Here is a 55,225-nt window from a genome sequence, read left to right as displayed (position 1 = left end):
AGGGTAGAAAATAGCTTATTACTTATTCATTTTGATGTTTTTGAATGCAAAAACCAAGCGAACGTCATAATTTCACCTCAGACAACAATATAATAAAATTTAAAAAGCCAGTTCATGACCCCTTTAAATATAATGGGCTCTATCTTGCACCCGGCACAAATGACTTTATACACTAACGCATGTATCATTCCTATTTTGCACGCGTGCAAAGCGGGCTTTTTTGCTCCAAAGTCGCACGTCGGTAAACGTCTCGGGTTATGACTATAACCCTTGTTCCCTGAGAAGGGAACGAGACACTGCGTCGATAAAATCGACTCTTTGGGGACGCTCCCTAAGCGTGCGCCTCTGAAGTATAAATGAAACTAATCCAATCCTGATTGGTGTTGCGTCGTGACGTAACGTGACGGCATACCCGGAAGTATAAAAGTGACGCTGTCACAACACACACTAGCCTCGCGATGAAGCAAGACGCTCAAGGGTCTGAAAAGGGGGCGTGGCAACACGACGCAGTGTCTCGTTCCCTTCTCAGGGAACAAGGGTTATAGTCATAACCCGAGACGTTCCCTATCGAGGGAACTCAACACTGCGTCGATAAAATCGACTCTTTGGGGAACGAGTACCCACTAGGCCACGCACCGAACAGACCCGCCCCAGAGTGAAACTGATTAGGCACTCAGCAAGGGCCGAGTACGTGTGCACCGGGCGTACTGGGAAGGCTGAGACTGTAAAACCTGATGAAAGTATGCGGGGTAGCCCAGCCGGCTGCCTCACAAATCTCCTGCAGAGGTACTCCTGACAGAAGGGCCCTAGAGGAAGCCATGCCTCTAGTCGAGTGAGCCCTTAAGGCCAAAGGTGAAGGAACCCCACGCACCTTGTAAGCCTCAGTAATAGCCTGGACAATCCAGTTACTTATAGTTTGTTTGGTCGCCGGGAGCCCCCTCTTAGGTGACCCAAAGCATACTAACAACTGGTCAGATCTTCTCCAAGAAGCAGACTTTTCCAAGTATACACTCAAAGCTCTGACGGGGCAGAGCAAGTGAAGCCTCTCTTCTCCCGCCGACACATGAGGTGGAGGATGGAATGCCTGAAGGACTACAGAGCGAGCCGTACTCAAAGGAACTTTAGGCACGTAGCCCGGACTTGGGTGCAAAAAGGCCTTTACTTTGCCAGGGGCAAACTCCAAGCAAGCTGGCGTTACCGCCAGGGCCTGGAGATCTCCCACCCTCTTAAGAGAGGTAATCGCTAAGAGAAAGACCATTTTCAGCGTTAAGTCCTTAGGCGAAGCCGACTCTAAAGGTTCGAAGGGAGCGAGGGACAACCCTTCCAGAACTATTGCCAGATCCCAGGCAGGCACCCTGGACCTGATCGCCGGCCTCATCCTCCAAGCACCACGGAGAAACCTAATGACCAATTGGTGCCTCCCCAGAGGTCCACCATCTACTGGCGCGTGGAAAGCCGAAACGGCAGCCACGTACACCTTAAGAGTGGACGGGGAGAGACCCGCAGAGAAACGATCCTGAAGGAATTCCAGAACTGAAGCCACTGGGCAGTTTACTGGATCCAACCTTCGTTCTCCACACCAAGTGTGAAACACCTTCCACTTGAGGCCATATAATCTCCTGGTAGATGGGGCCCTAGAGCTAAGTATGGTTTCAACCACCTCAGCTGATAAGCCAGCATTTAGGTACTGAACCCCCTCAGAGGCCAGACCCACAGCTTCCACAACTCTGGGCAAGGGTGGAAGATTGTGCCCTCCGCCTGAGACAATAGATCCCTCCTCAGAGGAATCGGCCATGGCGGAGCTATGAGGAGTGATATTATATCCGAGAACCATACTCGTGTCGGCCATCTCGGGGCAACCAGAAGTAGACTGATGCCCTCTTGACGGACCCTCTCCAGGACCCCTGGGAGCAGAGCGATCGGGGGGAAAGCATACAGGCGAAGCCTCGGCCAAGCCTGTACCATGGCATCCAACCCCAGCGGGGCTGGATGTGAGAGGGAGAACCAAAGTGGACAGTGGGACGTCTCTCGAGACGCAAACAGATCCACTTCCATCGGTCCGAACCTCTCCCATATTGACTTCACCACATCCGGATGAAGTCTCCATTCCCCGGGCCTCAGCCCCTGCCTCGACAGGATGTCTGCTCCCCGATTCTGAACCCCTGGGATATACATTGCCCTTATTGACAATATCTTTCCCTGGGACCAAAGGATAATCTGATGCGCCAGTTTGCACAGAGGGCGCGATCTGAGTCCCCCCTGTCGGTTCAGATAGGCCACCACTGACGTATTGTCCGTCCGTATAAGGACGTGGCGACCCTCGATGTCTGGGAGGAAGCTCCTCAAAGCCTTGAATACCGCCATCATCTCCAGGCAATTTATATGCCAATTGCGATGATGGTCCTGCCACAGACCCCTGGTAAAGCGGCCGTCCATGACCGCGCCCCAGCCCGTAAGGGAGGCGTCTGTCGAAACGGTTTCCCGGCGACATGACACCCCCAACACTGGCCCTTGGGATAGGAACCAAGGCTTCTTCCATATTTGCAGAGACTGAAGCCACTTGCGCGTTACTCTGATCATACGGAACGGATTTCCTTTGGGTGAGAACCCCTTGGTCTTCAACCACCACTGGAGGGGCCTCATGTGAAGGAGGCCCAGAGGAATAATGTTGGATGCCGCTGCCATGAGGCCCAGCATCCTTTGAAAGTGTTTCACAGTGACGGCCTGACCTAGCCTCACCCTGGACACCATCACCAGAATTGACTCGATACGTGCGGGAGACATACGTGCCTGCATTGTAATCGAGTTCCACACGACTCCCAAAAAGGTCGTGCCCTGGGGCGGTTCTAGCACACTCTTCTTCAAATTGAGTCTTAACCCCAATTTTTGAATATGGCCAAGAACGACATCTCGATGCCGAACTGCCATCTCCCGAGACTGGGCCAAAATAAGCCAGTCGTCGAGATAATTCAATACGCGAATCCCCTGAAGTCTCAGTTGAGCAAGGGCCACGTCCATACACTTGGTAAATGTGCGGGGAGAGAGTGCTAGGCCGAACGGAAGAACCCGATATTGGTATGCTTCGCCCCCGAAAGCGAACCTCAGGTACCTCCTGTGACAAGGAAGGATGGAGATGTGAAAATAGGCGTCTTTCAGATCTATCGTGACAAACCAGTCCTCGGATCTGATTTGACTCACGATTGTTGGAATGGTCAACATTCTGAATTTGAACCTTCTCAGAGACCGGTTCAACACCCTGAGATCCAAAATTGGCCTTAACCCCCCATCCTTCTTTGGAACTATAAAGTACCGGCTGTAAAACCCGGACTCCCTGTCTACCGGAAGAACACGTTCTATGGCTCCTTTCGACAGCAGAGTCTGTACTTCTTGTTCCAACACCTGAGCCTGCTCTGGGACCACCGCAGTGAGCACCACCCCAGAGAACTTGGGTGGGCGGTGCGCGAACTGCAGTCTGTACCCAACTCGTATTATCTGCAGGACCCATGGAGATATGTTGGGAAGATGATACCATCCCTCTACAAAATCTGCTAAGGGTACCAGCCTCTCGAGGCTGGCCTCTGGTGTCTTTTCGCTGGAAATTGATGCGGCCCGAAGCGCTGTTAACGGCGGACCTGCATCTTTTCCTAGAGGGCCCCGTTGTGAGAACAACCTCGGTTGTCTCACTGCGGAGGGGGCAGCCCTCTGAAGTCCTGCCTTGGCTAGGACCTCTTTTCCGAACTCCTCTTAGCCTGAATGACGTCCCTCAGGTCGCCCCTCTGGCTGGAGGACTTCGGTTTTTGGGAGCGTTTCCTCTGTTGCCAAGACCCCGGAGGGGGGGCTCTAGAGGAAACGCTCTCCTTCTGCTCTGCCCTGTGGGAGGAGCTGGCTGATGGCTGGGGCTGATTGCTTTGCCCCCCCTACTAGATTTGGCCTTCGCTTTCCGGGGGAGGTACTGCTGGAACGCCGCAGATTGTTTTCTCGACTCCTGAAACCTGTCGACAACCGAATTAACGGCGTCGCCGAACAGGCCAGAAGCCGAAAGCGGCGCATCCAGCAGGAAGGACCTATCCTTTTCTTTAATCCCGGATAAGTTCAGCCACAGATGCCTCTCCGTGGCCACCATGGCCGCCATAGAGCGGCCAATAGCGCTGGCCGCTTCCCTAGTGGCCCGGAGAGACAAATCTGCGGCCTTCCTCAACTCCGCGACATCTTCAGGAGTAGGCCCCTCCCCCTCATCCAAATCTTTCAGGAGGTCGGCCTGGTATGCCTGCAAAATTGCCATTGAGTGCAGACACGAACCAGCCCGACCCGCCGCCATGTAAGCCCTGCCCACCAATGCAGATGTCTCTCTGCAGGGCTTACTAGGCAACACCGGGGTCTTTAGGGAAGACGCCGATTCGGGAGAGAGATAGCTCGCTAAAGCCTCCTCCACCTTCGGCATCTTCCCATATCCCATATCTCGAGCCCCCATAACATTGCTGTAATCTATTACATTGGGACTCGAAATACGGGACGAATGCGGTCTTTCCCACGTTCTCGAGATCTCTTTATGGAGATCAGGGAAAAACGGCAGACCCCGGCGGTGAGGCTGTGACCTGCGCTGCAGGTAACGCTCGTCCATTTTACTGGTGACTTGCGTTTCCTGCTCATGTTGTGGCCAGCTGATGTTTAGTGCTCGTGCTCGTCAAAAGCACGCCAGCCGGGAGCGCAGCACTCTAATAGGCAAAGCCTCACACATTTCACAAGCAGCCCCCTCGAGAGCTGCCCGTGCGTGCTGCACTCCCAAACAATACACACAGAGAGAGTGTGCGTCCCCACCCGTGATGAAACGAGGGCAGGGATGCACACACCTCTTGAATTGTTCACTGGCCATACTTTCTTTCAATAATAAGACAAACAACACCAAATAAGACAGACAGTTTCAACATAAAGCGCTTGCTGAAGAGCGAAAGCTAGTGTGTGTTGTGACAGCGTCACTTTTATACTTCCGGGTATGCCGTCACATGTTACGTCACGACGCAACACCAATCAGGATTGGATTAGTTTCATTCATACTTCAGAGGCGCACGCTTAGGGAGCGTCCCCAAAGAGTCGATTTTATCGACGCAGTGTTGAGTTCCCTCGATAGGGAACTAGGAAATGAACTTGCACTCCCTGGGCGGATCGGCGCAAAAGGGAGGCGTGTTTCGGCACAAACATTCCCTAGTGCTATTTTACACTTCCAGAAAACAATTGTGCCACTGACCAGAAAAAAAAAAACTGGTCTGAAGTCAGTGGCGCGATGCGCGTTGTTTTAATGCTATTTTAAGCGCACATGCTTGGCCATAATGTAGCGGGTGCACAATGCGCATACACTTTGATTCTCTCATCAACACAGATACAGCGTTTTTTATTTTTGCAAATGATTACATTATAACAAGGAAAAATATTAACACATGAGGAATCATTGTGGGTGGCATGAAGATTAAAAAACCTAATTACCCAATTTTTTAAGGCTAATTGTAGTTCTGAAGGATCTGACCTGTTTGCCCAATAGTAGTGGCAATATGTATATAATGTTTAACCGACGCGGATTGCGTCCCATACAACGTCACTTCTGTCTTTCACTGCCCTGACAAGAACGTCGGCTATGAATGTTCCTGGCGCGTGTCTGGTAAACCCGCCGTTAAAATAACAATCCGTCATGCATCATGCACACCTGCTCTTAAAGGGTATGTTGGATGGCGTTACGCCCACGTTACGCCCAAACTACACCTATGAATAATGAAGCTACTTCAGACCAACCTCTTTTAGATTTGCGCCAGGCTCAAGAGGCATTTATCCTGCCGGGAAAATAGCAACAGCGCCGGGATCCGCCCACAAATTTGCACTTTGCACTTTGACACTTGCGTTTCAGATCGTTAAAATAGGGCCCAATGTCTTATTTCAAAAAATCTTACCAAAAGAATTTACACTTGTTCCATTGGCAGATTTTTTGGCTTATTACAAGCAAAAAGTCCCTCACTCCAGATTTAAACGCAGAGGGGATTGAGCATTCTCTGTGGTTGGGCCTCGGCTGTGGAACAATTTGCCCATAGGTTAGGTTAGCCCCTTCCTTGGTCTCTTTTAAGCCACTTTTAAAAACTCACTTGTTTTCCTTGGCCTATAAATAAGGTTGTTTACGTTTACTATTTCTCCTTTGAGTATGATGCTGTTTTTCCTATTTATCTAAGTCTGATACTGCCATTTCTGTTTTATTATTGTTGAGTCTGACACTGCTTGAACATATAATTTGCATGTTAATGTGTGGATTTAATCACTTTATTATAAACATTGTAGTTAAGTCAATTTATTGCATGAAAAGAACTTCTAGCCAGACATAAGTTTTTTTGGGTTTTTTTTTCAACAGAAATATTAAATGTGAACAAAAAACTTTTGTTCACATTTAATATGGCATGTGTATGATGCTATATATATATAAAATCTGGGTTTCTTACCTGTTGCTCCCTAGTATGCATGTTCAGTGATTCATGAGTTTAAAGTGCTTTAGCTGAAGATTTACCCATCATTTGTTTCTTTGTGTTCTTTTCTGGTTTTAGCAAAATTATGTAACATTTAGGAGCAAAAATGCAAAATAGTAAACCAAAACTTGAAGCTAAAATAGCAAATATCTCCACAGCTACAGTGAATTTTCCAGGAGAACTGACATAAGCTGGGATAAATGTAAGCCAGACAGCACAGAATATAAGCATACTGAACGTGATAAACTTAGCTTCATTGAAGTTATCAGGGAGCTTCCGAGCAAGAAAAGCTAAAACAAAACACAAGACAGATAGTAGGCCAGTATAACCCAGAACAGCCCAGAAACCAAGAGCTGAACCTAAGTTACATTCTAAAATGATCTTATCTCTATAGTAGCTTGAATTCATATATGGGAAAGGCGGAGATATTGTTAACCAAAGCACACAGATAATCACCTGTATTAATGTTAAGGAAATAACACTGAGTCGTTGTTGTGCAGGTCCAAACCATTTCATGACATTATTTCCTGGAAGTGTAGCCCTGAAAGCCATTAACACCACTATTGTTTTCCCCAGAACACAAGAGATACAGAGGACGAAAGTGATCCCAAATGCTGTGTGACGCAACATACAGGACCACTCAGTGGGCCGACCAATGAAAGTAAGTGAGCAGAGGAAACAAAGTGAGAGTGAGAAGAGCAGCAGGAAGCTCAGCTCTGAGTTGTTGGCTCTGACAATAGGTGTTTCTTTATGGAGATAAAACAGAAAAGATACCAGTGCCGTTAATAGCACTCCAGTGAAAGAGAAAACACATAGCAACATCCCCATGATTTCTGTATAGGAAAGGAATTCAACCACTTTGAATATACAACTGTCTTTACTTTCATTTGACCAGAACTCTAAATGACAAGGAAAGCAGTCACTAGAATCTGTGAAGAAAAAAAATACTTTAGTGAATGGCTCACTTTAATTTATAATACTTTCATAAGAATTGTCCAGCATGTACAATTTTACCTGTGACATTACTGATTTCTCCCTCTGCACATGGAATACAGTCATAACAGCAGACAGGTCGTCCTTTTTTCACAGCCTTCCTAGTGCCAGGGAGGCAGCTCTCACTGCACATGGACACGGGCAACTATGACAAAATAAGTTGTCATATAAAACACCAAATAATCATGATTGAAATTGAATTGTTGAATTTGATATATTTTCAGATAGATTTACTAGTATGATTGTTCTGAAATGACATTCCTATTCACAATTCAGATATTACACATAACCTCAATCATTTTTTATCATATATTAGTGATATACCTGTCTACTGTTCCCTGCCCATAACACGTGTTCTTGATTGACTTGAAGATGTTGCTCTGAAGGCAATGAGCTGTCATAGACACCCACATGCTTAAACTCCAGGCCTCCATTCCCAGCAGGCTGCCAGTTCACCAAGTCATATCTCGCCACTGGATCACCACTTGCATCAAAGAAGATTTCTTCACCCGTTTTTACAGTGAATCTCACATTTCTCATATACTCCAACACCTGAGAGGAAACAGCAGAAACATTATTACTATTTTTTCATTATAATTTTTTTTACTGTTATTTTTTGTGCTCTAACATAGGCCTACCTTTTGTGGCGTGGGCCATTCTCTTTTGCTGCTGTTAGTGGAGGATCTGAAGTCTTTTAATACATGATGTAGGGTATGGGCAACAGCATACACTGCGGTGTAAACTTTATTTGCTATCCGGAGCTCTGATACATCAGTATATTCATTTTGCAGCTCAGCCAGTCTCTCTGAGCCAGTACAGCCACCACTTCCACTGTTCTTGAAAGAGCACTGAAAAGCTGTTTCCCAGAATTCTTTTAAAAGTTCATTTTTTGGTTCTTGATCAGGGTGCACATTCACTAAAAACTCTCGCAGGTCCACAAGTTTGGCATTTGCTATGGCAAAACCCACAGCTCCGGATAAAAAACTGTATTCCTTTGTCTCTGCAACAGTACGAGAAGTGATCCATGATTCGCTACCAACCCACTGCAGCCCTGTGATGTTGTGTTGTGCAATTACATTCACAAGGGGGAAAAAATCTCTTAATGCAACAAAAGCCAGCACCACTCTGGCGGTGCCTCTCTTCATCACTTCCAATGTCTTTAGAAACTGCTCCTGTGGATCAGTTCTTAATATGGTCTCTGAGTATTCAATACAAATACCTTCTTTTTTTGCAGCCTCCTCAAATGCTGCAATGCCATTATTACCATAGTCACTGCGACTCCTGACCGTCCCAACCCAGGTCCAACCAAAGTGCTTAACAAGCTGAGCCAGTGCTCTGCTTTGGTAATAATCACTGGGAATTGTTCTGAAGAAGGATGGATACCTTTTTCTGTTACTCAGGCATGCACATGTGGCAAAATGACTGATCTGTAAAAAAAAAAACAAAGTATTTTAACCACAGCTTTTGAAAGATTTTTTTCTATTTTTCATCCATATCTGTAGTATTCTACTGTACAAAAAGCATAATTGTTATGAAATACACTGCATATATTGAAAGAAATTAACACGTTGTTTTCTATAAACTGTAATTAATAGGATAAATATGACATGATTAATATAACAGAATTTTTGTGCCTTTTCCTGTGCTTCATGATTCAACATGATAAAAAGCAGCAGATAAGAAAGGGTTCTTACAACAGGTAAACTGAATGGACCAACTGCAGATGCCAAGGCTATGGTGGGAGAGGAGTTTGACTCTCCAACAATGGCATGAACAGCTGGTGGTCTAGAACAAGACGTATCACTCAAAGTCTCTTCATAACCATTCATCAAAGCCATTCCTGAGAAAATAGCCTGCACTATTGAGCCACAGGAGTCATATATCTTATAGCCTAAGGAAATACCAGGCAACAGCTGTGTACTGTTATTGATCTCCTCAATGGCAAAAATCAGCGTCTGGGCAAATTTAAACTCACGCAAGCTCAAGCTGTTAAAAAAAAGTGTCAGTTGTATTACATTCTGCAAAAAATCATCAAAGAGTCATGTTCCACTATTATTTTATATCATCATACAGACCTGGCACATGTTGTAGGCCCTGGTTTGGAAGTGAAAGCATGCATCTTTAGCTGTGCACTAATGTGGATTGAGAATATCGCCCCAATGTTGATGTCTCTTTCTGCAGAAAGTAGAGGAAGGGAAGGCTGACTAATCAGTCTGCAGACTTGTGCTGAAGCTGGTACACAGACTTCAAATACCACCACCAGCAGCAGTAGCAGCAGTAGCAGCAGCAGCAGCAGTGACACAGTCCTCTTTGCCATGCCAATATGAAATGCAGGTCAGGAGCCTATGTGGCAGAACAAGGGTAGTGCTGCCTTTTATTGTGTCTGTAAATGTCCTTTGGGGTTGGCATTATAAATCTTTCACTCTAGTTGTCCTCTTACAGGTCAACTGGATCTGCAGGTTGTGCGATCATGAGCACCCTTCTGAAACCTAAAATAACAAATGGGACAACCTACGGTCTTGGAGACTTAATGGACACACACACACACAGTGGCCGTTTTAAGTTCACATGAAATCTGTTATTTGGCACTGGGCAAAGGAGACAAAGAACCACCCCACACGAAGCAGAGTTCATTCAAATCATGGTATTATGCCCCTTTTGTGTAGCCTGGCATGCCAGACCTACATCAAGATGTTAGGTCTGGAAACTCATCATTGACAGGGATCAATCCGAGGGGCGGGATAAATGGTTGTCTTTCAAATTGTCTCTGCACGCAATTGGATAGCGCTAAAGCCAATCAGAGCAACGAAGAAGGTGACGTACTCAGCGAAGCAAGTTGATATATTAAACCAGCTTTATATATATTAATATCCAGCTTTCAACATTGAACATTGAAAATAAGGGAGATTTCCCGGAATCCATCCCCAAAATAATGGATTTTTTTTTGTTTTTTACACGACCCACAAACTTTAAAAATAAAACACTAATCATTAAAAGTCTAAAGAGTTTATAACTATCCTACATATATAGAGACTAGAGAGAGAATATATATATATATATATATATATATATATATAGATATATATAGATATATATATAGAGAGAGAGAGAATATATAGAGAGAGAAAGAGACAGTATGTGTGTGTGTATGAGAGAGAAAGAGACAGTAGGCGCGTTTCCATTACAGATTTGCGCAAAACTTTTGCAATATTTTCCAAATGTCGTTAAAAAACTATTGCGAAATGACGGTGTTTCCATTAACCGATGTTATGCGACTAAAACTTCTTTTTTTCCTCTCGCGATAAGTCATTCAAAAAATCATGGCAATGGACTTTGGTAGGTTTATGACCTATTTCACAGCCATGCACCGCACTAGACATTATTATTATTTATGGAAGGAGACGTGGTGTGTTATCCAAGCATTAATGGCAGGGAATGACACAGAGTTCCTGGTGTTTCTCCCTCATTTCTGCTTTGATGTCATGATGGCAATTCTTTGAGGTTTAGAGAGGCTAGGCCTATTCCTGTAATTATTGTTTCTTTTTTAAAATGAATTTAATAAAGAACTCTATCTTGTATTATGTCCAAACGGTCGTTGCAAAACGAAAAATGAACGGTTGTTGTATTTTTAAAACGCAAAGTTGGACACCAACATTTTAGTTTGACCACACCAATACTGCGCTATATACATCTCAACGAAATTTCAGATATTTGTTTATGACTTTTTGCCCCCTTTAAAACATTAAAAATATTCACAATTTAATATGGGAAAAATGTAGATTTTACTGGTTTTCTAAGGCCAAAGTAGAACATGGATATTTATGATATTTTTCCCGCAGTGCTGTAGGCTGTAGGTGAATTATTATAAATGCGTCTGGAAAAATAACGAGCTAAAAACATAATCTCCGGATGCACCTTTAGAGAGAACTGCACCTTTCATACGGGTTATAATCAGAAGGTATTAGTTTACGATTCTAATTTGTTCTTTTTAAAGTGGACATTTCAAGCTTTAGTCTATAAAGGATATTGTTTCAGTTCTCACGCTCCAGTTCATGAAGATCATAAAGCGCGCCTGATTGTTTTATGTTATTCTACAAAAGCACGTTTTCTTGTTATTGTGACATTAACGCAAATAAAAGTAGTTGCGAATAATGTATTATTATTTTCTGTATAACCAGAAATGATAGAGTATTTTAAGTTGATTAATGATTCCACTGTTGATGGGAAAATGAAAGTGTTCACGGTGCGCCCGCGCCTGTCTGCCATCCAGTGCGTGCTCCAAACTCCGCTGTCACGGATCTGTCGGCGTCAGCACCAGATTCCTTCACTCCACCTACTCGTTCCGGTTCCCCTGACTACTAATCATCACCACCTGCCATCACCACCTGCTATCACTTATCCGGACTATCATCCACTCCATATATACTCACCTCATTCAGTCACTCACTGTCTGGTCTCGTCTTTACCACGACTACAGACTCCCTATCGCTATTCCACGTTCCTGCTATTACTTACCTGCATTGATTCTCCAGCCAGTCAGCCTTCCGTCAGTTCCAGTCCTTGGTCCCAGTCTGCTTCCAGTCCGCTCCTGTCTCCAGCTCTGCTCCTCTCTCCGCTGCTCCCGTCAGCTCTCCGACCTCCCGCTCCTATTCAGATAAGAGAACCATCATCAGACTGTTTATATCCATCTCCTACTTCAACTACCACGCTACCTACCATTCTTATCCTAATTCAATCAACTCTGTTCATACTCACCAGTCTGTGCCCTTCTGTTCTGTGACAGAAGACCAGACCAACCAAACATGCTACAACCTACGCCCACTACCACCACGGCGACGAGCTCCCTGCCTACATCACCCCTTCCCCGGACCAGTGCATCCGTGCTCGCTACTTCCACCGTAGCCTTTTCCTCTGCCGCTGCCTCTGTATGTCCCATGGCCCAACCAGCGCCCTTCTCTGGCGAGGAGGAGGAGTGCAGTGGCTTCCTTCTGCAGTGCGAGCTCTACATGCAAATGATTCCATCCTCGTTCCCCACTGAACAATCGAAGGTGGCCTTTTTCATTTCCCTTCTCCGTGGGCGGGCTCTACAATGAGCCCATGCCCTATGGAAAGACTGTGGGCCCGTAACCAGAACATTCGCCACTTTCTCCAGTGATTTCCAGGAAGTATTCTCCCAATCTGTGCACTCGATCTCGGTGCAAGATCAGCTGTTTCGTTTGAAACAAGGGAGATCATCAGTTGCCTCATATGCTCTGCAGTTCCGGACCCTCGCCGCCACACTGGGATGGAATGAGTCCGCCCTCATCACCGCATATCGCCACGGTCTGAACCCCGACATTCGCCTTCAGTTAGCCATCTACGATGACACAGTGGGTATCGAGAGCATCATCCAGCGATCTATTCGCATTGATCAACGCCGCACTGCCTGCCAGCTAGATAGCCCTGCACCTCCGCCTCCTCGTCCATCTGTCGCTTACAGTCCTCCAGCACCAGAACCGATGGAGCCCGCCTACCCACCTCTGAGAGAAACCGCCGCATAACCAACGGCTTATGTTTGTATTGCGGAGCTGCAGGACACATGCTATCCACCTGTCCCATTCGTCCACCCCGACCCGCAGTGAGTACAGTTCAACTACCCCTATCCATCTCTAATCTGAAGTATACATCTGCTACTATCACTTATATGAACCGTTCCCTTCCGGTTCAAGCGCTAATTGATTCAGGATCCGCCGGTAACTTCATCTCACTCACCACTCTCCATCGGCTCCAAACCAGGCAACGTACCATCCCTCACACCCTTCACGTCCAGTCCATCGTGGGAAAACCATTTGGCCGTGGTCAGATCGGACACCGCAGCCCAGATCTTGGGTTGGAGATCGGCTGGCTTCACAAGGAGGCAATTTCATTTCTGGTGCTGGAGGGCTTGACTGCCGAGATCATCCTGGGACACCCTTGGTTAGAACTCCACTCACCGCATATCCAGTGGTCCACCGGAGAGGTCTTACAGTGGGGTGAAGAATACCATCATCGTTGCCTGCCTACCATTCCCAAACCATCTAGCCGCCCTTCTGCTCCGGTCCAGAAAATCCCTCTGTCCGCCACCTCCGTGGAGAGTCCCCCTACCGAGTTTCTCCCTGAAATTTCCCTTCCTTACCGGGCGTTCCAGGATGTCTTTGATAAACAGCTGGCCACCACCTTACCACCACACCGGCCATGGGACTGTGCGATCGACCTGCTGCCTGGGGCGGTACTACCGCGTGGTAAGATCTATCCTCTGTCCATCCCGGAGCAGAAGGCCATGGAGGAGTACATCCAGGAAGCCCTGAGCCAAGGATATAATCGACCATCCACGTCCTGATATCCTCATATACTCTCCAGATCTGCCTACTCACATCCGCCATGTCCAAACCGTACTCCAATGTTTAAGAGAGCATCTACTCTTCCTGAAACTAGCACTGCATGAAAAGACTCAAATTCGGCAATATCCGGGCATGGTAAACTCCTGTGCAATTTGATGTTTGCTGGATGTATGTGGGAAAAAGCGGATTAGAGTAACACGGAACAGTATATTTCCAGACAAACCCGGAAACCTCACCTAAGCGGGCATATACAGGAATCCGTGAAATTTCACGGACATATACAGCTGAAACACTGCTGGGTGTGAGAGGTGTGAAGAAGACCTTTCATATGTTAATGACTGACACTAAGGGTGCTGGCTGTTCTCAGAGGGAGGAGTGGCAGAGGACTTCAGGATTGAAAATTATCTCTGGTCTACAGCAAACAAGTTTTTTGTACAGAAAAATAAATCAATTCTTAAGGCCCTGAAACAGAAAACCGACGTCAAAGAACTAGCAATGACTAAAGCCAACTCTAGGGTTGGCTTATGTCGCCTGTGGGGCCTTAAAACCACTGTATGAAAAAAAGTATCCTAATCAAATATATTCTTTTATAAAAACAGGACAAAATAAACACCATGAATATACGTTCACAAAAACATCTGAATATTTAATGAAATAAAAAATACAGGGAAACATTTCAGAATATCTAAATTTTTATTGTGAAGTTTTACCAATTGCAGACAACAACATTTGTCGCCATTGGCTTTGCTTAGTTGGGGACATTTTTATTTAATATTCAACAATGTTATTGAACTGCCTGCATTGACACCATTATATGAGATCTGAACTGAGATGGACAATGACATCACGGTTTTGGCAGAGTTAATTCTTTGGGCATGCATGATGTGAAACGAGTGGTCGCAAAACCACCGGGCTTTCCCGTGTTATTGTCAGCAGCTGGTTATCCTTCCATGTTGAAAGGTAAGTCCAGCTGCATCATATTTATTCACAAAATTAAATAGATTCACTTGCAACGCGTCATACCGAGGTTTGTGGTTTGAGTGAATAAGTCCTTCCGCAAACAAACAAAGCTGCAAGAAAAGGGGGCGTTTTGAGGTTTGAAATTCACCACTCACAACCATAAACACAACAAATGTGGTGATGGAGGTGCAACCAATAACGTTAGTGTATTGCTTCAAGCGCGAGAAAAATACTTTAAAATTACAGCATTCTTTCCCGAAGCAAAGAGAACCGTTTGTTTGGAAACAGTTTTCTTCTATTCACCTTATTTTGTACGACAACAAGGGTGACGCCATTGCGTTCGTTTTGTCATCTTACTCCCGTCTGAGAAAGACTTCAACTTCCGGCTCATGAGAGGGATGAGATTCTGCGCTAGTTGAAACGAACGGTAAAATATGGCAAGTATTAAATGTTCAGTTAGGTGCTGCCATAACAGTTGGATTAAGAGGAGAGAACAATTGGACCAACGGTGTAACGAACATAATGTGAAGCGGTCAGATTGTTGTTGTGGTGCACTTTACGATTTAGCTACACCCACCACAGACGAGGAGCACCGGAGGCAATGGCGGAAGGCACTACATTTGGAAGCATAGGCTTGAAAGTGCCCAACTGAGGCTAAACACGGAAACGATTCTGATGAGAAAACGCAAAAGTGGCGTTGCGTCATCTTTTTTTATTATTCTGCGTTTTGTGTGAGAAATCCGCGTGCAAATGGAGACGCAAAAGTGTGTGAAATTCAATGTAGTATGCACTTCAGGCGGCTAGGAGTGCATACTACCACAACACCAAGTCCACGCGCCTGCGTACAACTTTCACCGTCAAGCAAACTTTTTTTACCGTTTACACGGGTAAGATTCAAGATTTCCACTCTGGAGGGTGGTTTCACTTTTTTTGCTTTTTTGAGCCTCAAAAACGCCATCGCCGTGTAATCGAAAGGCACATCCGATAAAATATTTTTACGTTTTCAACCGCGAGCGTTCTCGTGTTAACAGGGCCTAAGGACGGGAATCCGATTGAGGAACACCCCAGAAATGGCTCGGCTACGATGTTCCGATAAAGAAGTCACGCCGGGTGTTGAATATTGTCAGATTCAGGTAAGCTAACTTGCCTAACTGTTATGTGCTTGTTTGCCTAACTTTAGATTCGTGAAGTCCGTTCTATGAATGCTTTTAAGATCAGTAACAAGCCGTAAACAAAATACAATGAATCTTGCATGATTACCATTGCCCACGTATACATGTTATTTATTTAACTTTGTGATATTGACCTAAGAGTCTGAAAGAATGAATGAATGAATATTCACGGTAGTACAAGATAGTATGGTAACTTACATTAGTCTTACAATAGCTCACATTACTGCTATTGCACATTACGAGATGTAAACAACACTGGTCCAGATGCACTTCCTGTTTCAGTTTGTAAAAGGCTTCTTAATTTCAAATGTAAAGAAAATATCTTGAATATGTTTGTTTAACTTTTTGATTCAGTTGTTCTGTTGGTTGTACTTTAACCCAACGTTTATACAGTGTTAAAACTGAAACAGGAACTGCTTCTGGACCAGTGTTGTTTACATCTTGTGAAATGGTCTATACAGAGATTGCTGATGCTAGCAGGCCAGCTAGCTACATCTCTCATTCAGATATTGATATTGACTTATGGCGAGTTAGGAGATTGTGTATTGTTTCGTTTTTAATTAATGTATCTTTCTCACACACTGTTCTGTGTAACTATGGGTGCCATCATCAATGAATTCTCCATGATCTATTTTAAGTAGCTACTAATGTAAAAAATGTTTATGGTTATAATATTTCCATAGATGCATCAATGAGAGTCAGTGATGCAGTGGATAACTATGAGGATGATCACATCCACATGCCCCACAGCTGTGATGCAGAATCACAATGGGAGGATCAATCTGTCTTTGGCCACAACCTGATCTTCTCAGAGAGACTCTCCAGCGTCTTGATGCTCTTTAGCGAAAGTATGAGCAGCACAGACTAACGTTACATGAAGAATCTTACAACGCTTCGAAAAGAATAAAAAAGGCACATGACGTGAACATTGCGGTAAGTCCAATTATTGTTCTATAACGTGGCTGTAAGCCATATTTCGGTTACAATTATTGTTTTGTCTCTTGCGGTTACTGTGATGGTCAGCTTATTCCAACTGAAAATTCAGTTTTGTGGTTCTTGAAGATTGTGAATCAATTTAATTGCTTTTTAATTTCAAACTTTACAGGAATCTGTAAGGCGCCTCCATAATTCAGAGAACAACCCACACAAATACGTTCCACAAACCAGGTAAGACTGTTTCTTATATACTATAGCCTAAATGTTAGTTTAATCTACTACTCTATGGATTTGGAATGCCAAAAGTGAATTTCAGTAATGATACCTGCAACTTTCCCCCCCAGAATAAATTCATCACATAACCTGGCTGTGACCACTTACCTCTTCGAAGAATTAAGGTCAACTTTTACAGACGTTGACCCTGAATGTGTAAAAGGTAATCTTAAAGATGTTGTAATCATTTTATTGTCCTCTGTTTTACTTATTTTTATTGCCATTACATTTATTTATGATATATTTAGCAGGTTGGAAGATGTATTTTGAGACTTTGCGGAGGAAGTATTCTTTGGCTCAGCCTGAAAAGGCCCAGAAAAGAAAAACTATGACGAGCATTGCAAAGAACCTTCAAAGAAAGCGACTGGTAAGTTAAGAAACTGGTTAAGCACTTTTTTTTCTCTTCAGAATGTAACTATTCTCCTCTCTGTGTTTTAGTGGTTAAGTTACTGTCATATTTTTCAGTTGCTGGAGACCAGGTCCGGGGTTGTACAAACCAACACAGAAAAGGAACTTTGGAAGACCGCAACAATAGAACTGATGTCTGATGAAGATGATGCTATTGTTGATGGAAGGCCAGTGTGAATGGTGAGGTCTCCACCAATCTGCTCTCTGCTAGGTACTATAAAACAGACTAGAGGCTGACCCACACTATGCGTCACACCACCAGCGTATCATGGCAGTTTGAAAAATGTTAACTCGTATAAAAATATATATATATATATATATATATATATAACCGTTCAAAAGTTTGGGGGTCGGTAAGATATTTTTTTTTTTGGTTTGGGGGGGATAGCTCAAATTAACTCAATACTTTTATTCAGCAAGGATGCATTAAATGAATCAAACGTGACAGTAAAGACATTTATAAGGTTACAAAACATCATATTTCAAATAAATGAAATATAACTTTCTATTGATCAAATAATCCTAAAAAGTCTACAACTGTTTTCAACTTTGGTAATAATAATGAATATTTATTGAGCATCAAATCATCACATTAGAATGATTTCTGAAGGATCATGTGACACTGAAGACTGGAGTAATGATGCTAAAAATTCATCTTTGATCACAAGAATAATGTATTCCAATAGAAACGTTTATTTTAAATTGTCATAATATTTAACAATATTACTCTTACTTTTTTTGTATTTTTTATATATAAAAAAAAGCAGCCTTGGCGAGCATATGAGACTTCTTACCGATCCCAAACTTATAAACGGCAGTGTACACCTTGAATATTTTATATACACTTTAATTTCTTATTTATTTTTCTCGTATTATTTCATATATTTGTTCCTTTTTTTGTTGTCCATGTTGCTTATCTCCATTTTGTTTACTTGTTTGCATTTTAATGTATGTTTATAATGCACTCTCTGTAATGTTCTATTTATTTATATTGTTTACTTGGAATATCTACGTATATTTTATATATATATATATATATATATATATATATATATATATATATATATATATATATATGAAGAGTTCAGATGCAAAAGCCTCTAAATGCCATTTGAAATTTTCTCCTTTAATGATGATTTTTGTCAAACTTGTATATTTAAGTTTAGTAATTTCACTTAAATAACAATTAATAGGTAATTATCATTGCCATTTAAGAGAAATTACTTAAATATACAAGTTTGATAAAAATCATCATTAAAGGAGAAAATTTCAAATGGAACTCTTCATATATTTTATATATATATATATGTAACTTTTTATATACACTGTGTACTTTATTCCTTTACATCTGTCCTTTAAAATGATTGGGTAAAAAAAAATTAACGAAAATAAAAAGTTAACAATTTATTTAATGTATGTTTATAATTTTCTTTGGAATGTCCATGATTTTTTTTTTCTTCCTTTGAGATGTTATTACTTCATACTTTTTTTTTCTAGTTTTTGTTCCCAATTCCTCTGTAATGCTTGTTTATAATGCTATTTGGAATGTGTTATATACCTTAATAAAAATTTCAGACTTTCCCATTGTTCTTTGTGTGTTTAAATATAAATATATATATATATATATATATATATATATATATATATATATATATATATATATATATCAAATTTATTTTAATGAATATATTAAAATTGGGGGAGGGAGGTTTGGTATATATTTGAGCAATATCTGCATAGCTGGTATATAACCAATCAAATCAGTATGCTACAAGGCCTAGGGTGGGCTATGTTTAAAAGTAACCAATAAAGTCTGTTTACTGGGTTTTCAATGTGTCCTGCCCTCCAATAGTGGTCTGGGTGTTGGGAGTGGCTTTAAAAGAACAACCAATCCAGTTTGGTTGGAAGGCAAAAAGGTGTGAATGTTTCCTGCAAAAAGGTGTGATTTTTTTTCCTGCTAAAAACTTTAATGGGATTACTTGCCATGGCAACAAATGGCTCTAGCACGGAAGTATACGTCCACAACATACATCCGATTTGGTATCATTCCGGATGTATGCGGATATATACAAACCCATGGAATTTGACATATCCGGCCACTATACTCCTGGATTCTTCCGAATTTCAGCAGTGTATACAGGAGTATACTGGTCCGGATACACCTATTTTCATGCAGTGTAGAGAAGTGTGAATTCCATCAAGACACCATTCAGTTCCTGGGATACCTCATCACTCCCCGCGGCATAACCATGGACCAGAGGAAGGTGGATGCCGTCAACAACTGGCCACAACCCACCTCCCGGAAGGACCTCCAACGGTTCCTTGGGTTTGCTAACTTCTACCGACGCTTCATCCAAAACTTCAGTCAGACCTGCTTCCCTCTCACAAACCTCCTCAAGGGCGGGGCCAAATCTCTGTCCTGGAACACCGACGCCACACGGGCGTTTGACAGTCTGAAACGGGCCTTCAGTTCCGCTCCTACCCTCTCCCTTCCCGATCCAGCTCAACCATTCATCGTTAAAGTGGACGCCTCTACCTCCGGGGTAGGAGCGGTTCTTTCCCAGCGGCAGGGGACTCCATTGCAACTCCATCCATGTGCCTTCTACTCCAAAAAACTGTCCCCGGCGGAGCAGAATTATGATATCGGCAATCGAGAGCTGCTCGCGGTCAAACTGGCCTTAGAAGAATGGAGGCACTGGCTGGAGGGGGCTCAACACCCTTTTACCGTCATCACCGATCACCGGAACCTTGAATATCTCCGTGAGGCTAGAAGACTCAACCCCCGTCAAGCCCGCTGGGCCCTCTTCTTCACCCGCTTAAATTTCTCCGTCACCTACCGTCCTGGACACAAGAATGTAAAGGCATACGCTCTATCACGACAGTTCCAGCCCAGTTCTCCTCCTCTCAGTCCCGAGACCATCCTCCCTCCAGCCATCGTTGTAAGCCCCATTCAGTGGAGTATGGACGATCACATCGCCGAAGCCACCCAATCTGAACCTGCTCTGCCGGGAGGTCCAGAGGGACGGGTTTATGTCCCGACCCGCCTACGCCTGTCCCTCATGGACTCAGTACATATCTCCCCGGCCTCTGGACACCCAGGCAGCCAGTTAACTCTCTCGCTCGTCCAACAACGTTATCGGTGGCCGGGTATGGCCCAGGATGTCTCCCGATACGTCAAGGGATGCACAGTCTGTGCCATGGCCAAGGTTCCCCGTCATCTTCCCGAAGGCAAACTCATCCCTCTACCCATTCCCACTCGACCCTAGTCCCATCTGGGTGTCGACTTCGTCACCGACCTTCCCAGTTCCAACAATCACACCTGCATTCTCGTGGTAGTCGACCGCTTCTCCAAGGCATGCAAACTGATTCCTCTCCCCGGGTTACCTACAGCCTTTGAGACCGCCGAAGATTTGACCCTGGATTTGAGCCCACCGAATTCCACCACGTCTTCCGGAATTTTGGAATAAGAACAATTTATCTCTCGAGTGTGGAAAGCCTTCTTTAATCTCCTGGGTGTTTCCGTCAGCCTTACGTCGGGGTACCACCCCCAGTCCAATGGCCAGACTGAGCGGAAGATACAGGAAATCGGGAGATATCTACGGTCATACTGCCACGACCACCAAGACTGCTGGAGTTGCTATCTGCCGTGGGCCGAGTATGCACAAAATTCTCTCTGCCAATCCACCACAGGACTCACCCCCTTCCAGTGCATACTCGGCTACCAACCTCCTCTGTTTCCCTGGTCCGGAGAACCATCAGACGTTCCAGCAGTCCATCACTGGTTTCAGACGAGCGAGAGGGTCTGGGACTCAGCCCATACTCACCTCCAGCGGGCTGTCTGGAGACACAAGAGCCAGGCCGACACTCGACGTGCCTCTACTCCCCAATACCATCCGGGACAATTTGTCTGGCTCTCCACCCGGGACATCTGTCTCCGACAGCCCTGTCGTAAGCTGAGTCCCAGATACATAGGTCCGTTCGCCATACAGATCAACCCCGTCACCTATCGACTATCACTGCCCGCTCATTACCGCATTGCACCTACCTTCCACGTTTCCTTTCTCAAACCATATGCTAATCCTCTCACTTCTTCCTCCCCAGGGTCTGGTGCTGCGGACATGCCCCCTCCTCCTATGGATCCGGAGGACGACAACATCTACTGAGTGCACGAAATCCTCAATTCCCGGCGACGGGGCGGCCTTCTGGAATACCTCGTTGACTGGGAGGGATTTGGTGTGGAGGAGAGATGCTGGGTCCAGAGGGAGGACATTCTGGATCCCACCCTACTCCAGGACTTCCATTCAGCCCATCCAGATCGTCCTGCACCCAGGGGCCGTGGTCGTCCCCGTCATCGGTCCCGCCCGCCAGCTGGAGCTGGCCGTGGGGGGGGGTTACTGTCACGGAACCGTCGGCGTCAGCACCAGATTCCTTCACTCCACCTACTCTTTCCGGTTCCCCTGACTACTAATCATCACCACCTGCCATCACTTATCCGGACTATAATCCACTCCATATATACTCACCTCATTCAGTCACTCACTGTCTGGTCTCGTCTTTACCACGACTACAGACTCCCTATCGCTATTCCACGTTCCTGCTATTACTTACCTGCATTGATTCTCCAGCCCGTCAGCCTTCCGTCAGTTCCAGTCCTTGGTCCCCGTCTGCTTCCAGTCCGCTCCTGTCTCCAGCTCCGCTCCTCTCTCCGTTGCTCCCGTCAGCTCTCCGACCTCCCGCTCCTATTCAGATAAGAGAACCATCATCAGACTGTTTAAATCCCTCTCCTACTTCAACTACCACGCTACTTACCATTCTTATCCTAATTCAATAAACTCTGTACATACTCACCAGTCTGTGCCCTTCTGTTCTGTGACAACAACATAATTTTGGATTCTATTCACACGCACACACACACACACACACACACACACACACACACACACACACAGTACTGCACCTACCAACTGGATGGAAAATAAACTTTAAATAATAACATAATTCCTTTTTTGCAAAGTAAAATTTTAGTTTTGTCCTATCAGTTGCACATATATTTTCAGTTTCTTAATGTGTGTGTTTTTGTGATGTTTAAATAAATGATTTTATAACTCATATCTATAGTTAAAAAATCACATAGTGGTGTATAGATTTCATATAATGTACATAGAGGAAAGCTTTCATTTATTCTAATATCTGTCACTGTGGGTTTTTTTTTTTGCAGGCAATCAAAACACGATTCGCATCCCTCTTGGAAAGCAATGATGCAATACTGGCAGCTGTCCCACTTCCTATGTTCAAACTGCGATGGTTGAGAGACCAGAGGAAAAAAGAAATGGTCAAAGGAATGCTGGTAGCAGAGTGTCACAAGCTCATCCCTCGACCTGGCCCTGTTCAGCAAGCAGCCAAGATGCCTGTGTCTCCGACAACACCAGACTCAAGCTCCTATAATGTGCAGGACTTTTTCTGTTTTGAGGAGGCTGGTGATGATACCTTCAGCACAGTGGAAACTGAAGTAATTACCTACTTGAGAACAGCCAAAACAGGGATGGAGATTCTTAAACAATTTCCCACAATAAAGGAAATTTCTCTGAAGAAAAATGCAGCTACTCCATCCAGTGCACCTGTAGAGAGACTTTTTAGCCTGGGAAGTCTGGTACTGTCTCCAAAGAGGAACAAGCTGTCTGACCAAAGGTTTGAGAGACTTCTTCTCATGCGGTACAACCACTGGTTTGAAGGGTAAAACTCAACTTAAATGTTCATTCACGTCCTTGCTAGTAAGCACCTTTTGTTGTTTCAAATAAATAAGCACACATTTGTTATTAAAAAAACATTTGTTTGTTTAAAATAATGGTTAGTTTAGTAGCCACAGTTACATTTCTGTTATATCTTAGAACACTAATTTTATGCATTATAAAATGCATTACGTTGTATTAGGAAAAATGCTGTTTGTTTTTACATTTTTAATGGACCTATACAACAGCAGATTTTGCACTTTGAATACACACAGCTTACTTTACATAAGTTGGTGACATGCAACTCTTAATTTGTGGTTGGGTGTCACAGATTCAGAGGAGTCCAGAGTAGGTTGCAGAAAACACTCAAAACTTTAATAAGAAATGAATCACCGCCTCACAGGCTGAATGAACAGAAAATGTCTTTACACAGAAGGGAACAGAAAGTAGCTCTGCAGACAAAGATAAGGGGCCTCAGCTGGCCACCCAGAGTGGTCGGGAGCTATGGAACTGGTACAGCGCTCTTGCAGTCAGACCCTCAGCTACTCTCCTCGGCGACTGCTGAGAGTAACACAGAAGCAGTATAGCACAGCGGTAGGCAATGATCCTCTCAGACACACAGGACCAGACAGGACAGGACAGAACAGGACTGGTGGAAAAATTACTCAGAGAAGTCAAACAACAGCGATCCAACATACGTTAGGGTCAAACAATAATCCGACAATTCAGACAAGAAAGAGAGGGCTAGAAGTAGCGTGGAGATGAGGAGAAGATAGAGATCAGGTGTGTAGTTGATGAGAATATGAGAATCAGCTGACGGTAATGAAAGGAGGAGAAAATAGAAGTGTAAGCGTGTGGAAAGAGAAGAAATGATGATGTCTAACCGGCAGAGGGAGACAAAGGAAAGAAAACAGAAAGAAAGAACCAGACTCATGACAGTTGGGTTGGAAATTGCTCATTGATTTAATATTTAAACAGCATTTATATTTTTTATGTTTTTTTTAATGCATATCATTTATGTTTGTCAATAATAGCATTTTTTTGCTGCTGAGTTTCTCGAAATTGATTCTGAATAATTCAGATTCCTTTCATTTATTTATTTCAAAATGTTTTATGTTGTACATTGTTGATAGTTTTCATACTTAAGCTGTGAAACACAACAGCTTTTATGATGCAGAAGCCACTTTAGTTTTTGATTATTCAGCTCATTTTGTTATTTATTTAAGAAATCCTTGTGATATATTCAGTTTGTGCTGGTCTGACTGAAATAAAACAGTGTTTAAAAATTACTTCCTGTTTAAGTCCATTTTGTGTTTGTATAGACCATAATGCATAAAAGGGCATTAATGGGAACATTAATGAGCGTTCTTTAAAAAAGTAACTAAAAAGTTACTTTTAACAGTAATACATTACTTTTTGGTGTAAGTAATCAAAAAGGTAATTGAGTTACTTTTTTAATGAAGTAACTAGTAACTGTAACTAGTTACTATTTCTTAGTAACTAGCACAACACTGCTTGCAACAGCACAGCTCCACCGTTCAGCTGCTGCTGCTGGGTTAATTTTACTGAGCATGTTACGCACACGTTGTCTTTGTACATGTATCCCCTCAGCTGACAGGTATCCTTGAATCATCTGTTTTAAAACAAACGGAGTGCTTGATCATGATTAGAAACAATGATGCCCCACATTAATGATTCCCCAACAAGCCGAGTAAAACTATGTCCAAACTATTTAAAGGTGCAAATACACTTTTGTGCCTTTTTAAGCCTGGAAATTTCTCATATGCACTTTATTTTACTTATTTTTCCCTCCAAATAGTTATTTTTTTTTAAAAAATTGTAATGGAAAAGTATGTATACAGGGCTACAAAATATTTGACCAACATTGTTCAGCATGTGTGTGTGTGTGTGTGTTTAAACATACCTCATAACCCGATTTGGGATACTGTCGATGAAGCCTTTGTACACCGTGCTCTAAAGCATCATCATCGATTTGAGTAAATCGGTCCCTCATTCGTATTCCCAGGGCACGGAGTTTGTGGTACATGTAGGACGTTGAGCATCCAAACATCCTTGCCATAGCCTTGGCTTTGAACCCCTGCTTAAGCAACAGCTGCAGTTGTTCTCTGGTCACATCTAAGCTTGGTCTACCCCTTGAACCTGTTAAGTACAACAAAACAAACTGAAATGTTCCCTGATTAGTCCATCACAAAATAGAATTGAACATGTGGTGAAACACTGTATAGTTAATTTATAGACAATACATAATCTAAAGATATAAAATATATAGGCTAAGTTATATAGATAAAATATATAGGCTAAGTTATATAGAGAGAAAGAGAGTGTGTGTGTGATATATATATATATATATAGAGAGAGAGAGAGAGAGAGAGAGAGAGAGCGTGTGTGTGTGTGTGTGTGTGTGTGTGTGTGCGTGTGTACGTCGTAGACCGATGTATACATACATACCTGTTCGTATGAGCGGGGCAGTGGTGGAAAGTACTTGCTGATGCCTCGATGTGATGGCTGTCCGTAAAACCCTTAGACTGTCAAGGAGATCACTGTATTTCTCCAGTGGTGGAGGAAGTACTGAATCTCAGTACTTAAGTAAAAGTACAAATACCCAGATAAATATTTACTTTAGTAAAAGTAGAAGTAACACAATGACAACCATACTTAAGTAAAAAGTAAAAAGTACTTTATTTTAAATGTATTTTAAGTATTAAAAGTAAAAGTACTTGAATAACAATTTATTATCTTGATGTCTATTTTCTAATGATTAATAAAACATTTAATTCTAATAATAATCGCCCCTGATCCTGTCGTGTCGTGTCCTGTCTGATTCAAGCTGTTCTGTTCTCTGTATTACCTCGACTCTACTCTGCTACACCTCCAGCATCGTGAGTGGTTCAGGATTGGCGTTCCCGTGCCGCTACGGACCCAGTCTGTCTCGCCCTCTGAGTGACCGTCCGTGCTGATCCAGACGGCGGATTTCTGTTCTGTTATTAAGAGATTTTCTGTTCCATTACCATTGAGATTCCTGTGTTGGATTTACTCGCCTTACGGCTCCTGTGTTACTCTTCTGAACATTAAATCACTCATTGACTGTCCTTTGCTTTTGGGTCCTCTTTCTCATACGTGACAGGGGCTTGCGCAAGTGTTGTGTCTATATGTAATATTTCATCAGTTAGTGTCTTGAGCCGTGCCATTTCACTCTTTTTCTTTTGGGCACAATATGAGATCATTTGTCCCCTTAAATACGCTTTCATGGATTCCCATATTGTTGAGAATGACATGCCTGGTGTTTGATTGTATTCCAAAAATGTGACTATTTCAGATGAGATAAACTGAACAAAACATTCATCAGCAAGCCATAAACTATTTAGGCGCCATGGCCGGTATGTAACTTGTGAAACAGGTATCTGTAGTGTCATCAACATTGGCGCGTGGTCCGAAATAACTATAGCATTATATTCACATTTACTGACAATAGGAAGGAAACGATTATCAATGAAAAAATAGTCTATTCGTGAATATGTCTTATGAACGTGTGAAAAGAAAGAATAGCACCTGGAGGTGGGATTGTTGAAACGCCAAACATCTGTAACTCCATACGAGCGGAGAAATAGTTCAATAGTCTGGGCAGACTTGGTTGGAGATATGACTCTAAGAGAGCTACGATCCAAACTAGAAAGCGCACAGTTCATATCTCCTGCCAAAATAAGGTAATGTGTATCCATGTCTGGTAGACGGGAAAAAAAATTGGAGAAAAAAGCATGGTCATCCCAAGTGGGTGCATATATATTAGCTAAGATAACTGGAGTTTCATATAGTCTACCTGTGACTATAACATATCTGCCAGATCTATCTGCATCTATTTTCGACATTGTAAATGGAATGTTCTTATGGATTAAGATGGCTGCACCCCTAGATTTACTATGAAAATCAGAGTGATATAGTTGGCCTATCCACCCTCCCCTTAGTCTAGAATGATCGGATGTTCGCAAATGTGTTTCCTGGAGAAATGCTATTCCCACATTAAATTGGTTAAGATGTGATAATACTTTTTTACGTTTCACAGGATGATTTAAAGATTTAACATTCCAGCTCACAAAATTTACAGGGCATCCAGTATCTCCTGTCAACATCTGTGCATTAACCATTTTCTATTTTGTGCAAGATTATTAATGAACCCTAACTTTAATAAACATAGCAAAGATATATCCTCCCAAAAACAAAACAAAACCCTTAAAGAAAACCCCAGTGCGATTACCTCCCGCCCCAAATCACCTATTATCAAAACAAGGTGAACCCTAAACCCCTTACAATGGTATCCGCACATTAGTGCTTGTATTGGGGAACTCCAACTTCAACAGGTTGCTCTGCTAGCAGTTTAGACAAAATTAAGATAGCGCTTCCTTATAACATTATAGGTAACACAGTATTGTCCATTCAGAAGCTGTAAGCCTGCATTCTTGAAAAAATAATAAATAAAAAATAAAATAAAATGAATAAATAAAATAATAATAATCAAATAGAAATAAAAGTTAAAGGCTTCTTGTAATTGTTATTCAATACTTTCACTCACCAGAGCATCAATATACAGGTATACAATGACATGTACCACGCTAGGCCTTTATGCTGCAAGTTCTCAGTCATCACTGGGCCTCTCTCCATCGACGATGTTCGACTGGACGTATAACAGTACTTGTTTCGGATCAAGAAAGTCCTTCCTAATCCCGTTGTACGTGATACGAAACTTCGCCGGATGAATGACTCCATAGCGAACATCCGACCGGTCTTTCAGTAGTTGTTTAACTTCGTTGAATGCAGATCTTGCGCGTGCCACGGCTGGGGGATAATCTGGAAATATTGAGATGGACAGTTCTCCGTATTTCAAAGCGCCACCCGCTTGCCTCGCGCGGCGTAGCACCTCCACGCAGTCCTGGTGATAGTGTAGCTTCGCGATAATGGCTCGAGGCTTCCCCTTAGTTTTCTCAAGTTGAGGAGTACGGTGCGATCTGTCTACCATCACATCTTTATCCATGGCAAACACTTCTTTAAGCAGCTTGGTGACAAAAGATGGCAAACCTGACCCGGCATCCTCCGGCACATTCAATATTCGGATATTCGACCTCCGCATTCTCCCTTCCATATCGAGACATTTATTCTGTAGGTCTGAGACTTCTGCTTGAAGTTTGCTCACTGTGGTCTGAAGACACGCTACATCATCCGAACATGTGGTTAGACTGTGTTCCATGTCAGCGACTGTAGTTTTCACCGAATCCAGGTCAGAACGAAGCAGTGAGATACTATTGACAACTTCAGTTTTGACAGACTGTATTTCACTTTTAACGGCCTCAAATTCACTTGCAAGAACGTCTTTCAGTTCTGACCTGAGTAATGCAGATATGTCTTCCTTCATCGAGGTAAGAAGTTCAGTCTTAGCATCAGTCATGCTAGCTTGTTTACTGTTAGCCGTGTTTCTTCCCGTATAGGCAAACTGTCGAAGATTTTTCGCCATTGACAGAGCTAACTCAAAATAAAATAAAACGGAGTTGCGGACTAACTAATGCTTAACTTTTGGATATCTATTTTAGACCTATTTGAGAGGTATCATGCGCTAAAAAAGAAGTTTTTTGAATAAAATTCAGCAGAGCTTCCCAAAACGTGGCTTACTCCATGGCCTGCTCTCTAGCGCCCCGAGAAAGATGGTTTTGAGAGTAACAAACTTCTCAGGCACCTCATCAATGGGCTCGAAAGGGGCTAAACAGAGCCCCTCCAACACAACCGCTAGATCCCAGGTCGGTACCCTCGTACGCACTACCGGCCTCAGCCTCAGGATACCACGAAGGAAACGGGTTACCACAGGATGTCTCCCAAGAGAAGCTCCACTCAAAGGAACATGGTAAGCGGATGGGCCGCCACGTACACCTTTAGTGTGGAGTACGATAACCCTGTGGAGAAGCGTTCCTGAAGGAATTCCAGCACTGCCGGCAACGGGCAGTTAACTGGATCCAACTGTCGCTCTCCACACCAAGAGGTGAACAGTTTCCACCTCAAGGCATACAACTTCCTCGTGGATGGGGCTCTGGACTGGAGGATGGTCTCCACGACCTCAGTCGAGAGACCTGAATCTATGAGCTGGGCCCCCTCAGAGGCCAAGCCCACAACCTCCACAGTTCCGGACGGGGGTGGAGTATCCCCCCGTCTGCTTGAGACAGAAGGTCCCTCCTGACCGGGAATCTCCAGAGGAGGACCCTCGAGAAGGGAAATCAGGTCCGCAAACCATACCCTGGTTGGCCAGTGGGGGGCCACCAGAAGTACACTGACCCCCTCCTGGCGAATCCTTTCCAGAACCCCTGGGAGCAGAGCAATCGGGGGAAATGCGTACAGGGGTGCCCTCGGCCACTCCTGTACCAACGCATCCAGCCCCAATGGAGCTGGAGGACTCAGGGAAAACCACAGCGGGCAGTGTGAATTCTCCCTGGATGCAAAGAGGTCCACTTCGGCCCGACCGAAGTGTCTCCAAAGGAGCTCCACCACCTCTGGGTGAAGTCTCCACTCCCCGGGCCTCGGCCCCTGCCTCGACAGGATGTCCGCTCCCCGATTTAAGTATCCTGGGATATAAATCGCTCTCAGCGACCGAAGTTTCCCCTGGGACCACAACAGGATCTGGCGCGCCAGCTTGTACAATGGACGTGAGCGCAGACCCCCCTGGTGGTTTATGTAAGAGACCACAGACATGTTGTCTGACCGGACAAGAACATGATGATCTCTGAGGTCTGGGAGAAAGTGTTTCAGAGCCTGAAACACCGCCATCATCTCTAGACAATTTATATGCCATCGGAGATGATGGTCTTGCCACAGCCCGCGGGCCGAGCGACCACTCATGATCGCTCCCCAACCCGTGAGAGAGGCATCCGTCGTCACCGTTACCCGGCAACACGGGGCTCCCAGCGCAGGTCCCAGGGACAGGAACCAAGGTTCTTTCCACATAGCCAGGGCACGGAGACCACGTCGCGTGACCTTGATCTTGTGGAGCGGGTTTCCCCTCGGGGAGAACCCCTTGGTCCTGAGCCACCACTGTAGTGGTCTCATGTACAGCAGGCCGCACGGTAACACGTTGGATGCTGCTGCCATCAGACCCAGAATTCTCTGGAATTCCTTTACAGTGAGTGACTGGCCTAGCTTCACTTGCTTGACAGTTGAGATAATCGAGGCTATACGAGCCGGCGACAGACGTGCCTGCATCGTCGTCGAATCCCATACCACGCCTAGAAAAGTGGTCCGCTGAACTGGCGAAAGCACATTCTTCTTGGCGTTGAGTCTCAACCCCAACCTTCTGATGTGGGCGAGGACGGCATCTCGATGCCGAATCGCCTGATGCTCCGATTGAGCCAGAATCAACCAATCGTCGATGTAATTTAAAATGCGAATGCCCTGGAGACGCAGCGGGGCCAGAGCCGCGTCCATGCATTTCGTGAAGGTTCGAGGAGATAACGCTAGGCCGAATGGAAGGACCCGATATTGGTACGCTTCGCCCCCAAAAGCGAACCTCAGGAACTTCCGATGTTGCGGAAGGATGGAGATATGGAAGTACGCGTCTTTTAGGTCTATCGTGACAAACCAGTCCTCGGACCTGATCTGTGACACGATCTGCTTGAGAGTTAGCATTTTGAACTTGAGCTTCCCTACTGACCGATTTAAGAGGCGCAGGTCTAAAATCGGACGCAGCCCCCCATCCTTCTTTGGAACAATGAAGTATCGGCTGTAATACCCCAGCTCTCTGTCGGGAGGAAGAACTCGTTCTATCGCCCCCTTCAGTAACAGAGCTTTCACCTCTTGTTCCATAACCAGAGCCTGCTCGGGGGTCACCACTGTGGGCAAAACCCCCCGAAAACGAGGTGGACGCGACCTGAACTGGATCGCGTACCCACGTTCGATAGTCTGCAGGACCCAACGAGATATATTTGGAAGACTTCCCCATTCTACCAGAAATTCTACTAAGAGTACCAGTCTCTCGAGACTGGCCTCTGGAGTAGTTTTTAAAACAGAAACAGCGCCCTGTGACCGCGCACAGGCAGGGTTTAACGACCGTTCTGTATCGCTCCTCGAAGCAAACGAGCGTCCCTCGGGAAATCGCTCGCTGGGACCGTCTGCGCCCCCCATTACAGGCAGGGTTGGCAGAACGGACCCCTGAGGGCACCGAGAGAGAGCGGGCGCCGGATTCAGCGGAGAACACCTCTGTCTCACAGTGGGGACCACCCTCAGCAGCCTGACACCAGTGGCGTCAGGGCTTCTTCGACGAGGCCTTCCTGGCGACAATAACCTTCCTCAGATCGGTTCTGTCCCGGGAAGACCTCGCCTGAGAACGCCGCGTCTCGGCCCAGTTTTGCTGGGGAGGAGCCCGAGACGCGACGCTCTTCTTCTGCTGCGCCCTATGCGTGGAACCCGACGGGCGGGGCTGCTCTCGCCCAGCAGCCCCAGAAGGATGAGTACGGAGGGGGAGTCATTTCTGGAGCGCCGCTGCCTGCTTTCTTCCTTCCTGGAATCTTTCAATTACTGCGTTCACAGAACCACCAAAAAGACCTTCGGTCGACAGCGGCGCATCCAGGAGAAAAGCTTTATCTCTCTCCTTCATATTAGACAAATTTAGCCACAAATGCCTCTCCGTGGCCACCAGGGCTGCCATAGACCGGCCGACTGATCTGGCCGTCTCCTTGGTGGCACGGAGAGAAATATCTGCCGCCTGACGCAGCTCTTTAAACACGTCAGTGCTGACGACCTCCCCCTCGCTCATATCCTTCAGCAGATCTGCTTGATACGCCTGGAGAATGGCCATCGTATGCAAGCAAGATGCTGCCTGTCCCGCCGCTGAATAAGCTTTGCCCACCAAAACCGAAGTATTTCTGAGTGGCTTGGTGGGCAACGCCGGTGTTTTAAAAGACGATGCCGTCTCAGGAGAAAGATGGCTCGCCAAAACTTCCTCCATCCTCGGCATCGCCCCATAACCCTGCCTCCTAGACCCAGCAATATTGGAATAAGTCGTGGTCTGGTGTGTCAAAATTCTAGCTGACACTGGTTTGTTCCACGATCTACACACCTCGGTGTGTAGATCGGGAAAGAAGGGCAAACACCGGCGCGGAGGTAGTGAGTGTGACGCTAAAAATCTCTCATCCATTTTACTCTTCACCCTCGACTCTTGTTTCTCAACTGGCCATTCAATGCTTAATTTTTCCACAGCCCGAGTCAAAACCTCCATCAGCTCTACATTCGCGGGAGACTGGGATGGCGAGTCCCCGATCTCCACTGAGTCCATCGACTCTGCATCCACACTTTCAACATCCAGCTCCTCAGAACTGGATAATTGAAGCGATGGCGCCTCAGCCCGGGCAGGAGAAACCGCAACGCGGACCCCCGCACCAAGATCTGAGGCACTGGATCTACCAGGTAAGGGCAGAGAAAGGGCGGAGCCCGTCTCCATCCCCGCTGATAGATCCATCTGCGATCCCCACGACGCAAGCCTTCGCTGTGCCTCGGCCGCAGCGGGACCCGAGCCGCGGGGAGCGCGCACCGAACCACTCTCCTCGAAGAGTGCCCGGCGGGAGCAGAGTGTCTTCATGGGCAGACACTCGCAATGCTCACAGCCAGCCCCCTCGAGAGCCGACTGAGCATGCTGCACTCCCAAACAAGCAACACACAGATCGTGTGTATCCCCACCCGTGATGAAGCGAGGGCAGGGATGAACACACTTTCTCAAATGCTGTTGTTTGCTCGCCATTTTCACTTATATATATATAATACAATATTTTCAGACAGACAAAATTCATACATAGAGCGCTTGTGAAGACTCAGAAGCTGTTGCGCTTGTGTTTCGGGGATGCTTTATAGTTTCCTGGTCGATACGTCACCCCGCCTATGACGTTCCGTCTCGCCATTGGACAGATTTCATACGTGCTTCATGACTCATCACGCAGAGGCGTTCCCACGGCGTTTACACGCAGCTCGAAGTTCCCTGAATGGGAACTGTTTTGCATCTAATAAATACGAGTTTTTACTAGTAAGAATTGAATTGTAGAGCTCTCTAATTGTAATTGTTACTAGTAAGAATTGAATTGTAGAGCTCTCTAATTGAATTTTTACTAGTAAGAATTGAATTAGAGAGCTCTCTAATTGTAATTCTTACTAGTAACAATGTAATTAAAGAGCTCTGTAATTGCATTCTTACTAGTAACAACTGAATTAGAGAGCTCTCTAATTCATTTATTACTAGTAAGAATGTAATTGCAGAGCTCTTTAATTCAATTCCAGAGCTCTGCAATTGCATACTAGTAAGAATAGAATTAGAGAGCTCTCTAAATCAGTTTTTACTAGTGATAATTGCATTAAAGAGCTCTCTAAATGTAATTCCTACTAGTAAAAACTGATTTAGAGAGCTCTCTAATTCTATTCTTACTAGTAAGAATGCAATTGCAGAGCTCTGGAATTGAATTAAAGAGCTCTGCAATTGCATTCTTACTAGTGTCATATGGAGAGACTATGGTCTATTTTATTTTGTTTGTGTATTTGGCATGTTTGTTTTCTTTTTGATTTGGTTTTCTTTTGTGATCGTTGTTTTATTATGCATGTTTTCTTTTTGTGATACTTGATCATTATTTAGGGTGTGGGGTAACGCCCCCGTAGTTTTTGGAAGCCTAGATCACAGCTGATTAGATGGACAGCTGTTGGTAATTGCCATGTCGAATTACAGACGCTTTAAAAAGGCGAAGAAACTGACAAACAGGAGCCTGTGACCCGTGAACTCTGTTGTGCAGCCCTGTTCTCCACGTTCTTTTATGACCAGACGTAGTCGCGATTGCTTTTATTTGTTTTATTCTCCTGACTGTAGTATGAACCATTGTCTGCTCACGTTGAAGTGACGGTCCGGCTGTTGATTTGGTGGCTGCTGGATTTTGTTTGTCTCTACTGTGCTGGATTTCCTCTATTCTCTGCTGTGCTGGATTCATCTGTTCGTTGTTGGACTGGAATTCGTTTGTCTCTACTGTGCTGGATTTCCTCTATTCTCTGCTGTGCTGGATTCATCTGTTCGTTGTTGGACTGGAATTCGTCTGTCTCTACTGTGCTGGATCTCCTCTATTCTCTGCTGCGCTGGATTCGTCCGTTCTTTGCTGGACTGGATTTCCCCTGTCTTCGCTTGCTGGATTTGACCGTTCCCTGCCGTGCTGGAGTTCGTCTGCCTCTGCTGTGCTGGATTTCCTCTGCTCTCGGCCGTTCTGGACTGCTGTCTCTCTCTGCTGGGGTCGCTGTTGGTCGCGCTGAATTGAGCATTGTCCAACAAGACTGGGAGCTAGATGCGTCTACTCCCAGTTTATTGGTGAGTGACGTCCTGTTAAATTATATGCCTTGCCTCGTCCGGAATTAATATCCACGCCGCAACTAAACTAAAGTGTCCCAGTATTGCTGTAGTTTTACCACTATTGTTTAATGCGTATTCACGAATTGTAGTGATTTAATTGAGTGTGCACGATTAATATTATTCCTATCGTGGTGTGGTGTTTATGCTGTGTTTCCTTACTGTGGAGATACTGGCGGCTCTTTTTTTTCTGTTGTGTGAGTGATGTGCTGATGCGCGTGAGTGAGTGACAGGTGGGCTGCTGTGTAGACGCTGCTGTATGGTGCCAGACGGACTTGGTTAGAGGGACGCTCGCGGACTGTGGGTGCTTATGGACTTCCAGCGAACTGTATCTTCCCGTGGCGTTGTCCAGCTTTTTAAAGTCAATTGAGAGTGCACGGTGTGCCCTTTCTTTTTATTATTGAAACAAGGTTGTAATAAAAACATTTCTATTCAAACTGCTGTCCGGGTAATCCTGTTGTGTTGCTCCCACCAAACTAAAAGAACTTGAAAGCCAGGGTGTTTAAATTAATAGAGTCCCAGCTCTTCAATTGGGTGGCGTAGTCGGGCTACATTGTCTGCTCACATTTGGCAGTAGTCGGCAGGGTTTGGTTTGGAGCTTCACATACAGGTTATCTTAATTGTATAGTAGTTATAATTTTTACATAAATATATATATATATATATATATATTTTTTTTTTAATATGATGATGATGCCAATTTATGCGGGTGCACCTTGGATCCCCAAATTTAAAGGTGTAGGGGGTGATTTAAAATTTGGTGAGTGGAAAGAACAAATTCAGAGTTTGTTGCAGGCACGGGAGTTTAATGAACAGCAAAAAGTCAGCATACTGTTGGGGGCATTAACAGATGAAGCTAAGCGGGAGGTTTGTGTTTTGGGGGATACCGAACGCAATACTGTAGCAAAAATTTTTAGCTATTTAGAGACCCTGTACGGAGATCAGGTCCCTGTGGCAAATTTGAGATTACAATTTTTTAGCTGTACACAAACTGCCAGTGAAAGTTTAAGAACTTATGTTCTCAGGCTGCGGGAATTATTCGGTAGATTAAGGAAGCGAGACCCAGATGGCCCTCTTGATGAAAGTCACCTGCTGGACCAGCTCTTGATGGGACTCCGTAATGCAGAACTGAGGAGCACCATCAGAACTTATGCACGCCGTAACCCAGATGCCACTTTCAACACTGTATTGGAGGAGGTCCTGTTGCTGGAAAGTGAACAGCGGCCTGGGGCTGGGCATGAAATTGTAGCACAAGCTGTGGGTAAGTCCTCTGTTCTTAAATCACAAACAGGGAAGGATGACTGGGCTGAGGCGTTTCGGCGGGAGCTTCTCCAGGAGGTGAGGGGGCAGATGAATGCATTAAGACGCGAAATGACCCAGCAGTTACAACCCGCTGCAAGTGAGCCTCCACGATCCTCACATTTCCCTAATCAGCCACCACCTAGGAGGAGGTTCCAGTCTTATACACCTAACACCTGGGCTGCAGACGGTAAGCCTATCTGTCGCCAGTGTGGCCGCACTGGACATATTGCCAGGTTCTGTAGACCCCCATCTGAGTCCCATGCTGATTTAAACTAGTTTGTCCTGCTACTGAGGTCCAAGTAGCAGGGAATTTGGGTGAGGCAAGACAAAGGGCCGTATTTGTGGGTGACTGCCCTAAGGTTGAGGTTAAAGTAAATGGTGTGCCCCTAATTGGACTGATTGATACCGGTTCACAAGTGACATTAATGCGACAGAGTATATTTGACGAACACTATCCAGCAGATGCCTTATCACATGGTGCAACCCCTAACAAATTGACACTTAGAGCGGCTAATGGGTTATCCATCCCTTATCAAGGCTATGTGGTGATGGATTTTGAGATAGGAGGTGCTAATATCTCAGGGCGGGGGGTTGTTATTGTAGCCGATCACTGTCTAACTGCCCCATTACTGATTGGTATGAATGTTATTACAACCTGTTGGCATGACCTACTTGCTCGACCAGAGGGTCTGAAGACTGTTTTCCAGGATCAGGGGACAAGGAAAGCGTGGACGGGTGCATTTGCTGTATGCCAGAGAACAGCTGTAGTTGGTGGAGAAGATGGATACATGGGGTTTGTGCGTCCAGCAAGTCGCAAGGGCCTAACCGTTCCGGCCAGAAGTGAGGTGGTGGTTTGGGGCCGTGCGCGGATGGGTCCGAAGGGACAGGACTACTGTGGCCTGATTGAAGCACTGCCTGAGCTGGGGCCTTTCTCTGTGGCGAAGACTGTTGCAATTGTCAAACATGGCCAACTTCCTATTCGCATCCAGAATATGACCTCTTGCCCTGTTTTTATAGGCCGCTACCAGAAGCTGGCGAAGGTGTTTCGTGTTGACCGTGCTGACGTCCATGGCCAGACAGATCTAAGCCTGACTGTGCAGGATGATGGAACAGTCGCAGTAGATATTGTGGAGGCTGGAGAGGGAGAGCAAGTGGAACCACCTGTCGGGATGCTAAGAGATTTGCAAGGTAGAGATGACTTGACCGAACGACAGAAGCAAGATTTTGAAGTTCTCCTACAAAGGTGGGTCAGGGTGTTTGCCCTCCATGAGGAGGATTTCGGGCAAACTGATGCTGTGCCGAAAGCGCCCTTGAAGCCCTTTACTGTGTCCTTTCCCCTTGAGGTCATCGAGTTAGATTTTCTTTCTTTAGGAAGGCCCCAGGACCCATATCAAAACATTCTTGTCATGACTGATATGTTTAGCCGCTATGCCTGGGCTATCCCCACAAGAGATCAGACAGCGAGGACTACAGCCAGGGTCCTGTGGCAATCAGTTATCCAGACCTTTGGGTGTCCGATGAGGTTTCATTCGGACCAGGGCCCAAATTTCGAATCCCAGCTGGTGGCTGAATTATGTAGCCTCTATGGCATCTCCAAGAGTAGGACAACCCCGTACCACCCTCAAGGGAACGGTATGTGCGAACGGCTTAATCAGACCCTGCTGAGCATGTTGCGGACTTTAGAAGATGAAAAGCAAAGTCGTTGGCCTGAACATCTTCCTGCCCTTGTGCAAGCTTATAATGCTACCTTACACAGCTCAACAGGGTACGCACCTTCGTATTTGATGTTTGGGCGCCATGTCAGGTTGCCTGTGGATGTAGCTCTGGGGGTAGAGAATCAGCATGCTCGTTATAGCTGGGATAGTTGGGTGGGCGAACATCACCAACATCTGTTGTATGCCTATTCACTAGCAGCTAAGTCTATGGGTCAGGCGGCAGACCAGTACAAGAAGCAATATGATCGCAGGGCCAAGTCACTTCCTTTAGCTCCTGGGGAACGTGTGTGGCGGAGGAATAGGCGAGATGCGGGAAGGGGTAAGCTTAGTAGTAAATGGGACCCAGAGCCTTATGTAGTAGTGGAACAGTTGAATGAAGAGGGTTTGACCTATCGTGTTAAGTCTGAGCGTACAGGGAAAGAGAGGGTTCTGCATAGAAATTCTCTTAAACCTTGCATTAACCCCCCCCAAGGTGCCCTCGCATTGCATCCCGAGTTGCCAGTATCTCCTGTTTGTGCACCGCAACCTCTGATGTATATACCATGGGTGGACCCTGTTGGTCTAGATGACCCAGGTAATGAGGTGGCTAGGAACTAGGAGGTCTGTCCGTTCCAATATGGGACAGCCCCCTGTGAGATATAGAGACACTTAAATATGTGGATACCTATGGTTGTCAGGGACTGCCAACGTTAAAGAGTGGGGGGATGTCATATGGAGAGACTATGGTCTATTTAATTTTGTTTGTGTATTTGGCATGTTTGTTTTCTTTTTGATTTGGTTTTCTTTTGTGATCGTTGTTTTATTATGCATGTTTTCTTTTTGTGATACTTGATCATTATTTAGGGTGTGGGGTAACGCCCCCGTAGTTTTTGGAAGCCTAGATCACAGCTGATTAGATGGACAGCTGTTGGTAATTGCCATGTCGAATTACAGACGCTTTAAAAAGGCGAAGAAACTGACAAACAGGAGCCTGGGACCCGTGAACTCTGTTGTGCAGCCCTGTTCTCCACGTTCTTTTATGACCAGACGTAGTCGCGATTGCTTTTATTTGTTTTATTTTCCTGACTGTAGTATGAACCATTGTCTGCTCGCGTTGAAGTGACGGTCCGGCTGTTGATTTGGTGGCTGCTGGATTTTGTTTGTCTCTACTGTGCTGGATTTCCTCTATTCTCTGCTGTGCTGGATTCATCTGTTCGTTGTTGGACTGGAATTTGTTTGTCTCTACTGTGCTGGATTTCCTCTATTCTCTGCTGTGCTGGATTCATCTGTTCGTTGTTGGACTGGAATTCGTCTGTCTCTACTGTGCTGGATCTCCTCTATTCTCTGCTGCGCTGGATTCGTCCGTTCTTTGCTGGACTGGATTTCCCCTGTCTTCGCTTGCTGGATTTGACCGTTCCCTGCCGTGCTGGAGTTCGTCTGCCTCTGCTGTGCTGGATTTCCTCTGCTCTCGGCCGTTCTGGACCGCTGTCTCTCTCTGCTGGGGTCGCTGTTGGTCGCGCTGAATTGAGCATTGTCCAACAAGACTGGGAGCTAGATGCGTCTACTCCCAGTTTATTTGTGAGTGACGTCCTGTTAAATTATATGCCTTGCCTCGTCCGGAATTAATATCCACGCCGCAACTAAACTAAAGTGTCCCAGTATTGCTGTAGTTTTACCACTATTGTTTAATGCGTATTCACGAATTGTAGTGATTTAATTGAGTGTGCACGATTAATATTATTCCTATCGTGGTGTGGTGTTTATGCTGTGTTTCCTTACTGTGGAGATACTGGCGGCTCTTTTTTTTCTGTTGTGTGAGTGATGTGCTGATGCGCGTGAGTGAGTGACAGGTGGGCTGCTGTGTAGACGCTGCTGTATGGTGCCAGACGGACTTGGTTAGAGGGACGCTCGCGGACTGTGGGTGCTTATGGACTTCCAGCGAACTGCATCTTCCCGTGGCGTTGTCCAGCTTTTTAAAGTCAATTGAGAGTGCACGGTGTGCCCTTTCTTTTTATTATTGAAACAAGGTTGTAATAAAAACATTTCTATTCAAACTGCTGTCCGGGTAATCCTGTTGTGTTGCTCCCACCAAACTAAAAGAACTTGAAAGCCAGGGTGTTTAAATTAATAGAGTCCCAGCTCTTCAATTGGGTGGCGTAGTCGGGCTACATTGTCTGCTCACACTAGTAATAAATGAATTAGAGAGCTCTACAATTCTAATTGTTACTAGTAAGAATTGAATTGTAGAGCTCTCTAATTGTAATTGTTACTAGTAAGAATTGAATTGTAGAGCTCTCTAATTGAATTGTTACTAGTAAGAATGAAATTATGACGAGTAAGGCTGGGTACAATTTAAGCTAAAACGGCTTGTCATATAGGCGAGAAGTGGTTTCAACGGGACAGCATCTCTGGCCCAATTTGAGACACTCTCGCACTGTACTCCCTCTTTTAATGCACTTTAGACATTGCACATAACACACACACACAAAAAAAAATTAGGAAAAGATAGGGACTGATGAGATATGGGGGAAGGGTATCTTATTGTATTATATCATATTTTATTTTATGCAGGATTGTCAATGGCAATATACATAGGAAGAAGGATGGAAATAAAAATCTACCAACACAATATGGGCAGTATTTGTGGTGGTGGGGAGTGGGATGGTGATGGTAATGACAATGGTAATAAATAATAAATGGTTTCTTTGTTTACGCGTACACACACATACACATACCCACACTCACACCCGCTCACATACACATTTAGATCAAACACTTAAATCACTCTTGTCACTGCTGGAATTATAGATTTACAAGATTGCTCACTACTGCACTATGTTGGTTTGTTGTATGTCTGACTGTTAAATAAATACAAAATTTTTAAAAAAAGAAGCAGTATTTCTAACAGCTTTTTCAGGAGTTTTTCAGAACTTCAGGATTCACAACCGATGGGTATACATCCTCTACCATTCTTTGGAGGTGGGCCCCGTACCGGTGGATTATTACTCCACCTAATTTTTGGGGGTGTCAAAAATTGACAGGCAGGATATGCAGATTTCGTACCCTCGGAATGCGAATTACGGAGAGGGCCTATGCCAAAGAATTTGATTGTTTGCTGAGCTCAAATAAATGTTCATTGTCACAGTTTTAATAGTTTTAGTGTGTTAGTGTGTTAGTGTGTGTCTGTATGTGGGGGGGGGGGGGGGGGCATAAAATTAATTATAAAAAAATAAAATAAAAAAGAGACTCTGGCCTATCAGATGGCCACTCAATACTGAGCTTTTCAACAGCATGGGAAAGCACATTAACAAGCTCATCATCGGGTGGTGACTGGAATGACGAGACACCAGCCCCCTCTGACCCGAAGCTTTCAACATCCAGCTCCTCAGAACTGGATACCCGGGGAGAGGTAGCGTAGGACCGCGCTTCCACAGCTGGGATAGAAGCACTGGATCACTCTGGTGAAGGCTGAGATAGGGCGGGGCCCATCTCACACCCCTCGGTGAGATCCATTTGCGATCCCCATGACATGCGCCTCTGCTCTGCCTCAACAGAAGCAGGACCCTAGCCGCAGGGATCACACACCAAACCGCCCTCTTCGAAGAGCGATCGGCGAGAGTGAAATATCCTCATAGGAAGACACTAACAATGCTCACAATCAGCCCCCTCGAGAGCTGTGCTGCACTCCCAAACAAACCATACATAGTTGATGGCTCTTCCTGGCTGCCAGGGGTGCGGGATGGAGCAGGCACTAGCAATGGATGCACGCAGCGGGGCCTCTTCGGGCGGCCAGAGTTAAGTCACGTAATAGATACTTGTAAGGAATCTGCACCGTAGTTCTTCTTCTCACAGCCAGAGGCAAGTAAAGGAGCAGATGCCTGTAAGGAATTCACACGACAGTTCCTCTTCGCATCGCCTGGGGCAAGTAATTGAGCAGAAGCTTATCAGGAGTCCACACGACAGTTCCTCTTCACACCACCAGGGGTAAGTAATGGACCAGATGCTTAGCAGGGATTCACACGACCATTCCTCTTTGGGCAGCCAGGGGTAGGTAATGGAGCAGATGCTTTTCTTCAGTGTGAAATGTGCAGAAACCAATTCTTATCTGAAGCAGGAGAATCAAACAGAAATGCATGAATATTTCACAAATCTTCTTCAAATCATTGATAGTCAATAACTCACGGCAGGGGTTTTCTTCAGTGTGAAAAGCTCAATGGGCAGATACTAGGGGTGTAACGGTACATGTATTCGTATTGAACCGTTTCGGTTTGAGGCTTCCGGTTCGGTGCGCATACAAACCGAACGATTGCTTGGACCATTTTTCCTGCCGGCAAAATTCGTGGTGGTGCGGCCAACACAACTTTGCGCAACATCAAATGGCAAACGTAATGAAAGCAGAACTGCGCTACTCATTATGTGCTTCACGGATCATTTATCAGTTCGGACCAGCAACATCTGTGCAGCGCGAGCCGATCTCGATCAAGCAACAATGTTACTATACAGCGCTAAGAGATCCGGTAAAGAAAACATTTGAATTCGCCACTGAGGTAATAACATTGCTGCGAGATCTAGTGAGATGCATTCACATTTCTCCGTTATTAACCGTAGATCTCTAATAGATCAAACAGCGCTGTCATGGAAACCAGGAGAAACTTTGTGCCGTGAATGAACTAGTAATACTTTACGTCCACAGACCAGCAGCATTCACCATGGATTTAATATAATAACACTAACTGGAACCAGTTTGGCTGGAATGGTGAAATGCTTTCTTCACACTTCTCACTTCACACATCTTTTTCCAGCACTTCAAAATTCAAATATTATATAAATAAATATATATTTAAATGTTATTGTTAATGTGATGACCAAAACATTACTTGTTCATCCTTCAAAGACGACCCCCATTTATAAACCTGAAAGTTTCAAGATCTAGGAAAACTCACATTTATTTAAAAATATATTTTTTTCTTTAAGCAAATAGGAAATTTATCTGGCATTTCTTTTTTTTTTTTGCTGTATCGAAAACGTACCGAACCGTGACTTTAAAACCGAGGTACGTACCGAACCGTGATTTTTGTGTACCGTTACACCCCTAGCAGATACTGATTCTTATTTAGAATAGGAGAAACAAACAGCAATGCATGAATATTTCACAAATCATCTTCAAACCGAACAGACTGTAGCTACAATCCTGTACAGCGCACACTCAACACACAGTAATTAGTTAATTATGACTCAGCACTCCAGGCCAATGAGTGTAACGAGTGTTCACTTCACACTAAGCACTGCAACTCACTCCAACTCGCAGCGAATAAGGTCTCCACTCATTATCCCAGCCGACTCTCTCCTCCTGAGTTGATGAACCAGCACATCCAAACTGTATGGGAAGTGTACTACGCACACACAACTGACATTAAAGGCTTCATCAGGATCAGATATCAGATTTCAATAGGCAACATCAGCATTCAATAGGCTTCAGGGCAAACTCGCCAAACTTTTGTATACAGCAGGTATTACAAGCATTGAGTTTGATGATAAGGATATCCAATGGCACTTAACTGCTCGATGAGGTAACATGAACCCACTGCCTCACTTCTCTGTTAATGTTGTCTCTCTTTCTCCATCCAGATTGAACCGTTTTTAGACTCCTTCTCTGCAGTGTATCGCCCCTTCCCGCTCTATCCTTCCAGCTCTGGATCCTCTCTTCACCAAAACATCCGCCTTTATGGTCCCCCTCATGAACGCCACCACCCAATCTCCACCCATCTCGCAGCTGCCGCTCATTACCCCCATTTGCGGAATCCAGCCGAACTGTTTTAATGGGAAACAACCGGCTGGGTGTTACGTTCAATTCGTTCCCAACAGGAACAACAATACACAACACACACAAAAAAACAGTTCCACCCTTCGTCACCCTGTGACATATATACTGTATATGTACAGTATATGGAGCATATATATAAATGCTGCTGAAGTAACAGAAGCTGGTGTGCTTATGATTCTGGGGTGCTTTATAGTTTCCTGGTCGATGACGTCACTCGCTGCGACGCTCTTTCTCTCCATTGACTGATTTCATTCATGCTTCAGACGCACTATGCTGGAGGCGTTCCCATTGCGATTGCACGCAGCAGTAGTCCCTGAAGGGGAACTTCATACGAAAATACAACCGATTATGAATACTAAATAAAGAAAAATAATACAGATACATAATATTAAATAATGAAATTTGAGTCTTAATTAAGAAAACTTCTTCATCAGTTTGACAACACACAGTTTGAATAATTTTGCGAATATTAGAGATACATACAGATACAAATATTGACTGCACACCCCTAGCATAAAAACTCAAGACATCACCACCAAACTACCAATATCGATAGATGTCATTCTGAATAATTGGATTTCGGAATTGATGTAGAAATGTTGTATCCCTAGACCTATATGTTTCTTCCATAATGAAACAACTGCAACAAGCAAACTAGAGTAATTGATGTATTATGCCAACCCCAAAGGGTATTTTCCAGGGTTCTCAAGTCTCACGCATTGGCCGTGAGACACACGCATTTCGACCGGTTCACACGCTCACACGCCACACTGTGTATTTCTCATGCTGAAAAGGCAATGCCAACCAAGTTGTCCTGGCTGAAAGCTTTCTAACGTTGTATACGAGGCGCAGGCAAACAAAGTGAAGTTTCCTGCCGCCAGCGCGTATCTCCGCCAGATTGCGTTCGTTACTAGGCAACATATATGCACGCTGCGTGCACCACTGATCTATGCATGACATGTCATTCAGTAGCGCGAACACACGGAAATGGACGGAACATCCTCGGCCACCGTACGTTCGTTACTAGGTAACCAACAACATCGCGCGAACACATGTGTCGTGATAGAGAAGAAGGTAAGTTGGAAGAAGCTCGTCTAACATTTTTGGGCTAGAACATTTAATATGTAGCCCATCCTACATTATGATGCAGTCAAAAACTCTACAACTACTTTGCAACCAGGCTCAGTTTGGCTATCTTACGTTATCTAAAACTAAGAGAAATGTTAGTGGGTATGGAAAGGAATCAAGATTTACTGATTTTATTTTAAACTATATTATACTGTAATAAGTCTTTCTAGTTAAATTAAGGATGTATTACAGCAGATTGCTCTCGGTAATATTTAATCATTGTCATAATGTTGCATTTGTATTTTTCAAAGATGTCAGGAAAAAAGCAGAAAGATATTTTGTCATTTTGGGCACCAAAGGGTAAGCCCCCTAAAAAGGTTGCCAGATTAGAGGAGGAGACAGTGGAAGAGGTGGTGCACTCTAATCTGTCCATTTGTTCTCAATGTCCCACCACACAATAAATCATTCGTCTAAATAGAAGACGCATTCAAAAATCAAAATGCAATTTTTAAAGATTTCTTTGAAACTGTTTGGAGCAATTTGTTATATTTTTGGTTAGCTATATTTGTAATACTGCATTAAAGAGTATTTGATGTGATGAATTGCTCTGTCATTTATCAGATTTACTAATTGTTATAATTTTAATTTGTTCTGGTTAATTATGAACAATGGGTAAAATTGGGGCCGGGGATGGGTGGGGCGGGGCTTCATTATGTCTCCTCCCCTAACCGCGTGTGATCTCACTCCAAGCTTTTGCTCAAACTTGAGAACCCTGGTATTTTCAAATATGATAAAAGGTAGCACTACCCTTGTTCTTTCTCAGAGGTTCCTGCCCTGCATACATATTGGCATGGCAAAGAGGACTGTGTCACTGCTGTTACTGCTGCTGATGGTGTATGGGGTTTGTTTGCCAGCTTCAACACAAGTCTGTAGACTGCTTGGTCAGCCTGCCCTTCCTTTAATTTCAGTAGAAAGAGACATCAACATTGGGGCAATTTTCTCACTTCACAAAAGTGCTATTTTACAAAACCATAATTTCACTTTCAAACCAGAGGAAACAACATGTGGCAGGTCTGTATAATAATTACTCTGTAAGACCTTCACAAAAAAAAAGCTGAACATGTCTTTGAGATGATTCATTGCAGACTTTAACACAAGTGACTGATGCTTTATTTTCACAGCTTGAACTTGCGTGAATTTAAATTTCTTCAGACACTTATTTTTGCTATTGAGGAGATTAATAACAGCACACAGCTGTTGCCTGGTGTTTCTTTGGGCTATAAGATACATGACTCATGTGGCTCAATACCTAAGGCTATCTTCTCAGGCATGGCTTTGATGAACGGTTATGAAGAGACTTTGAGTGATACGTCTTGTTTTAGACCACCAGCTGTTCATGCAATTGTTGGAGAGTCAAACTCCTCTCCCACCATAGCCTTGGCATCTGTAGTTGGTCCTTTCAGCTTACCTGTTGTAAGAACTCTCATCTGCTGCTTGTTATTATGTTGAATCAGTGTTTGATTAACGCCATTGTTATATTAGAACATGCACCATAAATATATGCTCTTTTTATGTCATATGTACCCATTGAAAAAAAAGTACATAGAAAGCAATGTTGCAAATTTTGTTTAGACTGCAGCACATATTGAATAGTACAAAAAAAAAGTGGGGAAAAAATCTACCTGGTTAATATACTTTTCTTTGTGTGTGTGTGTGTAGATCAGTCATTTTGCCACATGTGCATGTCTGAGTAACAGAAAAAGGTACCGATCCTTCTTCAGAACAATTCCCAGTGATTATTACCAAAGCAGAGCACTGGCTAAGCTTTTCAAATACTTTGGCTGGACTTGGGTTGGGACAGTCAGGAGTCGCAGTGACTATGGTAATAATGGCATTGCAGCATTTGAGGAGGCTGCAAAAAAAGAAGGGATTTGTATTGAATATGCAGAGGCTGTCTTTAGAACTGACTCAGAAGAGCAGTTTCTGAAGACACTAGAAGTGGTAAAAAAGGGCACAGCCAGAGTGGTGCTGGCTTTTATGGCATTCGGAGATTTTGTCATCCTCCTTAAAGTAATTGCGCAACACAACATCACTGGCATACAGTGGGTTGGTAGTGAATCCTGGATCACTTCTCGAAATCTTGCAGAAACAAAGGAATATAGTTTCCTTTCTGGAGCTGTGGGTTTTGCTATAGCAAATGCTCAGATTGTGGGCCTGCATGAGTTCCTAATGAATGTCCATCCTGATCAAGCACCAAAAAATAAACTTTTAAAAGAATTCTGGGAAACTATTTTTTTGTGCTCTTTCGGGAACAGCAGCATTAGTGACTGCACTGGCTCAGAGAGGCTTGCAGAGATGCGAAATGAATATATTGATGTATCAGAGCAACGCATAGAGCATAAAGTTTACATTGCAGTGTATGCTGTTGCACATTCACTACATAACATGTTAAAAGACTTTGAATCCTTCACCAACAGCAGCAAAGGAGACCACCCCACACCACAAAAGGTATGCATATGCACAAATGTAAGGGTAAAAAAAGAAAACCAAGATGAAATTTATAATGTTTCTTTGGTTTCCATTTAGGTGTTGGAATACATGAACGATGTGAGCTTCAATGTTAAAACCGGTGAGAAAGTTTTCTTTGATGCAAGTGGTGATCCAGTGGCAAGATATGACCTGGTGAACTGGCAGCCAGCTGAGGATGGAAGTCTGCAGTTTAAGAATGTGGGCCTCTATGACAGTTCACTGCCTTCAGAGAAACATCTTAAAGTCAATCAGGAACATGTGCTATGGGCAGGAAACAGTGGACAGGTACATCTATTATTGAGATCATGTCAAATATCTGTTTGAATTATGGAAAGCAAAGCCTTTGGAGAACTTAATATTGTTTGTAGTGGGGGGTGCAAATAGCCTGGTAATACCAGACTCTGCTACTTCACTTTGCTTCGTAGACAGAGTCTGGAATGGCATAATAGAGAAGTGTTTTCTCTCTCGCAAGGGGCCGCTTCTCTGAAGTTTAAAATCATTGGTTACCCATAAGCCAATCAGATAAGTTTATTTATGACGTATGTTATGCGCCGACACGGCCGCATCGAGACATTATGCATCGAACTCAAATCTATTATCGAACTTCCACTGTAGACAGGGAGCGGCGCTTTTGTAAGGGCTGCAAAATGTGTGCCAACCGGGAATGAACAATTCACAAACTAGGTTATTTATATGAATTACTGAGTTGCGGCCGCCCCGCAGCATCGGCTTGCCCTGCTCTCACGAGCCATGACTGATTTAGCTTCCGCCGCCCCGCAGCGCCGTGAGGACGAGCCCCAGCCCCTGCTCTCACCCTTAACTGTCTATGGCTCTCACGAGACAGGAATGATTTAGTTTCCGCCGCCCCGCAGTGCCGCGATCGAGGGCGAGACCGAGCCGCTGCTCTCGCTAGTCATGAATAGGAAGTTCATTTTACTGATTTTCTGAGTCATTTGAGTCATTTTGTTTATTTAAGTGGCTTAATGTTATAATTTTAACACCCAAATTCCCCGATCACATCTACCTATGCAATGTTGATCATATTCTGAATTAAGAAATCATAATGCAGTAAAAAATGATTTACAGGGAACATAAATAATCACTTTACCTTGCTTCCGAGTCTTACGTTCATTTGTCACGTGACATACACAATGAACAGATTGTTCATGAATCACATATCTGGGACTAATGCAGCAGGATGTCGAAACGAAATATGGTGGATTATTATTATGATTATAAGAGCGCGCCAGGAGCGTTCACAGCCGAGGAAACCGACGTTATTGTCATGGCCGTAAAAGACGGAGAACTGACGTTGAATGGGGGTAAGTTATGTCCTTATAGTTATGCATATAGTTATGGCCAAACAGGTCTGATCCGTCATTACTACAATTAGCCTGAAAAAAATGGGTAGCCTAATATTTGTCCTTGTTAATGATTTGCAAAAATAAAAACGTCTGCACGCGCCGGTCCTAGCTGTAAACACTGATGATGCGAGCGAAATACTGGAGTGAACATGGCTGTAAACGACTTTTGCTTCAGTTTGAAAACCCCCGGAATGTTCTCCATAACAGAGCAAATTGCATCCCGTGTCTTGTTTCCCATTTCTGCGGTTATTTCGGTATTCGGTTTTCGATTTCTCTAACCTACAATGTACTCCTCAGCGCTTAGCGGCTACGTCACGGCTCTCAGCCCGCCCTCTGTTCGTTGATTGGCCGGCTGTTTTCAGGCCGGTGGAAAACTGAAAGATAGGCCGTTATCTCAGACTGACAACAGGAGCGAAATGAAATTAGCGGAAGTAGGAAGTCTGACGTAGTCAGGCTAGGGTACAAAAACAGAAACCAAAGATTCTCGGCACAGCAGCATGTGTCCAAATTTTAATCTTAACTGTTCTATTTCATCAGAAATGTTCTTAAAACAAAAAAAAATTTCACTGTAAAGCTGCTTTAAAATAATCTGTAGGGGAGCGCAGGGCACAACCTAACGTGGAGTTAAATCTAACATGGATCTTTTACATAGTTATTCAGGATCAAACAGCTTGTCTTTCCGCTCTTTTTCTCTTGCTGCCAGAAGACGGTCTCCTGCGAATTTGCGGAAAGTTTTGACAATATTTCGTGAAGATACTGGACAAAGAGTGTTTTGACACCATGCAAGTAAATTTTTTCATCATAGGTTTTTTTTTTTGGGTTTCTGAGTTGGGTGTATACGTTTCCAAATCTAACTTTATATTGCCTTAATTCCTGTCTTGTTGGTTTAAACTTAGCACTGTTTTGAAACATGTCAGCAATTCACAGCAACTGTTAGCTAGGCTTAAAATATGTAATACACAGCGGGGTTAGTTGTAGCACAGTGTTACAACTAAGCCGCCAAGTGTACAATGATAATCAAATGAAAACGGAGCCACACAACTTTTCAGGTTTGAGTATTTATTTATACAACTTTGTTGGACTTTCACAATGTTGGAATTTAAAATGTTAATTAAAATTTAGTTTACTGTGCATTGATCACTTGTTTATTTATTACAAATATGGCCTGTTTTTAATGCAATATCCCTTTAAATTTTGATTTTAAGCTCATTTGTATTATGATTACTGTTATTAATAATAATAATAATAATTTTACATGCAGCTGCCACAAACTAATCTAATTCAATTGCAATTACAATATTTTATGATTTTATTTATTATTATTTATTACAAATCTGTGCTGCCCTTTCCTATATCTCTATCAATTATATTGATCCATAATAGAAGGATGATTGGATGAGGGATGGATGTATGGATATCTATCTATACAGATACACAAACAATATCAAACTATACAAATAAAATTGTACTAAATAATGTGTGTTACACAGAGTGTTACAACTAACCCCTCTATCTGTTACAATTAGCCCCACATATGGGGTAAGTTTTAACATTTGCACTTCTGTCACTTTCAGTGCAACAGTACAAAATTGTAGGCCATAGAATAAAAAAATAAGTGTTCATTTGTAGCAGAGATGTGTATGTTGCTAGTGTAAAAAAAAGTTGAATCTAACTTAATAATGTTTTTAATAATTGAGCCAAAACCAAAATATGTTAGGTTGTGCCCCGCTCTCCCCTATATAAAGCACTATATAAATAATGGTGACTTGACTAACAGCCATTTAAATTAAAATGCCTGAAAAAATATGAAAGCAGATAAAAGCTGGAAAAATGATTCCACAATTACAAGCAAATTATTTAACAATTAAAATCATCATTTGGCTCTTATGTGAATTTATTTTTTCCTCATAGTTGCCTGTGTCTGTGTGCAGTGAGAGCTGTCCCCCTGGCACTAGGAAGGCTGTGCAAAAAGTACGACCTGTCTGCTGTTATGACTGTATTCCATGTGCAGAGGGAGAAATCAGTAATGGCACTGGTAAAATAGTACATGCAGAATAACTCTCACAAATATTTGTAAAAAGTGAAGTCTAATACTCTCCATTGGTCAAGTGACTTGATGCACTGTCCATTTGAATAATTTTCTTGATATTCCTTCACAGATTCTAGTGACTGCTTTCCTTGTGATTTGGAGTACTGGTCGAATGAAAGCAAAGACAGATGTGTGTTAAAAGTGGTTGAATTCCTTTCCTATACAGAAATCATGGGGATAGTGCTTTGTATTTTATCTTTTAGTGGGGTGCTATTAACAGCAATTGTATCTTCTCTGTTTTATCTTCATAAAGAAACACCTATTGTCAGAGCCAACAACTCAGAGCTGAGCTTCCTGCTGCTCTTCTCATTGACTCTGTGTTTTCTCTGTTCACTTACTTTCATTGGACGGCCCACTGAGTGGTCCTGTATGTTGCGTCACACAGCATTTGGCGTCACTTTTGTCCTCTGTATATCTTGTGTTCTGGGAAAGACAATTGTGGTATTAATGGCTTTCAGGGCTACATTTCCAGGAAGTAATGTCATGAGATGGTTTGGGCCACTTCAACAGAGACTCAGTGTTGTTTTCTTAACATTAATACAGGTGATTATCTGTGTGCTTTGGTTAACAATATCCCCTCCTTTCCCATATAAGAATATGAGCTATTACAGAGAAAAGATCATTTTAGAATGTAACTTAGGTTCAGCTGTTGGTTTTTGGGCTGTTCTGGGTTATACTGGCCTTCTATCAATCTCATGTTTCGTTTTAGCTTTTCTTGCCCGGAAACTCCCTGATAACTTCAATGAAGCCAAGTTAATTACATTCAGTATGCTTATATTCTGTGCTGTCTGGCTCACATTTATTCCAGCTTATGTTAGTTCTCCTGGGAAATTTACTGTAGCTGTTCAGATATTTGCAATTTTAGCTTCAAGTTTTGGTTTACTATTATGCATATTCGCCCAAAAATGTTACATAATTTTGCTAAAACCTGCGAAAAACACAAAGAAAAAAATAATGGGGAAATCTTAAAGACCTTTAAATCATGTTATTGAGTTAAGTGTCAATATTATTTTGAATATACATGAAAATGCACATTTCGAACTTAAATGGTTGTAATTCAAGAATGCTTTGTAATGTAGATGTAAGATTGGTCTCGTTTTTAAGAAGACATTTAGCAGATTTTTGTGGTAGTGAAATAAATTAAGAATGTGAAACCGAAAAAAAGTTATAGAAGTTTGAATTTATGAAAATGTACAATATAAAAAATATATATTTTCAAAACCTGGGCAACTCTAAAATGGCAGAAAATCAAAGCCTAAAATCTGAATAAGTTGTGTTACAAATTTTAGGTTGATATCTAAAAAACTGAGCCTTCAGTAAGATTTTGTTTGGGCGCAGTACCAAACTTTTTCACTAGATGACAACCAGACTCCATTACTGCCCATATAAGGGCACCTCCATTTCCATATGTGTTTTAAGTGATATGAACAATTATTTCCACATTTTTCATACAATTTATGAAGTAGACATACTATTCAGAAGTAATATGAGAAGTTTGGCAGATTTTGATATGAATTCAACCTCTAAGAAACATTAAAAAAACAAGTATGTGCATTATAGCTTCCTGACACATCTCAAATGGTGAATCTATAATTTTTTTCTTTATATTTCAAAAAAATTCAGACCTTTTTTCTAAAATAATTGAATTGAGGCTATCTTTTGGACTCTTGGCATGAAAACAAACAGGTTTCATGTTCATCATAATTTCAGAATAAAGGTCTAAACACGCCTTAGAGTATAAACATATTCTTGTTGCAAATTGATAAATTACGGCTCCTCTGTAATATATTTTGAAAATCAATCACCAAATATGAAAACTATACTAAACTATTATAAGCTTTCAAATGATATATAGTTTGTCAGGATTAGTTTAGGTTTAGTATAGGGTAATACTGTTTTAAAAATGTAATGGATTTGGGCCCACCGGTGGGCCTGTGACAATAAAGGGGTTAAATTCAGCACAAGAAAACCAAGAGATAAGTAACTGATAAAAAGAGATAAGTGTTTTGTGTGTCAGGAAATAGTAAAAAGACTGCCTTCAAGACAACACATATACTTTATAATGACTAAACAGGTAGATTCCTGTGTCTTACAGTAATGAAAGCCACACAATATCAGCGATATTTTCAGGGCTGTCTGACCATTTGGTTCTGCTCTCCACAGGCTGTGGCAGGCTCTGCAGTTTAGGCCGGGTCAGCACAAGGCACAGTGGACTCTTTGTGACCATCTTCGTGACAGCCATGTTCTGGACCTGCATTATATACTTCCTAATAAAAAATGGCATTGACTTTTTGCAATTAACAAGTAATGGAAATTACATTTAATGGCCTTTTATTGGAATAAACATCTTCAAATTTTTCTTCCAGTAAGCCATATTGCATTTTATTGTTTTAAAATTTAATTGTACACCATTTTGATGTATATTAAACTCCATACATATGCCATATAAAATGCAAACTGTAGACTGAATTCAAATTTATTTTATTGGCAGTTTGTTAAAGGGTTAGTTCACCCAAAAATTAAAATTAAGTCATTAATTACTCACCCCCGTACCAACCCCGTAAGACCTTCGTTCGTCTTCAGAACACAAATGAAGATATTTTTGATTAAATTTGAGAGCTGTATAACTACCACATTGGCTCCTAAGGGACTGCCTCTTGACGGCCCAAAAAGTCAATGAAGAAAATGTTTAAATATCCCAAGTGACTACCGTGGCTCAACTATATGTTTATCAAGCGCCGCGAATACTTTTTGTGCGAAAAAACAAACAAAAATAACGAGTTTATTCGACTATTTCTTTTCTTCCTTGTAGGCCAGAACGAGACTTCCTTATAGATTTCCACGACGCATGCGCGAGAATTGCGATCTAAGCTGGTGTAAGCAGATCGCAAATCTCGCGCATGCGTCGTGGAAATCTAAGGAATTCTCGTTCTGGCCTACAAGGAAGAAAAGAAATAGTCGAATAAACTCGTTATTTTTGTTTGTTTTTTCGCAAAAATATATTTCGCGAAAATATAATCATCATCTCCCCGCCCTGTGGAGGTATCTCGCCGGTCTCGTGTAGTTTCATCTTTCACGAGTTCACACTTTCATATAATTTTGAGTGAGTAAGATTCAATGCGTGTTTTCCGGACTATAAGTCGCACTTTTTTTCATACCTTGGCTGGTCCTGCGACTTATAGTCAGGTGCGACTTATATATCAAAATTACCAAGATTTACTCGTCACAGGATCACTGACGGCCCCAGATTATTATTTGCGAGTTTTTGATGTATTTATGGTATGACGTGAATGCATCATTTGCCGAAATTGGGGATGACATTACCGTCTACAGCCACGAGAGAGCGCTCTATGCGCTCTAGACTACAGCTACAGTAGTTTTACCGCTAAAAAAATTAACTGAAAACAACTGATATTAACTGAAATATTAGACTGAACGCAAACAAAATGCCCCCAAAAAGAAAATCATATTCTGCAGATTACAAACTGCAGGTAATAAAATATGCAGCCGAAAACGGTAAACGGCCACTCGACATCTCGGTGAACCGGAGCTTCAAGGCAGTCTTGTGTCGCCTGTGGGAGGAGTGGATGGTGGATGGAGAACACAGCTTCATGGCAACCGGGAGGATGCGCCATGCAACTTTCCAGCAAGTCCTTGGATGGGTCGACACTGCATGGACTGCAGTTGTAACCCCTCACACCTGGGTGCAACTCGACCCGGTCCGAGTGGGCCTCGAACCCGGGTCTCCGGCATGAGAGTCAGGCGCGCTAACAAGGAGGCTAAAGACTGGCAGCCTCTAACGTCTGTTGCTAGAGCGCGTATTGAGATCGGGGAGTGAAGTTTACTCGCACAGCAACTACTAGCTGACCTCCGTTACACTCACCCCCCTAAACCTCACTCTCATCTGGGTCACGGCACCAATGTAACCCCTCACACCCGGGTCCAACTCGACCCGCTCCGAGTGGGCCTCGAACCCGGGTCTCCGGCATGAGAGTCAGGCGCGCTAACAAGGAGGCTAAAGACTGCAGCCTCTAGCGTCTGTTGCTAGAGCGCCTATTGAGATCGGGGAGTGAGGTTTACTCGCACAGCAACTACTAGCTGGCCTCCGTTACACTGTGACAACCGAAACCATCCTGTCGGGATTCAGAAAGGCTTGAATAACTGGAACTGATGCCGAGTCTGACGACAGCCCCACAGAAGAGGAGACGGCGCTTCATCTTCTTCCGGAAATAGCGGAGTTGTTCAGAAGCGACACGGAGGATGAAGAATTCAACAGGTTCAGTGATGTGGAATTAGATCGCAGGAGCTTGGTGAAATTGCTTTACCGATAACTGTTGGACTCGCTGTCTTGTTATGTTATTTTATTTTATCCTATTCAGCCTCTCAGGTATGTTCTTTATGTTATTGTGTAGCTAACTGTTGATGTGTTACGTTAACAACATACCGGACACATATTCAGCCTGTTGTTCTTTGTGCTATTGTGTGTAGCTGAATAACTTAAATGCCTTCTGTTTTAATGAATTAAAGTCCGTTTAAATAACTTTTTCTTGGTCTTGGATTTTCTTAAATAAATTTCTAAATAAATGCGACTTATAGTCCAGTGCGACTT

At 43.6% G+C, this 55,225-nt stretch overlaps 2 protein-coding genes and 1 long non-coding RNA gene across 4 annotated transcripts; 2 read left to right on the top strand and 1 right to left on the bottom strand.

Moving 5' to 3' along the window:
- Positions 1-6,515: 6,515 nt before the first annotated feature.
- LOC120486068 (extracellular calcium-sensing receptor-like) lies at positions 6,516-9,810 on the bottom strand. Its single transcript, XM_039681918.2, has 6 exons — positions 9,569-9,810; positions 9,188-9,479; positions 8,132-8,920; positions 7,818-8,045; positions 7,515-7,638; positions 6,516-7,429 (listed from the first exon to the last, which is right to left on the bottom strand). The coding sequence occupies exons 1-6, from the start codon at positions 9,808-9,810 to the stop codon at positions 6,516-6,518; spliced, it is 2,589 nt and encodes an 862-aa protein (XP_039537852.2).
- A 5,252-nt stretch (positions 9,811-15,062) lies between these two features.
- LOC148977355 (uncharacterized) lies at positions 15,063-18,345 on the top strand. Of its 2 annotated transcripts, XR_016169885.1 has the most exons (7): positions 15,063-15,239; positions 15,844-15,945; positions 16,668-16,917; positions 17,090-17,151; positions 17,265-17,356; positions 17,442-17,560; positions 17,659-18,345. It is a non-coding gene; the product is annotated as an uncharacterized LOC148977355 (long non-coding RNA). The 2 variants fall into 2 exon arrangements; XR_016169884.1 differs by lacking the exon at positions 15,063-15,239 and having other exon boundaries at positions 15,782-15,945.
- A 27,139-nt stretch (positions 18,346-45,484) lies between these two features.
- LOC120486006 (extracellular calcium-sensing receptor-like) lies at positions 45,485-51,585 on the top strand. The gene is made up of 6 exons (XM_039681842.2): positions 45,485-45,705; positions 45,816-46,107; positions 46,354-47,142; positions 47,221-47,448; positions 50,439-50,562; positions 50,687-51,585. Exons 1-6 carry the CDS (start codon positions 45,485-45,487, stop codon positions 51,583-51,585), a joined length of 2,553 nt encoding a protein of 850 aa, XP_039537776.2.
- The last annotated feature ends 3,640 nt before the right edge of the window (positions 51,586-55,225 follow it).

Source organism: Pimephales promelas, chromosome 10 (assembly GCF_988280905.1).
Source record: "Pimephales promelas chromosome 10, fPimPro1.hap1.1, whole genome shotgun sequence".
Lineage (NCBI taxonomy): Eukaryota > Metazoa > Chordata > Actinopteri > Cypriniformes > Leuciscidae > Pimephales > Pimephales promelas.
The sequence above is the reverse complement of the archived record's forward strand: the minus strand, read 5'-3'. Positions and strand labels throughout refer to the sequence as shown.

Coding starts and splice junctions, on each gene's coding strand:
- LOC120486068 (XM_039681918.2), bottom strand. CDS start 9,810: ATGGCAAAGAGGACTGTGTCACTGCTGCTGCTGCTGCTACTGCTGCTA. Junction 9,480..9,568: donor GGGCCTACAACATGTGCCAG/GTCTGTATGATG, acceptor TTTTTTTAACAG/CTTGAGCTTGCGTGAGTTTA. Junction 7,430..7,514: donor AGAAATCAGTAATGTCACAG/GTAAAATTGTAC, acceptor TTTTCTTCACAG/ATTCTAGTGACTGCTTTCCT.
- LOC120486006 (XM_039681842.2), top strand. CDS start 45,485: ATGGCAAAGAGGACTGTGTCACTGCTGTTACTGCTGCTGATGGTGTAT. Junction 46,108..46,353: donor GTCCTTTCAGCTTACCTGTT/GTAAGAACTCTC, acceptor GTGTGTGTGTAG/ATCAGTCATTTTGCCACATG. Junction 50,563..50,686: donor AGAAATCAGTAATGGCACTG/GTAAAATAGTAC, acceptor ATTCCTTCACAG/ATTCTAGTGACTGCTTTCCT.